This window comes from Glycine soja, chromosome 17 (genome assembly GCF_004193775.1).
Source record: "Glycine soja cultivar W05 chromosome 17, ASM419377v2, whole genome shotgun sequence".
Taxonomy (NCBI): Eukaryota; Viridiplantae; Streptophyta; class Magnoliopsida; order Fabales; family Fabaceae; genus Glycine; species Glycine soja.
Window position 1 is genome coordinate 10353724 of NC_041018.1, and position 70624 is coordinate 10424347.

The window sequence follows — 70624 nt, forward strand, 5'->3', positions numbered from 1 at the left end:
TGGCTAGTTCATGTGTCTATAGTTTGGTTATTTTGGTGGGTTTCAATTTGATTGATTAATCTATTTGTATGTACATTGTGCCTAATTTGTTTCTGGCTTATTCTTTTGTTGATTGATACAAATCATGGATTTGTAAATCGCTTTTTGATTATTAGGAATAACATCTTGGTTAAAGGAAATTTCACTAAAAAGAATCTTGGTTAAAAGAAAGGCATCAATTTTTTAGTACGTTTTCTGTAACAAGGACAGCAATTGCTGGATACTTTACCCATCATTTCATTTTCCAAGTTAAAACCAGAACCGTGTCTGAAAGGCATCGGATTTTACTATTCTAATACTGTGTTCTTTATTTTAATTTACTTTTTATCTTGTAAAGTGACTCGTCCTGCTTTGTTTACGGATTATATTTTCGAATGCAATTATTTGAAAAGAAAAGTAGGAATCAACTTATCTTAATGGCTTTTTAACAATTGAATTATCGAATCAACGTCTCATTTCTTCATGTTTACTTTGGGTACGACTTTCTGTCCGGGAGAAAAGAACTTGGAAAAACTATGTTAATGTTATGGAGTTATAGAGAAGCTAACCGGCTTATTATTCGTTTAATGGGTGTAGCTCTAACTAAGTTTATACCATAATTGAGTTTATAGGAAAAGATCTAAAGTCGATTGCATAATACACTTTTAGAAAAGGACAAAAAATTTTAAGTGTGATTAAATTCTAATAATTAGTCTCATAATTAATCTAGATGATCAAAACTTATGAGATATTTCAAAATTTTATAGAAAAGTCAAAGATTCTAATTACCGTAGTTGAAAAAAAAATCTATTTATTTACATGATCTAGAAATTATTTGGATCTAATGAGAAATTTATTATTCCATCGAGAGATTCCAATGTATGTTAGTGAATTAATACTATTTATATACTTATATAAGTTTTAGATTCTTTGCAATTTTAGTATTTTTTTTAAAATTTAATTTTCGTTTGCTATCTTTTTTTAAGTTTTATGTCTCTTTTTTGTTAATAATATTGGTTATTTTCAAAAACTTTTTATTAATTTGTTTTATTATTCAGAAACAACACCTACTCTAAACAAGAAAAGCCAAAAAAAAAAAAACTCCAATATGTTGATTTAGTGAAATAACTGTGTGCTTAGTTAAGGGTTTCTCTCTTAACCAAACACACTACAAGACACCAATGAGAAGATTTTCCATTAAACCAAAGATTCTATAAGACATGTATTTTTTTATTCAACAACTCTAAATTTACCTCATTTGAATTATGAAAAATCCAAATATAACCTCATGAGAAGAGTCACAGTTGAAGAAAAGAGAGAGAGAAGAGTCAAAGTTGAAGAAAAGTGAGAGAGAGGGGCCAATTGGTTGTTAAATTTAAGAAATTATGTAAAACTAATCGGGTAGTTATAATTGTCTACTAGTTCTTTCCTTTTTTTTTGGAAGAACTGTCTACTAGTTCTAAGGTTAATTAAATTACATTTAAGTTTGTTTAAGGGGAGAAATTAATTATCTAGTCATGAATCATTATGGGTGAGTTTGTTTGAATTTTAAAAAATAATTTTAAAATAAATATTTTTTTAAGAAGTATATATGATTTATTTCTTAAAATAAACAAAAAAAATATTTTTCTTAAATAAAATTAATTTAGACAAACACACTAGAAAAACAGAAAAATATTTATTTTATTAAAATAAACATTTTTTAACAAGTTAATTTAAATAAATTGGGCTTATGTCAATTATGAGTCTGGCCAATACTCATAATTTCTATCTATATAAGAATACAGGCCCACAACAAATCAATTATAAAAATAACATTCATATAATATATGAAAATAAAGGGTGTCATCCATTAAAGGTATTTTTGCAAATATATTGAACCATTTTTATTCAACTTGTAATATTGAAGAATCTCCTTTAACATGTGATTGTATATGGGAATAAAACCCTCATTTTTATTGAATAAAAGGATATTATAAGGAAAAAAAATATCAGTACAAACATATAGATACCTTATTCCAGAGTGACTCACTCTACTTTTGTTTTTTTTTTTAATGTAATTTTGGACTTCTTATTTTATTTCATTGCAGTTTAATTTTCTATTTTAAAATAAAAATATTTCATCTTTCTATTTTCCCCCTCAAATCAAACACACTTTAAGCCTTTTTTTTTTCTCTCCCTCTTTAAGGTTTACTTTTTATCAAAATGTCCTGCTGGAGAATCCGGTTCAACTATAAATATCTCTTTTTTGGTGATTTTTCTTCAAGTGAATGTTCGGCTATAAAAATATGTCACACCCCAAAAATTTGCTTGCATGTGACGCACGAACATGTTTAGCTATATATATGACGTCAATAATTAAATTTTAAGATGAAATGATAAAAAATATTCTTACATATATTTTTCTTATTTAATATATTTACTATAAACACAAGACTTTGATGTTCATACTTTAACTTATAAGAGAAATTTTTAATTTCCTAAAGATCTTGAGTTCAAAATGTTTCTTTTCCACTTTTAATTTTTTTTTTTAAAATAACATGACCAGAAAACAGTTTTTTTTATAATTTTTTATACGTTTTCTTTAAAAATATTATCACGGAAGAAGTTTAAAAAATTTATTATGAAGTTAAAAAAAAAATATTTTGATAAAAATATTATGTTAATTTTATTAAATTATTTAATGTGATAAATATTTCAAGATTTTAGTAAAAATATTATATTACTCTTTTATTCTCACAAAACTTATATGAGACTATTTATCACTAATTAGGCAAATTTAGTCCTTCTTAGTCATCTTGATTCTAGTATTCATGATTAGTAGGAATGACTTTCTTCTACATCAAAAAGTTCCTTGTGTCAAATGGCCCCTAGTATTATAATTTACACCGAAAATGTACAAAAATGAAACTGATTTATTTAAATGAAATGTGATTTTCTTAAGATCTATAGGAGAAATATCACCTATAAAAAAACAACAATGCGGTGAAGTTGAGTTGTGACCGGTGATAGAGGCCCGCAAACACATACGTATATAAGGAGAAAACCTGAAAACAGAAACACAGTGGAGCAAATAGAAAGAAACAAAAGCCAAAAACAATGGATATGGTTATAGAGGTTCTCTCCGGTGCGCACTTCTCCGGTTGGCATCCTTCTACGACGTCGTCTTGTTCTTCTCCAACATCCTCACATCATCCATTCGTCATCGGTAGCTAACTATATTATATTATATATACACAAACCCAACACAATCATTCATCTTTTTTTCTTTTTCTCCTTACATTCATCAATTTTTTTTCAATCCGTTTGGATCCATGGAAAGTAAAAAAGAACGCTCCAACATTTTTTTCCAATTTTTTTGTTTACTCTCTGATTGAATGAACATCTCGCTTTGTCATACATATTATTTTTTATCAGTAGGAATGAAAGACTTATCATACATATATACATAAACATAACTGCTTCGGTTCGCTGCTTTTCTTGCTCTTTGCATTCTCTCACGATGGATTTGATCTTACAAATGTAAAAGAAACTCGAAACATTAATTACAATAATTTTCCTACATTTTCTCATCGGAGAGAAATCTAATGGCATGTGTATGTGATGTTTATGCGTTCCTCTATTCGATTTGCGTTCTCTGCGTGGATCAGGTGTCTCTGGAGGCACGGCATCGGGAAAAACCACAGTGTGTGATTTGATCATTCAGCAGCTGCAAGATCACAGAGTTGTGCTCGTTAGTCAGGTCTCTGAGATTCTCTTTCTTGAATTGAATCTTGTGGCGGTATTGGATTTGGATCAAAGGGAATCATGAACACGAAATCATTGAATTTCTCGAGTTACTTGCATTATGCTAAATCTAAAATCGAATAAAAATGAATTCACGTTGATCTGTTAATGTTGTAGGATTCATTTTACCGCGGTTTGACGAATGACGAGTTGAAACGCGTTCATGAGTATAATTTTGATCATCCTAGTACGGTAGCTGGAACCTTAATTAAGATTATTAAATTAATTAATCTTTTAGGATTCTAATTCTAACCTTGTGTTATGATTTTGGTAGATGCATTTGATACAGAGCAACTCGTAGAAACTCTCAGTAAGCTCAAATCTGGACAGTCAGTTCAGGTTCCGTTTTACGATTTTAAGCTTCACCAGAGATCTTCTGAGAGATCCAGACAGGTTCCCTTCTTACGCATTAAGTTAAAATGAGGTGTTAAATGCTAATATCATTTGTTCTCAGATTTGTTGCTCAGATTATTGAATCTTTTCTCTTATGCCAGTAACGCGATAATCTGCCAGTTACAGAGCTCCTAGAGAGCCAACGGTCGATGTCATACCTTTGATATACTTGCTTGTGTATCTATCTAAGCATGCCTGAAATTGTATTTGTTTTATTCAGAAGGGAAAAAGGGTATAATTTTCTAATTCATTCATACCATTGGCTTGTTGAATAGATTTTCTTAAAATTTAATGCCCTTTCTTCACTATTGGACCTGAGTTGCTAGATGTTTTTCTTTTTTTCTGATAACTATGATCGGAGGTGCAATATTCGTATAAAATGAAAATTTTGGTAGATTATTATTGTTTTTATTTGGCAGGTCAATGCATCTGAAGTAATTATTCTGGAGGGAATATTGGTTTTTCATGAACAACGTGTCCGCAACATGATGAATATGAAGATATTTGTTGATGCAGGTCTTTTGTTCTTCCTTTTTATTTTTCCCCATCTATTACAGGTTAGATAAGCTAAAATGTACAAAGTTTTGTTTATTATGAGGAAAAAATCAAGCTGGGAGGACAACAATAGACTAATTGAATTCTCCTCCCATGTTGTGTGTACTCATTTACCGACATGGAACTTGATTTTGCAAATTCTGCTATCGCTAGAATTGATCAAACCTGGTCGTAAACCATGGACTATAGTCTATAGGTAGAATGATCAAGCCTTTCAAGTCTTAACATTATTTTCACTTAGCAAAAAGTATGCTAGACAAGGTTTTTAATAATCTGAGGTAATATAAATTGCTGTGTTATAGTTTCTTGAACACCATGAGTCTCTTTTTGGATCTATAGATCCTATCCGATTATCTGTTTTCATGTGTATAAGAAAGGGAGTTATCAAGGACAGACCACCATGTTACTCTTCAAACCGTCGTTCATTTTCGAAGAGCACTCAACGTAACTATGATGATCGGCATTGGAAATCGTGTGATTTAGTACAGGGAGGAAACTTTGGTCCATGTTCTGCTTGTCCATTCAAAGTTCTTGATCCTCTCTGGCAGATTCTTTTTGTCAGTAAATATTTTGAGATGATAAACATTAAACAGCGACAATAGTCTGGGAAAATAATATTTCTGTTGAAAATGTCGGTGGTTTTATATTTTCTTGTTGTCATACAGATATTGCATTGCGTGTTATGCAGATCCAGATGTAAGGCTTGCCCGCAGAATAAGACGGGATACTGTTGAGAGGGGTAGAGATGTTCACTCTGTACTGGAACAGGCAAGACTTATTATCTTTATATATTATTAACTTCATCAGATTGACAGATGTCATGAACTCGGGAATTAGGATTACCATTTACCAAAAGTAGTTTATTTGTAATTTTGTATCGATATCTTAAAATTGGTAAGATGATAAAAATAAAAAGCATTTTTTTGATTTATATCGATAATGAATAAATAATGCTACCACCCCGTTCTGAAAAATAATTGAGTGGGAAGAAACCGTTGTCCGATACACAATGATTCAGTCCCATTATTTATAAAGGACACAAGCTTTGAGTCAACATCAGATTGTAATTAGAGTAGTGATTCTTGTACACTCAGCTATTTTAAATATCTAGTTGATATCTTTTTTTTTTTGGGTCTTTATGTCTCTTTTCTTTTTCACATCAAATATTTATTTCTATATTATTTTTTTCTATCTCTAGATGTAAGGTAGTATATTGGGTGATTAAAGAAACACTTTCCTTGTAATAATATAGTAACCAGCCAACGAATGCCTCTTGTATTATGACGTTGTCTTTCTTTTTCAAATTGTTTTTCTTTTAGTTAAAAAGGAAAAAAAAGTCTTTTTGTTTGGGCAGATAATATTTTATAGAAAATGTTTGATGAACGTCCATTGTAGTATAAATATGTAGTGTTAGAGCACAAGCGTGTAGTGAAATTTAAGTAAAATTCCACATCAGATAAAAGTGGAAAAGTTGAACATCAGATAAACGAAGAGAAGACCAATATCTTACGATTTTGGGTTAAATGTGATATTAAATTTCTTTATGCGATGGCTCATGATCCTCCGGTATTTTCTCCCTTGGAATCTCCCCAACAATCTAGGAATAGAGAAGAAAAAGAAAAAAAATATAAACATAATTAAATTTATGATATAATAAAAAATGAGAAATATTGGTGAAATCTTTAAAATAAGAAGATACTTGTGTATCATTATTATTTTTTTTGGGTTGTATTCGGGTCCTATGTCTGTGTACTTAAGGAACACAGAGGTTTAGAAAACAATGTGGCAGCAGTAATAGTTGTTGCAGGGCAGTAATTTTGTTCTGTTTTGTTTAAAACTAATTTCTTATTGTCGTTCAACACGTGAAATTTGGTGGCTGATATGGAAAACCTTTATTGTTGCATTTTCAGTATGCAAAATTTGTTAAGCCTGCCTTCGATGATTTTATTCTTCCATCCAAAAAATATGCTGACATCATCATACCTCGCGGTGGAGACAATCTTGTAGCAATTGACTTGATTGTTCAACATATCCGCACTAAGCTTGGCCAACATAACCTCTGCAAGATATATCCAAATGTGAATGTTATACAGTCTACTTTCCAGGTGATTTTCATCTTGCTTCATCTTCCCCTCTTAAAATTTTCTTTTGCTTCTTTCCCCCAAGGAAATATTTCTTATGCTGATGCTAATTTATTTCTAATTTTGAAGTTTTCTTACAGACTAGAGGCATGCACACTCTTATTCGTGACAGGGACTTATCAAAGCATGATTTTGTTTTTTATTCAGATCGGCTAATTCGTGTGGTAGGTAACGGCTTTGAGCTTTCTACAGGATTTACAGCCCCTCTTAACAACTAATCTTAATATCACCGACTTCACAGGTAGTGGAACATGGTCTTGGTTACTTGCCATTTACAGAGAAACAAGTTATCACACCTACAGGTATGTCTAAACTAAAGAAGAGGAAATACCGTTTCATCATTTAAATCTGCCAGCAAGTGTTTCATTTGTTCATGTTTTAGCATAATATGATAGAGCGTGTAGTTAAATAACTAAACTTTGTTTGAATAATGCTACAAATTGCTAAGCTTAGCTACCATACCTCATTTCATGCTCTTTATAAATACACGCAGACTCCGCAATTTTTCCTTGTTATTCCATTTCAGGCTCAATTTATACTGGAGTTGATTTTTGTAAGAAATTATGTGGAGTATCCATTATTCGAAGGTAACTTTTTAAAAAAGTTTGACGACACTATAATTCTTCGTAGACTAGTTCATACTCCATTGTTGTTCATTTTTAAGACTGGCTGTATTAAATGTTCTTAATCTTGTAGTAAAGTTGGGAAACAAACTCGTTAGGCGTTAGCATTTGTTTTTTAAGATACCTTGTCCAGTATTAAATTTTAATTTCAAATCCAACCTTAGTTTGATATGATAAGAAAATTATTCAGTCCGAAACCAGTTTCATGTGGGAATATATCATTCAATATGTAACTCCTAATCTGAGGTGTGGAATGTGTGTTTATGTGACTTCTTGTGAATTTGATTTTTGCACCTCTATGAATCATGGTTTCCTTTATAACGTTTCAGTGGTGAAAGCATGGAAAATGCTTTGCGTGCTTGCTGTAAAGGAATAAAGATAGGAAAAATTCTAATTCACCGTGAAGGTGGTGATGAAACCCAGGTATTAATTTCCTTTCTGGCTCTGCTTATTATTTCTTGAATTTGCCAGATTTCTAAAAGATCAAGGTGATTTTTTTATATTTACATTTATGTATAATGTTAATTATTACAATGTTTTCCACTCCATTAGCTTATTTATGAGAAACTTCCTAAAGATATTTCGGAGAGACATGTTCTTCTCATGGACCCAGTACTTGGAACAGGTGAGTTATCTTTTTTACACCCATGTTTTTTAAACACCCATCAATTCTCTCAATCTCACTCTTCATGTCAAATCACATTACCTATAAAACCTATACTTTTCTCACTTTTATCTATTAGCATATTGGTGTCCATGAACAATCTCCACGTATTATTACTCTTCATTACAGCAAAAATTGTAGGAGATTGGTATCTTCCAGACCGGATCACAGAACAAAATTTTAGTTTCACACTAGATAGTCAACCTAGGAAGCTTCGTCCACCAAATTCTTCATTTACTTTTTTTTTTTTGTTCATTTATGCATGACACGGACACTTCTTTTGGCTGGCAATAAACACCTTAATGATTATCCAGGTAAAACTGCTAGCCAAGCAATCGAGCTTCTTATAAAGAAGGGAGTTCCAGAGTCCCGGATAATATTTCTTAACCTCATTTCTGTAAGTTATGTTTAATTGAAAACAAAACCATTTGTTACCAATACAATAAATTTTCAAAAATCATTTCAGGCTCCTGAGGGAATACATTGTGTATGTAAACATTTTCCGCATCTGAAAATTGTCACATCGGAGATTGAAGAAGGATTAAATGACCAGTTCCGTGTCATACCAGGGTTAGGAGAATTTGGTGATCGCTACTTTGGTACCGACGATTCTTAGTTTGAAAGCAAAGCAAAAAAGATTATAAGGAGAAAAAACAGGAACATATGTTGGAATTTATTACTATGTATAATAATCATCTGACTACTAAACACACATAATCATGAGCAACTACCCAAGTTTGACTGGATTGTCCAATTGGAACTTGATTAGGGTCAGGCATCACTTCATGTTTGTTAGTGAGCTTCCCTTCTGTTTTCCTTTGTTTCCGCAACAGCTAAAAAGGGTTGTTAATTGTAACTAACTATAACTGGTTTTGAATTTTTAGTCTTTGATATATATTTTTTGGAATTTTCTTTTGAATTGAGCCAACCCGGATCAACCGACCTAGTTGGTGGATTCGGTCAAGGTGGCTTTTTCTTTTTTTATTATGTATAATGCAAATGTTGCATCTGATTATTAAACATGCACACAAGGTTATTAAATTCGAAAGTTTATGTAGACTTATAAGAGTTTCATAAACTCGACTCTTAGATTCGCAAGAGTCCACTTCATATAAAAATAATAACAAAATATCTATAAATAATATACCAATTAAACATTTCAACAATATAATAAAACAAAATAATAAATCATAAATTTTATAATACTTAAATAACCAAGTCTAGCAATGCATCACTATTAGATAATGATGACTTGCAGATGTTATAGTAGTGGTAGAACATTCTCATCGAGGATTTGATGTTATTAGAGAACAAAGATTTAATGTTATTAGAGATGTGAATTTTTCGATTTAGAAACAACATACTAAATAAATGTATATTAAACACTAAACAAACAGAAAACAACCCAAAATGACTTACATTTTGATCTAATTTTTTAAACTTGTTGACTCGTTAACTCGGTGATAAACTCGAGAGTCTATCGAGTTTATTTAGAATTTATCGAATTCATTCAGAGTTTATCAAGTTTATCCAAAGTCTATTAAAAAGAAAGTTTACACATGAGTCAACTCACAGAGAATAAGAAAATTCATAAACTCGTAAGAATTAACGATTTAACTCGAGAGTTTGATAATCATGCATGCACATAATCATGAATAACTACACACTAAGGAAAGAAAAGTTCGAGTTTATTATCCAATTGGAACTTGATCCGGGTTAGGAATCACTTTTATGTTTGTAAGTTTCACTTTGTTTTCCTTTGTTGTTTCCAGTTAAGAAAGGTTTTTAACTGATTTTTTTATTCAACAATGGTTAGTTTTGTTAGAAATGTTTGAGAATTCAAACTCACAATTTCTCTTTCTTCTACCATTTTTCTTTCTTAATCATTAAATCAACCATATATCTCTCACTATGTAATTGGTCTGATTGGATCCCTTCATTTTTACGTTTCAAATGAGTCAACTCGAATCAACTCAACGAATTGACGGGAGAAAATTTCCCATTTGATACTCCAAGTTAATTTTTAAGGGGATGGATTTTGGTGGGGATGAATTTTAAGGATGTGACAAGGAATTAGGTCACGGAGAACTCCATTTTTCATACCTATTTATTGCGAGGCAAAAAAAAGTTGTTTTGCTACCCTATCATCTACATCAGGTGAAAAATGAACATAAATGCAAAACAACCACAAGTTTGATGTCAACCTTCGTTTTAAGTAATTTTAAGGGTGTAGACTTATTGATATTGAAATCAGAGTGTTTAGCCTTCAACGTTGTAAACTACCGAAGGGCGAAGAAAGGAGATAAAATGATATATATTGCTGTCTGAAAACAAACTTCACTCAAACTTCATACATCATGAATTCACGATTTAGGTCCCTGCTGCCTGAAACTAAACTTGGCGTTTAACTTTGTTATTACAGCTTTCCATCTAAAATTGAATCCAATACATCTTTACCATTTCCTTGATCCGACCAGAGGAATCGTTATATATTCTGGATATACAATCAACGTATCAGGGGGTTTGGTAGGACAGAATAAAAAAATATGAATGATAAAAAAATAGAAAAGAAAAGGAGTGAATAAAGATAAATGAGAAATCAAGTAAATTTAACTGTGTTCAATTTAAGAAAAAGAGAAATATCGAAAAAAAAATACAAGATAATCAATGGTTTTTTTATGACAGTTGTTGAAATCAAAACAATCAATTTAGTTTTTTTTACGCTGAGACAATCAATTATGAAAGAAAACAATCAATTTTTTTGTCAGAAATGTGATTATTATTCAATTCCGCCCGATTTTGTGAAGAAATAAAGAAGTAATGGACCCACTCTTTTTTTTTTACCGACCATTGCCCCTTTACCAAACACACCCCATTTTATTTCTCACCCTTTTTTTTCTCTCCTTTCTATTTCCCCACCATTTCTCTGCAACCGAAGGAGTTAGTATATATACAAGACTATATTTGAATGAATCTGCCAGACCATAAAAAAATAATTGGCAGTAAGTTTGAAAAAGCAATTTAAAAGAATGATGATAAGAAACACAATGCCACAAAGAATATCACATCTGCTATCGTAGTAACTACAGAGAACCTTAAAGATAACAGTTACGAGCAAAATAATTTTTTTCTTCCCTTTTAAGAACCATGATAACCTGTGATTATTGTGTAAAGCTATATAATGGATTTCAAAATTAAGTTACAAAAGGAAACTCTAGACCCAGAGGAAAACAATCTACAAGCCGCTTTAACTCCATAGGAGCAAACTCTTAGAGATTAATTGTGTTTTGCCTATCTGCAGGAGCCACACATTGCCATAATGAACGGTAGGATGCAATATTGGCTGCTTCAACCCCCAGTGCAGAGAGGTTCCGGGCATACTCCTGGTGACAATTTGCAAGACGAAGGTTATGTAAATGAAAGCAGTAAGAGGAAGGTTATGTAAATGAAACAGTCGGAGTTTGCTGGTCACTGACTCAAAATTGTTCAGAAGCCATGAGTTATGAGTTGTACATGCAAGAATGAGAAAAATCACACTGGTAATGGTAATAATATGTTAAGTATCATGCCAACCTGAATATCAAGAAACAACTGCATACAGATTTTATCAGTATCAGACACATTATTATCTAAGATATCTGAACTGGCTCCAGCTCGTCTTTGTGCACTCTGCCTAATTTTCTGGAGTGAAGACTCTGTCTTTCTTGCCTGATCAGTGATAAAAAGTTCAATAAAATAATTTCTAACAGAGAATCCAAGAGATCGAAAAATTCCATCAACGCAATTTAGATTTGGACACTTACCACGCTAACAAGGTCAGCAGCTAATTCATAATAACGGTCAGTAATCTCAGTTGCAGCACAGAGGAGTATTTCATTCCTAGTTTCACTGACCAAATATCTTGTAGCTCTCTCCCCACCCAAAAAAGCCTGAGATGCATAGGCATGCCGCCAATATACGTTGATGTTTTTAGTTTTAGCTACAATATATGCACTCCAATTGAAAATTAAAAAAAAATATTTCTTACAAATTACACATCCCAAAAATATCAACACATTCGTACTTAAACTTTTGGCTTTTTCTTAAGAGGTCTATTGGATATGTTGATTGTAGACAACAAATTACCTTTCCGTTTTTTAGTATATGTTGATTGTAGACAATAAAAGAGGGCTTAAAATTGGGTGCATGAATCATAATTGCCAACCAACATATCAAATTAGACTAAATTTGCATTGCCTGAATGTAGTTTCACTAGATTCAGACAACTGGAACCAGTAATGACTAAATGAAATGTTTAAAGGACATAATGTCAAACACACTAAATAATAAAGTTTTCCCTATGATCATGCTATCAAGCTCAACCTTCCACCAAAAATTGATTCAACTCTTTTAAAGTAAGATGTGTAAAGCAAGAAAGTAAAGATATATCCACCATTGATTGGAATTGAAATTCATTGAAAACTTTACATACTTTAAATTAAAGGTGAAGGTGAATTACACATCTTCTCACTTTAGAGAATCCAAATCCATTGGAGTATATCACCATTGCATTAGCTTGAAATCAAGCTACTCATGAAAAATGGAAACCAGGTGAAAATAAAATAAACCATAATGTTAATACTGCATACCTTAAGGGGACGTAATACCCCTGAAATATATGGTGAATGCCTCACAGGTAGAGGTTTATTAGTCATCCTATAGGTTGCTGTTATCCCCTTCATTTGTCTTAAGTCCTAAATAATTTTCAGACAAGAGAAAGAAATGAATGAATTGAAAAGGGAAGAAAAAAAAAAGATATTCTAGAAGATTGCAAATATATTTAGTGATATACACCCCCATATCTGAATAATGCAACCAATTTAAAGAATAAACATAGACTATAACCTACCTCAACTGACTTTTCAACTAGTGACTCCACCACTGCTTTAATGACTAACGGTTCTACAGATTTTAATGATTGACCACTCAGTAAAATGCTCTGCCTTATTGATTCCAGAACATCAGGGGAGCATGAAGACAAAAGCTGAAGCACATGTTGAAGGTAATCACCATGAACCTGCTCCTCCAAATATCTTATATCATGAATAACCTACAAATGATTTAACATCTGTTATATTTCAGGTAAAGTACAGCCAATATCTACATTTAGCATATCTGGCAAACAATCCAAGTAACGCTAATGTTTTTTCACCATGGTCATTGTCAGAATTTTTTTATCAATTCCTTACATGGAACTACAGAAAAAGTCTAGTAGATGGCTTGAGCAAAATTTTGGGCATGTGTAGGTATATAGTATTTGAAGCAGCAAATTCAAGTTTTATTTCAACATACATAATGTAGATTACATTAATGCATACGAAAATAAAGTGAAGGATGATGCGTACAAAAATAAAGTCATCTATGACAGCTGAAACGGCCCATTCACACCCAGGGCTAGTGCTTGTGTTATGGTTTTTGCGAGCAGTCAGTCCAGAAGACAGCCAACTTGAGTATCTGTAATTTCAAAGAGAAGTTGGTTTTTGTTCTGTCAGAACCAAAAAGACAACACAATTTCTTAGCATCCCACTTAAACTGACCTAGAAAGAAGCTGCAAGGATAGCCGAAGGAATCTGTCAGAACAAGAAAGGACAAGAACATCTTCTCTCCAGCATGATCTCAAACTCTCCAACAAAGTAACACTTTGCTTTAATGTTAAACCTTGATAATTTGCTTCGCCAGCATCTGAATTTTGAACAGGGACAAGACTGGATGTTGTAAGCACAGAATCTAGTGACCCTGCTATTTCCTGAAACCTGAGGCAATTGCAAATAAGATTTCCATGTCACAGAGCAATACAAGTATTCTGAAGTTATGACCATTTTAAAGTGGCATAAGCACCTCAAAGAGAAATATACTCCAATGTTCCATTGCTTCATGAATTCTGTATAAATTGCTTCAGATCGAAATTTAGCAACAGCAGATCTGGATGGACAGTAGCCTTGCATGAAATTAAATGTTACAATATTAGTGAAAATATATTCTTGAAGACATGTATCAATAATAAAATTAGCAAATGTCCTATGAAATCATAAATTAAACCAACAAGGTTCTTTGAAACTTGAAGCCCATGTTTTCTTTTTTCTTGTGTTTCTCAAGGTGAAAAGATATATAAGGGAGATATGACTACTACCTTCTAGAAAAGCCAAGAAATCTAAGCTTGATTTGTAATTTTTCAAGAACTCTGTTGGCCTTCCGGGAGAAAATGCACCTGGCTTTCCCTTCTGAATTGCAGAGAGAACCTCCTTAAGGATTGAATTGGCTAAGAAGTCAAAGACATGCAAACCTGAATTTTCTGCACCAGAGACCAAGTTTCAGATATGCAAATATAGCAGTCTTATATTTCAGTCTTTTTTATACGTAAATATAGCAGTCTTATATTTCAGTTCTTGGAAAGTAATGTAACGAGAAAAAAGCCTGACAACATACCAGCTGAAGAAATTTCCAATAAAAATTTACAGTCTTTATCAATGAACTCCTTAATTAGTTGATAATCATTTTCTAGACCATCCCCAAATGATCCAGCAACCACAGCTGATGATCCATGTGGGATAATCTTCTGTATCAATGGAGCCACAACAGTAACTCGAAAAATTTCTTCTGCACTCTTAGTGTTATCTATAGCAGCATATGCACGTAAGCAATTGAAAATTGCAGTTGCATCTCGGTGCTCCAAACCATTTACAAAGCAATGTCCCAAGCTTGCATCTACTGTTACACTTGCATTTTGAATCCTCTTCTCCATATTCTCAATAAAAGGAAGGTTCTGTACTGGCATATTAGAGAAAAAGAGATGAGCACAGAATGTACCAAGGCCTTAAACAAAAGGTCTATTTTACAATGAATCACAAAACTCAAACACTAGAAGACAGAGAAAGTTAAAATGAATAAATACATTAACATTCATAAAACTTCCACAAAATTTCAAGGCACATATCTTCTATCATTTTAAAATGAATAAAATCTTCAATATTTCTTTCTATCTATCTATCTTTTTAATCTATCCATGTATATTTGACTAACTAAAAAGGCTACTAATTAATGCAGGATCCAATAGTGTGATTCTTAAACCAAACTTTATTTCCAACATATCACTTTACAAACTTAAACTACCTTGTCTACCCACAATTTAAGTATTCATCACACAAACCTCAAGTCAAATCCTCAAAGAATGAATTGCTTATTTTCAATAATGTAGCAAATTACACTGTATCAATGACAAGAAACAGTTTTCCTGAACATAACTGCTTCCTTTCTAGACTTCTCCACTCAACGATTCACAATGTTTTTCTGGAAATTGTCATTACAAGTATCAAAACACACATACACAGAACAATCAATAAAAGTGAAAAAAATTAATTAAAACAAACCTTTGCATGTGTCACATAGAACTTTAGTCGGTTCATCTCACTGGCAATTCTTTCCAGCAGCATGCTTTGAGTCTCTCTGATAATCATTTCATTCTCAACATGCTGCGCAGAAACTCCATTGCTTAAGTTATTCCTCTCTGACAAATTTACATCTCCATTTGACCAATCGGTGGGTACACTGGGCAGCTCTTTTATTAGCTTCTCAACCTGCAATTACACAAATATGAATTTTGAGCGAATGCATCCTATCGCAATCGCAACATTTCAAAAACCAATGCAAGACACAGTCAAAACAAACACAATTTATCAAATGCAATGTCCCTATGATGAATGTACCCCGCTCTAGAAACCTCCATTGACATAAACAACATCCAACCTAAGCCTAACAACTGACACTAGAGACTCTCACTCATACTACACAAGTAAAAAAAAAATAAAAAAAATAGCAGTCTATTATGATGTGTTTGGATAGGCGTCAATTCATCTGAAATTCACGTCCATATAAAATAACGCAGAAGCTAATACTAGCTACTTCTGTTTCAATGTGAACCTATGGTTGTCAAATGAAAAACCAAACACACATTTAATCTTCCAACTCAAGCAAATACAACGCATCATAGCTAACACTGAGATCAAACTAGCTTCATTGTGAAGAATTATCATCAAAACCAGAATAAACGCCATCAAGATCTTTACATCAGAGATCTCCAATTCCACTCCACTACTTCATCTAATCAACAATTAGAGTCTCAATTAAGGGGCTACCTTAGAAACGACGTGAAACGCATCAAGAAGAAGCTCTAAAGTCTCTCTAGCGGAGGCCACCTCAGATCTCTGCCTCAAGCGATTCTTGATGGCGACAAGCGAGACCTCGACGGATCCTCTGAACTGCTCGATCTTGTCGCGGAGCTCGACGAGCGGGGCCCGCATTCGGACGACGACGGCGTCGACGTCGACGAGCTTGGTGCTGAGGTTGACGAAGTCGGCGTAGTCGCGGTTGATGAGGTCGATGAGCTCGTGGTTGAGGGAGGATAGGTAGCTGTTTAGCTCGGAGCGGAGCGTGTCGAAGGGGACGAAGGTTCGGAGCTCCGAGATGTAGGATTCGGAGTCGAAGTCGGGGGAGAGAAACGACGCCGGTTTGAACCACAGCGGGTGGGCGTCGAGAGGATCCGAGAAGAGGTCCGTGGCGGATCTTGGTGGCGCCGGGATCGGATCCGCCATCTTTTGATTCGCGCGGTTTGGTGTGTGTTTCTTTGTTGAGGAAATGGATTTGTCTGTTTGTTTATGGTTGGGACTTGGAAATTGAAATCAATAACTACAACTTCTCGTTCGCTCGCTCGCACTGCACGGAAGCCGTAAGCTTACCGGAGTGTCCCTCTTATCTCTCTAATCTATTCTCCAACTCTCGAATAAAGTAAAGTAAATGTATAAAAGATGAAGAAATAAACTTGTGTGAATAACTTTTTTTTTTTATATTCTAGTCTTTGCTGATAGTGTTTTTTTAAGTATAAAACACCACAAAATAAATGTATAACAACTAAAATGTCAAGAAATAAAACAAATAACTTGTATAAAGATTAAATTGTAGAATTTTTAAGTATAAGAATTAAAATGAAAATTTAATATAAATACGAGGATCAAAATGACTAATTAAAAAAACATTTTGGAAAAAATGGGAAAATATGGAATAAATACCTTAGGCCATCTTTGAATTGATGAAAAGAAATAGAATGAAATAAAATATACTTAAATAGAATGGAATGAAACAATTTTAATCATGTTGTTTAAATAATGAATAAATCAGAAGAAATTATTTTTTATACCTATACTATCCATAACATAAAGAAAATTAAAAATATTGTGTTTTCTTGTTGTGACCTGCTAAATGCCTATAACATGTTCTAAAAAATGTTCTAGAAACTAAAACTGCACATTGCACAGATCTTATTTTAAACAATCCAACTACAAGTAACAAGGAGGGCTAAATGGATGGCTTTAATTTGGATGGATGAAATCTAGATTTTGTGAGAAATGACAAATGAATATTATTTTATATTAATAATTTTCAATTGATGAAGATTTGATTTAATAACAGATGACAAAAATATTTGATCCAATTTTCAATTAAAATTTCACATTAGCCATTGAGAATTGATTTCCTAAATTGAGACTTCATTACTTCGACGGAAAATCAATTCCTTGGATTCCTTTAAAATGAAAATCAATTCATTGCAATGAAACACTGCTCAAAACACAATTGTTTTGTTAGGTACTCAATTTCTTCACATTGGAATCGATTCATTTTACCCATTTTAGTTTTCACGAGATTTTTGCTTGAATAACTTTTTCTTTCTATTATAAATTTTAAAATTAGTTTTAACTTTTTTACTTTTACTTATGGAAAACCTAGTTTTTATTTTCAACTCATTTTAAACTCTTATTAAATTGAACTTGTACAAGATCAGAAAGCCCTATGCAAAATTCCCAAGTCTTCGGCTTTTGTCTTCAAGGTGTCTTGCCTTTGATTCTCTTCTTCAAAACTCTAAAACCTTAGCAGCAAAAGGTCATACACAATAATCTCCCCTTTTTTTATGATGATATACCAAACTTTGTTGTTGATAAAAAAAAGGGTATAATAAGAAATTTCATAACTTTTATGAAGAAAAAAATTATTACTTATTGGTTCTTATATAAAAACCTTCAACACTTTAAAAAATTGAAGGTATTTTAATTTAAATTAATATGCCATTCATTTCAATAATCCATATACACTACTCAACTATCTGAATAAGCTAGACCACTTGATACATTTTACATATAAGGGGGAACAAATCAATCTATACAACTAGCGAGTAAAATTGAATAAATGCTTATGGAATGACAATTTGATGGCCAAATCCAACTGATTTGTGCTAATGACAATTTTTTCCACCGTAACTAAGGACATTAACACCAATTAATTTTAAAAGATAAATTCAATTTCTTGGAAAAAAAATCAAAATTGACAATAAATGTCCTTACCAGTTGACTTCTACAATTATCTAAATATGCCTATAATTTTTTTAATTTAAAATAATCAACACAAGAACATGCCTCCGTTACTAGGCGTTCGCATTAACGTTATCCAACTCCAGAGTGAAATTTGGTGGCTGGTATCCCGCAGGAATCAATTAAAGAGGGCTCCAACATATATCATATATGAGATGGGATGTACATAAAAGTGATAAACACAGATATAGAAAGGATCTAAATGCTTATTATTCCAGCAGATTTCGATAGATAAGAGAACAAATATATCACAGGATCACCTGACTACTTTATCTTTTCATCTAGTAGAACTTTTATAACTTGAAATAAGACGTCCTTCAGGGATGAGGAACAAAACAAAAGCAGCAGAACAAACCAAAATTTTGGAAGGCTCCACTCCTTTCAAAACCCATCATCCCAAATGTAATAAAAATAACTTTATAAATAAAAACCTATATTTCATTTTACAAACGAAATGGCTCAACAGCAAACCCTTAAGCGATAAAATTTGGCAAAACTATAGATGCAAGCTTCAGGAGATGGAGGCTGCGGGGGAGAGGGGACATGTCAGCTATAGAAAAACTCTCACATGAAATAACTGAGTGCTTTCTTTACTCTTGAACCCCCTTCTCCATATAATTCATTCCATTGCAAAAGCTCAGTCATATTTACTGACTCAGAAGAAACACTTGCACATACCTGATTCAATATAATGTACAAAGTAACATATTACTAAAAACCTAAAGTGGGAGAACTCAAGGGATTGGAAAGGGCTTCGCTTAAATGAAATTTCATTTCCTACCTGCTGATGAGCATATTTAAAGTCTTCCATGTTTAAAGATCTGACGTCCCCACTGCTGCATAATGCTGGAGCTGGTTGGCCTTCTGCAAGAGCAGCAGCACGTTCCTGTCATGCATCAGACACATTAAGCATGCATTAGCTCGTTTTAATCATAAACCCATATATTTTGTAAGGATACTATAATTCCCCTTCATTAAAAGTACTGGCTAACAACTTAATCAGAAATGAGTTCAAAATCTAAGATCATCAAGAAATAGAGAACTCTCCCAACTCTATTATTGCATTGTCTCAACTAAAGTCATAAGTTTAGGGCACAATTTTCACCACATGCAAATAGCATGTAGACTTTATGGAATGATTTATGCATGCAACCCAACTGTAACTTACCATCAAAAGCAGTGACAAACCCATAGATGCCAAGCATAACAGTAACATAAAGAAGGGACGTACCTTTTTTTCCTTTTCTAATATCTCTTTAATAGGCCGATGTGCTGCAGTTACACACAAATTCTGCAGTACAAGGGCAAGCATCAAATGTTGAATAAAATAGTAACAATTTCAAAAGAACAAGGTAACAGGAAAAAGAACACCAGCAACCTTAAGATCACTTCCGGAATATCCATCGGTCATACTTGCAACTGCATCTAAATCAACATCAGGAGACAATTCCTCTTTTGCCAGTATAACTTTCAATATTTTTGCTCGATTAGGGGCATCTGGCAAATTTACCATCAATCTGCAAAAAACAAATATTACAAAAGGTTAACTTATGCTGGTCCCTCCCCCTTTTACAAAATATTGGAAGGGGAATTGAAGCACAGTTGAATAAAGGTACTCACCTTCTTGGCATCCTCCTTATGACAGCCTCGTCAAGGTCAAAAGGCCTGTTAGTGGCAGCCAGGACAAGAACTCTCTCGGTTTCCTTCGTGCGTAACCCATCCCAATTCACCATGAATTCATTTTTCATCTTTCGCATGGCCTCATGCTCTCCTGGGTTTTCCCTCCGACCCAACATGCTGTCAACCTGAAACAAAGCTAGTAAAGTTATATTCAATGAATCAATACAACACAATACCCTTGGTTAAAAGGCTTACCTCATCAACAAATATAACACTAGGTGAAATTTTACTCGCCAGAGAGAAAACAGCTTTCACATATTTCTCACCCTCACCAAACCACTGAAGCAAAAAGAGGCAAGAAAATGAGTTGTATGCACAGCAAACTAATAAAGGTGAAATCAATATACACTTAGAGAGAGACAAATTTAACCTTAGATGTGATACTTGACATAGAAATGTTGATGAAGTTAGCACCAGCTTCAGTAGCAATTGCCTTTGCAAGCATTGTTTTACCAGTTCCAGGGGGACCAAATAATAGGATACCTTTGCAGGGCTGCACAAAAGGTAATTCAGAGTCGAGATAACAGAATGGATAATATTTTGATAAAGAGCAAGTTAGATGGTCATCAAAATTATATTAGATTTATTAATTGCTGTATACCACAGAAATATTTTAATGATTATGGAAATAAAGATCCAAAATCTCTCCAAAAAAGAGTTTCGGGAAATCAATTGCCTATCACAGATGCTTTTAGCTTTTACATTTCATGGAAAACTTCAAACAAATGAGTTGCATATCCAGCAGAGTACAGAGGCCAATATCAGATATAAATGCAACAAATCCTAGATGTCAAGTAGGCCAATCAAATATAATTAAAACATAGTCAGCTGATTCCACTTCCTTCTTTTTCCTCTCCTTTAGAGTGGGGACAGAGGAAGGGCACTAAAACATTAAAGCACATTAAAAGCATCACAAAATCAATCGATCTATCAAATCAACAAATAGTCAACTGGCATAAAGAGCAGAAGCAAAAAAATCTGTTAATAAAAACAAATTTCAATCTGTAGAGGAAGTGAAACCTTGGTTAATTGTCCCTTGCAAAAAAGCTCAGGCCTCTGTAAAGGAAGCATCACCAACTCCTTCAATGTATCCTTGACCTTTTCAAGAGCTCCAATATCATCAAAAGTAACATCAATGTCACTAGGTGGAATAACATCAGCCAAAAGCCTCTTTTCAAATTCATTTTCTGTCACAACATCCTGAGCAAGCAAAACGATTTAAAATACAGTGTTTATGAACTCTCCTGACAGAATAACTTCTAATAAGCAAAGCTGGAACGACACGTAAGTAGCAAAAGGGCACAAACAATCACCTTAAGTGATTTCTTCAGGCTCTTGGATTCATTCTGGATAGACTGCAAGATCCCAATTCCATACAGAATGCTGGAGGAATACCATAAGATATCGCCATTGTAAAATTACAATTTAAGTACATACAGTATTTCAAATAACAAGCAGTGTAAGCTAGCAATTACCTCTCACAGGACAATACAAGCTTTGAATCAGGCTTAGCTTCTGAATTCTGCATGAGGTGGTGGCTTAAAGCCCAACCAATTATCTTCTCTGCATCTGCAATGTAGCAAAAATGATATAAGAGAGAGATTCTAGAGAGATCCTAAAGCACTTAATGCTTAGAACATACTTTCATTTGTAAGTGTCTGATCCTTAATGCACAAGGTCTCAAGTCCTTCACATTCCATTCCGCAACGTCCCAGAACCTATAAATAAAATTAGCTAGCCTGTAATAACAGTAAATTTAAACACCACAACTGCAACTGTAAACAATCAACATTTGACGTCTCTACACAGTTCTATATCTGTGTCACATAACCCTATTATGCACCATTATCCAAAAAAATAATTGACTCAAGGGATTTTACTTACAACTGAATCTGAATCGTAAAAAATGAACCTCAGAAAATTAGTAGTTAGAAATATATTGGAGGATTTACATCAAAACAGACCAAATAAATCAACGGTCTAAATTCTCCTATATAGATTTGCAAAAAATTACAGAATCAAATAAAGACCAGAAGGGATTCTAACTCACTTCTCATTATCTTAAATTTAAACAAAAAATGAAAATTCAAAGCAAAATATCAGCCTTGAATTAAAACTTAGAATGGGCAAATTATCAAAGATGGAAGAGAGATAATATAGACAAAGGTAAAGTTTAGAAAAAATAAAATTCACAGACCCACCCAAACGTCCTTGCACAATTGATACAATAACACCATCTTCCAAACCTTAAAAAGTGGTGATCTAAAGGACATACATGCAAAGGAAACAAACTTCCAAGGGAAAGCATAACTTGCATTGACTGTTTAACTGGTATCCCATCCATCCATATATAAATCATACTTTGAATTACTTAGTACCACAATGAAATAACATATTAAGGAAAGTACTATAACCTCCAACTCTGTTTTCGCATGAAAATATGTAGATGTTGCAATAAACGTGCCTTTCAATTATGCCAATGAATTAAATTAACAAGCAAACACAAGGCACTCACTGTGCGCAAGTGATGTAAATTTCCTTTAATTTTGAGAGTCTCAACATCTCGATCCAGTTGCTGCTTCCAGGATGCTAGAAGAGCCTCATCCTATACCAGGAAATATATTATGAATAGCCTCATCCTATACAAGGAAATATATTATGAACACAGTATAAGGAGAGGAAAATCCACGACAAATATTCCCCTGTATATACCTGTGGCATGTGAATTGTAATTTTATTTGGGAAAAGCTTAGTCAAAGTTCTATTTTGTTTTGGGGCTTCCTTCCCCCTGTCATGCAATCGTCCAAAACTATCCTGAAAAGATTGAAGAGAGATAACGTTTATTTCACTCAGATAGCTTGAAAGAAATAATATTAGGTTGAATGTAAGAAGCATAATACGTGAACAAAAATATGTCAGCAATTCCTGTTTCTCAGTTTCAAATAGAAGTAATAAAAGTGAAAAGGAGATTTAGTCATTACTGGGAAAGCCAAGTCGAGAAGGGCAGTCTGATTGCTACCAAATTTTGTAAAAAGCAAACCACCAGGATGTGACTGCAGGGAAAAATAGTTATATATCATTAAAATAACCACTTATGGAGAAATTTAGACCAGTGATGGGAAGGAAATTCAATCAATCAAATATATGGAACATTCAGATTGTATCTTATAGAGCTACAACATAAATCATTCACAGCTAATGCAGAGAAAAAGGATACAGAAAGCCCACAACTACTAAAGAACAGTTCTTTGGAGACTGATTAATTTATTCTTTCAACAAAAGTTCATGCAAATAACCCAAATGATATCATACAAAGATTTCCAGGGTATCTTGCAATAGACTGTTGATATTCAAAGCTTCTACTGACTTTATATGCATGGTAACAAAAAGTAATCTATAGTTGTCAATTGCACCAAAAAGCAGTGCTATAACAGGATCACACAGCCGAGTGGCTCCTGGGTGCTACAGAACTTGAATAGCAGCACAGTTTAGAACAGCAGCCATGATAATGCTAGAAATAACAGTATTTTGAAGCTGGAACCAGCACAACACTTTACTGGGAGATATTTACAAACTATAAAAGCAGAGATCTAATCGAAAATAACATATAGGGTCCTATAAACTACAGATTAATTTAACCAAAAAAACAATACCTTTTCCTTGCGACTGTCATTTTGTGTGTGTGAACCTATTACAACCACATTGTCTGGAAGATTTTCAAGCTTACTTTTAAATGAATGTGAATCTCCATTTCCTACAATAGACTTCTCAGCATCTTTCATGAACAAAATGAATGGTGCACTTCTACTCTCACTAAAAACAACCTGGAAAAAATACCCGAATATAGATCTAATCGTAAGATTGAAGCCAAAATGATTGTAGAGCATTCTTAGACTACAGGGTAGGGTAAATGGCACCTCAAACAATGAATGAATAAGTAATTTGTCCAGTTCTTCTACAGCACTGCTTTCCAAACGAAGATCGGTGACTGGAAACAGAAAAATAGTAAGATACAAGACTATAAAATATATAGATCAAAATATAATAATATAGCATATCTAAAAATATAAAATCTGTATCAGAGAAGTAATGCATTACCATTGCAGAAAAATCCTTGACCTCCCTCACAGGCACCACCAAGATCAACTCCATCAGGTATGGGTTTATCAAATCTCACACCAATTTTAGACAAGGGATTATCATCAAATAGTAAGACAACCTTCCCCCGACTTCCATTAGACGGTCCCCTATATATGAAATCACTAATCAAAATTATAATAAAAAAATAGAAACACTAACACTTGAGCATAGTTATCAACCCAGACAGCAATGCAGAGCGGCTGGCCCCAAAAATGCTGTAGTGTGACAATATATAGGATGGCCACTATACCGAAGAAATCGTTATATTTTTACCAAGTTAATCTGGTTCAAGACTTGAAGAAGAATATATTATCACTACATGGTTTACCCCTAACAGGGAGTTTCCTCTTTCAAAACACAAGCAACAATCTGATACCTTAAATTCCTCCTTCAGGTCAGTCACACCGCATATATAAAACACTATGACTGTCACACCATAGAACATAACTGCCTAATACAGAATTAATGCAAAAATTACTGCTCAATTAACATAAACATAATTTCCTAAGAGAACTTGGCCAATCAACTATACAGGTATAAGTGTTCAAAAATAAAATTATCCAAAAATAAAGGCATATTTATAATTCATAATTGAAAAGTCAGTCTTAAAAAACAGAATTTTGAGAGATTGAGCAGTGGCACAAAGGGTGAATAAAAAAGGTGAGACCTACAATCTGCAACAGAAGTGTGAACAGAAGACAGATTAGAGATGGTATCATTGAGATCAAGTAGCAGGGGACACGAGTCTGGAGACCAGAGGGTGCCAGAGAAAGCCAGAAGTGGCAGGAGAATGAGATACCACAGGAAATCAGAGGGTTAGAGCTCAAAAGTTGGACTTGGAAAAGATGAACAAAGGCATGCCTCAAACCTGAATAATGGTTGGCAATGAACAAAGGAAGGCTTTTGATTTTCTGAATATGTCGGGGAAATGACAAAAATATGAGAATTAGGGTTGGAAAAATCAGACAAAAATGGGGGGCAAAATGGGGCTTTACCTTCTACGATGTAATAAGGATGGGAATAGAAGCGATTTTGGCTGTGAATCACAACACGACAGGCACAATATAAAACCACTGAGTGTAGTGGCCTCAAGCCACATTGCTACAATGCACTGAGACAGCTACTATGCTAATACAACAATGTGCAATTGATAACTATGATTTGGAGTAGTGAAAACGAAGAAATGTCAGAGAGCAATGGAAATTAGGGATGGAAGTTACATTAAATGGTTCAGAAAACAACTGAGAATATGGAGGAGTGAAATAGAAAAGAATAGTTGACTTACATTTTGATCTATACAGAGAGAAACTGAAGTGAAAAAAAAATAAAATAATGAAGTTGCATAAGAAAAATTGGCATATTGTCAACATACAATATTGTTTATCTCCACTTTCTTGTTCCTCATTTCATTTGTATGAGGTCCAAACAGGATAAGACAAAGTTAATTTCTAATACCTTATTTTCATCATACCAATTTTATTTCCCCTCATTTCTTTCCCATCAGAGGTCATGGGTTCAGATCCTGAAAGCAGCCATTTCACTTTCAGGGGTAAGGCTATGTACATCTACCCTCCCCAAATCCCCTTATGTGGTGCCTCATGCACCGAGTTGCCCAATTTTTTGCTTCTTTCCCACCACATTTTCGCCCAAACATGGGTTTAAGTTGCAACATAGAATGTGAAGAATAGGAGAGAGAGAGAGAGAGAGTGTGTGTGTGTGTTATACACAGAAAGAATATGTGAAATAGGCAGTTATCAGCTTGAAGCACCATCCCTAACTTAACAACCAAAGGATTGATAGTACTAGTTCCAATTTTTTACCCTAGTGCAACCACCATAAAGTTATTCTCCTCTCTCCATTCTTGCCCAAATCTCCTAACAGTGGTATAATCATTTCATTTTCAACTAAATAGAAATTGCCATGTCATAATCATGAGGATCAGGGTAATGTGCAGTTATGCTTCAATTTTGACATATAAAGGTCCATTCATTACACTACTTGTCTTGCATAAAAAGTTGGACCCGCATAGGTAAGTATTCATGATGATGATAACTTGGGCTCTATAGTTCATCTGACATGCAAAATAAAGTACAAAACAAGTGCATCCATGAGAAAAACAAACAATTCAGAAAAGCTTTTACAAATCCATACCTTGGAGATGTCTGATATACGCCACAAGAAGATGAACAGCTAAATTTCACCCTATCACCTGCATGATTATATATAGAAAATACAAACAGCTTAAGCTGAAAGTACAAAGCACATTCTCTGACACAATATGATGGTGCAAATATTTATAATTTAAAAATTAAGATTCATAATATCAAATAGAAATAAGTTTCAAGATTTACAATATCTAGAATTCTAGATATATCATATATGTCATCTGTAACAAAATGAAATGCAAAGATTGGAGCAAATGAAATTGATATATGACAAAAGCTTTTTTTAGTTCATAAAATTTAAAAATGCTTTTTCTAGTCCCTGAATTTTGACAAATTGCTTTTTTAGTCCCTGACATAATAAATTGACACATTATGGCGGTTTTTAGCACTTTGTGGCAGTTTTTTAACACTTTGTGACAGTTTTAAAATGCAAATTCAAGTGGCTAAAAAAATAAAAAATAAAAATAATTTATGGCAGCTTAAAACAGCCACAAGGTATCAATTTATTATGCCAAAGACTAAAATGAGCAATTTGTCGAAATTCAGGAACAAAAAAAAAACAATTTTAAATTTTAGGGACTAAAAAAAGCAACCCAAAATTCAGAGACTAAAACAGTAATTAAGCCTTGCTTATAACGAGTTTTGATGCCAAAGACAAATTTTTATACTTATTTTAAAAGCTATTGAAATCAGTTTGGCAAGAAAATGGATTAATTTTTTCAAATTAAATCATAATAACGGTTCATTTTGAATCTGCATTTTAAAATTGTCACAAAGTGCTAAAAAAAACCATCACAAAGTGCTAAAAATCGACATAAAGTGTCAATTTATTATGTCAAGGACTAAAAAAACAATTTGTCAAAATTCAGACACTAAAACAGTAACTAAGCCTAATATCAAATAGAAATAAGTTTCAAGATCTGCAATATCTAGAATTCTAGATATATGTCATCTGTAACAAAATGAAATGAAAAGATTGGAGCAAATGAAATTGATATATGACAAAAGCACCCATCTCATTTCCTTTTTTATTATTAAAATTTGCTTAAGAGTTAAATACTGACTCAACCTCAGCATGGTATTTATTTATTTCACAAATTCTAATGACTGTGTCCTGGTGGCTGAAAAAAAATGACTTCTATTGAGCACACGAGTTATATACAACCATGCTTTATGTAAAACCAAAGCAAAGAGGAAGAAATCTAGAAGAGTACACACCTAATTTGAATGAGCAACTTTTAGCTGTCCCAGAGGTGGATGGCATGTTATCAGTTTCCAACTTAGGTTGAGACTCAAAGCCATATGATGTAGGTGCATTTGAAGGGCTAGGTGTCTCTATTTCGCTAGCTAATGGGTCCATGATCCTGGCCATGTCTTCTGTAGGACTTAGTTTAGTGCAGCCGAAGGATTTCTCAGCATTAAGTCCATCTTTGAGTAGCTCAGCTTCCTTGGAAGATAAACCCTATCATAACACAGCAAATAAAGATTCTTGTCAGAGTTTTCTGCAAAAAATACTTCAAGAACTCAGTCCATAAAGGAAGTCTTATCTTACACCCAAAAGCAAATGACTATCAAATATGAGCAACTTAGCTCCAAAGTATTTTGCAAGTGCTTTTACCAACATCTCCTGATATATTTCAGACCCTGCAACCAGCAAAAATTGGCAATTAAGGGAACAAATAATTACAGAAAAAGACAGAAAGTAGCAATATGATACTCACACACCTGCAGGTCCAGAGAGAAGAATACGAGGGTTTATGGTTGTAAGATCTGCAGTAAACTTTTCATGTTCTTTATGCCTGAGGTGCATAAAGCAAGCAGCCACCAGGACATTTTTTGTATTCTCACTACAAAAAGACATGAATACAAACATAAATAAAGAACAAATTAAAAATCCATTAAATAAAAGAGTATCAAGAATAACTTCATGCACAACACCTGCAAGACTCAATCAAGTCACACAGACAAAGAATAATCTTAATATCTCATTTAAATTAAAATAGTAATAATAATAATAATCACAGGAATCTCAGCGAATAATTTAAATTAAATGTCAAATATTATGTCCTAGGTTCCTAACATAGTAAATACATAGACATTCCAAGAAAGCAACATGAAAAGTGAAAGCTAATAACAAATTTGAATCCATTATTTATTAAAGCAGCACCAATGACCAAACACATGGGATAGATTCAATAATTAAAAAGAAAGGTTGCCAGAAGAAATGCATTTTTAGGGACTTCTATGCAACATCACAGTAGATATAAAAGAGAATAAAAGTAATAAAGTATACCTTAAATAGTAAGGAAAGTTGTCAAAAGAAGCATCTATTTCTTTTCCATCCAGTATTGCAGCATGAACATCTGCTTTAAACACTGCACAGCGCACAGATGTACCCAAAGTCGATGCAGCCTGCATATCCAGCGTCCCATTTCTTTCTTCCAACACCTGCTTACAGATACTTCTGCTCAATTTCAGTTTACAACTAGGTTGAGCTAAGATCCTGAAGAAAGGCCTTAGGAAATCATTCACCCCAGAGATTTTTACATTGCCTGCCTCTGCACCAGCATCTGGATTGCAATCCATTGTTGAATTCTTGTCACTTGTTCGAACCTCTGCTGCTTTATCACTCCGCACATTTGGAGTTGATTCTGAGCCATCAAGCTCAGTTTCTGTACAATCATGATGAACAGAACGACTAGAGACATCGGTGCCCTGGTGAGGTTTACTGGAGGTCTGAGATGGAGATTTCCATCTTGTAAGGTCCTGTCTGTTGGAAAGAGAAGCCAAAATAGAGGCCCCATCCACAGCTGAAGGGTCTCCGCTTCTCCTTTCAAGCGGCAGAAATTTCCCAATACCACTTTGAACTTCTGCACCCCTAACTGCAACCTCAGTATTTAGTTGCTGGAAAATCTAAGTTGAAAGTTAATTAAGAAAAATAACGCACATAAATATATGTTTAAAATAAAACACCTTGAGAAAAATGAAACTACTGATAATTGACAAATTCTATAACTGATACTTCTCATTTAAGAAACAAAAATACATTCCACTGAACAAATGAAAAGGATACATAAGAATGATTTCCAAGCACACCAAAAACCACTTCATCACCCGAGTTAAGTACACAGCTGGTATTCTTCTTGACATGTGTCCCATTTACTAGAACAGATCCTTTGCTACCCATACTTTCTAGCACAGCTACAGCACTTCCGTCACCCTGATCATTTCCAGAAACAACAGTAATCAAACTGCACATACATATACTACCGTATTCACCTCAAATAACTAAAAGTAAAAGACCAGAAAAAGCCATCCAAGCACACAATTCCAGGAAAATAGTTATAAGGATTACTGTATACGAAAAACTTTGCATAGTAGAAACCAGGAAAAATGATCCACTACCAAGTGCATACTTTTGATCATAAAAAAAGAGCCTAACCACACAGAGAGTCTAATCAATGATCCAAAGCTTCATGAAGTAAACTTATATAGTCTTAAAATGTACCTGCGTATGTTTGATCTTGCATAAATTTCCACTTATAGTTTGATCATTCAGTGGAAAGTTGCAACTTCTATTAGAACCAATCGTGAAAATGGGTGTGCAAACAGCAACATTAGGATTCTGCAGCAGTAACACAAATTCCATGTTAAAAAGTTGTGGTACTGAACAAAAACACCACGTGCTTCACGTGGAGTCAACACTCAAAAGTGTGAACAGTGACTACTACAATCGCCACTTTTCTGATTCACTTCACTCGAACGAACACGAATTTACCTGTGCAGACTGCGACAAGAACCTGCACCACGGCGCACCTTCGATATTCGGATTCTGTTTCTGATAATTAATCCACGAAGAGAACGACGGACCTTCAGAGTAAAACGACGCAGAAGTTAGAAAAAAAAATGTTTGAATCAAATTAACAGCATAAGTGGCAATTCCGAAACTAAAAAGTAGAAACAAAAAAAATAGACAAATTTGAAAAGAGAGAAAAAAAAAATCAGAGTGCTTACATGCGGCATCAGCAATCGGTGCCGTGACAGGCACAGCCGGCGTAGCGTCACCCTTGCCAGAGCTCACTCCATCGGCGGCACCGGCTCCGGCGATCTGAGCGTCGCCGGAGCCACATTCTCCGGGATCAGGCACGGGCTCCGGGGAAGATAAATCCTTGGAATTCTCCGCCGGCGTCGGCACCGATTTCTCCGACGAACCGCCATTGTCGACCTGAAAAAATCGGAACAAATCGAAACACGTTAATCGCAGAGAGAGACGCTAAGTTACGGCTCCGACGCTGGAAATCTCCGAAACCGAAGCGTTCAGAACAAAGTGAATCGAAAATGAAAAGGAAAAGGGAAAGGGAAGTAGGAGAAGAAGAAGAACCTTTTGGCGCTTCGGCGAAGGAGATTTATCTTCCGAGGAGGAAGATCTTTTGGCAGAGAGAGATCCACTGCGTCTCGTCGAAACCATGCTTCGTTTGTTCTTCTCTCTTCCTCTGCTTCTTCCTCTTCTCCTCTGTTTTCAAGGAGAGGGATATCAATGATTTTTTACGTTTTCTCTCTTACATGATAGTTAATAATATACCTTGTAATAACTTTTTCATTTTATTATTATTATTATTATTATTCGCTTTTTATAACATTGTGCCTGCCATGCGATACACTGTTTGGATGAATATTGAAAAAAATGATTTTATAAATTTGATTCTTGGTTTATGCTTGGATGTTTTTAGGTTTCATTATATATTTTATTCTCAAATTTTTTATTTTTGATGAATTTTACTCTAACAAACTAGTTTAGCACGTTTTATCCTTATTTTTTAAAAACTTACCAAATTTATCTTTTATTATTTGTTAATTATTAAACATAAAACTTGGGAGTAAATTTCTAAAAAAAAAATTGGAGTAAAATTTGTCAAAGAAAAGAGTTTGAGATAAAAAAAAAATGTAACTACATTAGGGATAAAACGAAGGAGGTCAAATTCGTAAGTTTTTTAAAAATTATGGGTAAAATGCGTCCAAATAATTTGTTCGGTAAAATTAAAAAAGTTGGGGATAAAATTACAATTAAATCGAATTTTTATTATAAAATTAAGTTATGAGTAAAATTTCATACAAAAATTTGGATTAAACGTAAAAAAATATTCAAAGTTGCTTTAAGTCAAAATCAATTTTGAACCCAAAATTATTTTTGAACTCTTCTCCAAGTAAAATTAAACATGTAAAAATATGACAAGTTTGTTTAAAGTTAGAAAAAAAAAACTTTAAGGGCTCGTTTGGGATGATTTTTAGTTTTAGTTTAAAAAAATACTAAAATATGATTAATTTAAAAAAAACTCATTTTAAAAGTTTAATATGGTATTAAATTAGTTTAAAAGTATTTTTGTGTGATGATAACAATAATGATGATGGTAATAATGTTAGGAGTAGCGGTGACGATAGAGATATATGTCGACAGTGATGGAGGTGATACTGGTGGTAACAATCAATGATAATAACATTAGTGATGGTGACAAAGGTGGTAACCAATGATAACAATATTAGTGGTAGTGACAAAGGTGATATTAATAGTAATGGTGATGATAGTGAGACGGTGATGACAGCCAATGATGATAATAATGACAAGTAATGATATTGATAATGATGATAATAAAAATGTTGACGATGATATGCGAGAAATATTTGTTTTTTAAAACTAACAACCAAATTTACAAAAAAAAAATATTGATTTTGAAAATGAGTGTTAAAATGTTTTAAAAATAATTTAAGTTCTATTTTTATCAAACACATTTTGTTTTTAAAATTTCATTTTAAATCCAAAAATAAAAAAACTCACAACCATCTCAAACAAATTTTAAAATAAGTGTTTTTTTATACAAACATTATTTTAAAAGACATGTAAGATTTGCTTTTTTAAAATAAATAAAAACTTAAAACGGTTTATTAAGAACAAATAATTAAAAAAACTACTTTATTAAAATAAATACTTATTTTAACAAATAAATTTAAATACGTTATATCTAAAATCAATTCTAAATTGAGAATAAATTCACCAACTAAATCAACTTACAAAGTGTGAATAAGTTAGTATTTTGGCCTTTTGATGGGTGCTTAGTTTAGCCAGGTACGTATAGGTGTCCATCATTGTAATACGCTTTTTTTATATATTAAAAATACGAAATTAATTCGACAGAAATTTCTATCAAACTGTTTTTTCTTTCATTCTTCGATTTATTACTATTATATTTTTAATACAATTGGTGCTGTAATTTTTCATACTATTTGTTTGGTAGCTGAATTTTCTTTTCTGAAGTAAATTCTAAGTTGTCTGATTCTAATTCTGTTTCGATTCTCGAATTAATTACGTCTAATTTTTGACACGCTAGTCTCATGGTCTCACCGATGAAGCAAATCAAGGCCTTAAACTTAGCTAAAGAGATACTATTATTTTTACTTTTTCCCCCTTAATTATTTGGAACAAGCTAATCATGTTGTTTAACCAATATATATCGATATAAAGTATTTATGGATTTCAATGAAAAAATATTTATACTTTTCCCTTCCAGATCAATTTCTTATTTATAAAATTTAAACTCTAAATCTTATATAAAATATGGAACTATAATATTACTCGTACCAACGATATATTAATAAACCTAATTATATTTTTTCTTTCTCCTCTAAAAATAAAATTTAAATATTAAAAGATTTCCAATAATACATGCTGCGGTTAACAATTTTTACAACATATTTTTTATTTATAAGAATTAAAAATAAATATCAATATCTTATTTAATCAATTAAATTAGATTCTCTTGATATTTTACTTGTAATGTCAACCGAGCCTATACTAATTAAGTGTAAAACGGTGCTAATGTGACGAGAAAATAATATACAATTAAATATTCGCATTGGAACATTTTTTATCTTCGAACATTTTTTCTAGCTTATTTGATGAATGTTTGGATGTGTAATATGCTTTGTCTAGTGTAAATATGATGAAAGAATATATTTTTCAATTTTTCTTTAAAAATCAATAAAATTAAGTAATTGTTCCTTTAAAATAAATTAAAGCATACACAAAAAAAAAATCAGATTATAAATATTTTGAATTATGTTAACTAAGATTCAAGCATACACTAAAAATGTAGTTTGACATAAACTGTTAAAGACCTAGAATTAGCTCTCGTCATTTTCATAAATGCGAGTAGAGATATCAAAATAGGATTTGCTGGCAAAAACAACAAAGATGAGTTGTGTCAGACCAAGTCAGTATTCATTTTGCAGGATCTAGTGAAGTTAGCCCATTTTTTGTACAAATTTATATGCATTTTATAAATAAAAAAATATCAAGCTAAATAATTGGTCAAATGATTTTTAAGCTTATGTTTCACATGGGTATGGCTAGGTGTAGCAATTTTACAATTTTTCCATTTTGTCATCTTATAAAAGAGATACGGATCAGCTAATCTGTAAATTAAAAAAAACACTTATGGATTGGGCTAATTCATAATTTATATCAGACTTATGAATTACTTCATTCGTATCTTTTTTACAGAATAACAAAATGAAAAAAATGGTGAAATTAATAGTTGCAGCAATGCCGGTCTCACAAGTGTAGTATGACTTGACTGGCTTATTAGGTTGGCTCAATTGATCTAATTCTTTTTAGGCTTTAATTAAAGAGTTCAATAATAGTTCAGCTCTAGACAACCTAACCCATCAGACCAAATGAACTTTGATAGCTTTGGATGTGAGTTTGATTCTCCTTAACATAGCTAAAATCTCATTTGGTGGACAACTCTTCTCACAAATATCTTCTAGCATCCAAAGGCTAGCTAAGTAGTTGTAAGTTAATGAAACAACTTGATAGGAATGGGGTCACCCTGGGCGTCTTGATAATATTGGAGTATTCTTTTATTCTACCACTTTCACTAGAAAAACCGATTAAAGTGTGGTTTGTATTAGATTATAAACTATAAATATAAATCATTCATTTATTGTTGATTTAATGCACTTTATAAAAAAAATTGTGAATACTCTATAATTAAATTTATAAACATTTTTTTACTGGATATTTGTAAACATATAATGTATATTTTGTAATTTCAAGGACAAGCTAAAATATTATATTAATAAGTTGATAAAGAGATGTAACATAGTTGCGATAATCTTCACATATCAGTATTGTTTTGGAGCTGGAGACATTCTTCGTGATGAACTTGGTCATTTTACAAAAGCAAAAAAACAGTGTGGCAATATGCATGGAATTCTAGAAGCAAAGAATGCGGAGGCATGGGGTCTTCTACAAGCAATTCAATGGATAGCTTATAATAGCAAACTCTACTGAAAATTTGGATTTTCATGTTTTATTATCTAAATGTAGGGATGCTCTTTTTTCTTTTACAAACTCTATGATTAATTTATTGGTTGTATTTACTCTCTTATAAGTATATTTACTTAAAAAAAAGTTGATAAAGAGATATTTAATGCGTTTATACTTAATGTTAAAAAATATGTTTCAAAGGCATATTTTGACAATTAAAAATAGATATTTTGACTGAAATAGTAATTATGAAATTATTTATTGGAAAAATATTTTTCAAAGAATAAAATATATTGATATTTTGAATTTTTTTATTTCCTAATTTAAATGTTGTTATATAATAATATTAATATTTGATGATGAAAGTGTTGTTAGGTACTCCGTTCTTATTTAAAAATAATATTTAATATTTAGTAATCAATATATGTAATAATTACTCTCAAGTCAATTATAAAATATATATTAACTCTTTTTGACAGAATAAAATATATATTAACTAATCGTTAAAGTATTAACATATATATATATATATATATATATATATATATTAACTAATACCATATAAAATTTCTAACAATTTTAATTTCATGTAAATATATTGTCAAATATTTATATAAAATATTTTATGCTAAAGTGTGGAGTAAATTTTACAAAATTCGTAAACTTATTTTATATTTGAAAACAACTAAAACGTTGACTGCATTTGTTGACTTTTCAAATAATTAATAAATCAAAACACATTAATGTCTTCTTTTGGTGCAAAACACACTTTAATGTCTGTCCCTTGTATATCCAATCCATTTCATGAGTGTAAAAGTGTGTTGATATACTTGAAAACGTCCATACGGAATCGTCTTTTAGTTGACAAATTTGGTTATGTTTTGAAAACTAGCTGTATACATATTGTAACCAAAAAAAATTGTCACAAACACACGTCTTTTATATTTTTATTATAAAAATATTATTCTTTTATTAGTTAAATCACTATTAAAAGTATCAATGAATAGTCCAATATAATTCACAGTATTGTAGAAAACAGTCACCAAAAGTTTTAGAAATACGTACAAGCTAGAACCTAATTGAATTCTTTTTCCACACAGTGCGTGCGTAAGTACATATTTATAATTTAAGTTTGATTTACTTTACTTGTAAATTGAGCTTCCAAAGCCAATTCTGTTTTTTATTCTATTTCAAATTGAGTTTTAAGGTATAATTAAAGCAAAATTCAATTTGTAATCAGACAAATCAAAAATTAAATAAGTTTTTTCAGTTTTACTTATTAAATGTATATTAAGGTCTTTTGACTAAAAATCAAACACATCTTTAGTAATATAGAGAATTAGTGTGATGATATAAATTTTAATTATATTCACACGAGGGTGAACGATTTATGTTAAATTTGTATGATATGTAAAATTTTATTGAGTCAGTAATAATGATAAACTAAAAATTAGATCAGGAAGTTGAAAAGCATTCATGATTGATTGGAAAGAAAAAAAGTATCCTCAGTGAAAGTTGCTACATTATTTTCTTTCTATATAAAGACTATAGCTTTCCTTCTTCCTATATTGCAAGTCCTCTAAAAAGTATCACACCCAAAATATTTCGTTGCTTGGGGTCAATGTGTCATGGTAAGTTACTAAATTATTTAAGAAATTTTAAGTAGGTTTTAAACTATTTTTTTATCATTTCCCAAAATTAATAAGTCCATATAGTAATTCATAACAATTTAAATTCGCGAAAAAAAAAACAATTAAGGAAACAAAAGACATATTGAATTCTCTCATAAGATCATATATCTAATAATTACATATTGAATTCTCTCTTCTTTCTTGTCAAAGGAAACAAAAAACAAAACTACAACGCCATCAAGCACAAGAAAGAGAAACCTTTAGCATCAAATGCCACTAAAGAATCTAAAACAGGCAAACATTGAGAGAGAATCATGAAATGAGCATTAGCTTGATGACCCATATTAACCAAGTGATCAACACACTGGTTCGCTTCCTGAAGAACACGCTCAAGGGAGGCAGACCAATGATTGTCACGGGGCTACTTCCTAATTTCCCTAACCAAAGAAGCCAAAATCTGTGATTGAAACTGACTCATCTGGATGATTTGAACAACAATCGTTTAGTCCATATAAAAATTGGCCTGTTTGATGTTCAAGTTTGTAGCTAACTGGATACCATCAATTTTTTTTATAGTTAATATATATCTTCTTTTATGATCATATAAATAACCCACTACACAAGAAAAAAATTATGTATGGATAGGAAAAAAATTAATTCTATTTTTTTTTCTTTTGAAATGTCAAAATTATTAATAAATCCAAACTTAGTATAAGGAGTGACCAACTACTCCTATAAATCAAGTAACTCATGTAAAGAACGAAGTAATAAAAGACGCGCGTAACTAAATATTATTTTTAGCAAAAAAGACGTACAGATGGTAATTTTTTTATGGAATTCAAAATCTTGTTTTGATGAAGATAAAATATAGTATGAAAAATATTATCAGATGTTATTATTAATGATTTTGATAAATTAATTTAATTAAAATAATAAAATCATATCTCGTGATTTGTTAATTAAAATTTTAAATTTTTTCAAGTAAATCAATTTCAATTTTCAAATTATTTAAATGGAGTGACTAAGATTTGATTAAAAATATTAATTTTACAGGTGATGTAAACGCATCTTATCCTTTTTTTTTTTTTAATTTGTTAACTATTAAGAAAAGCACCGTTTGAAATTTTTGTTACGGATGATCAAGAGTCGAGTTGCAAAGTGCGCGTAAAGGGGACTCGTCAAAGGAAGAGTCCACAAGCATTACATTACTACAATTACAACTTACAAGGTCCACCACCCTTCCCCGTGTTGGTCCACATATATATAGAGCAGAAAGTTACGGTGTTGTTGTTGGAGTCGCTTCACATTTCAAGTGTGACACTTCGAAGAACAAAAAAAGAGGCCAAGTCCTCCTCCGTTCCAGTGGCAATGGATGCACCGAATCCTTCTTCTTCCGGCGCTTCTCCGTTCCTCGCCAATCTTCCCTCTCGCGGCCTCTTCTCTTCCACCGTCGTTTCTTCCAATCCGGTACTGCAATTTCCCTTTCTCTCTTATCCTTTTTCTGATTTCCGATTTTGAACCTACCTGCATTCACTGCGGCGCTTTCGATCCGTGTGCTTATAGAACGTTTTCCCTGCTTTTATGCATGTACTGGCGAAACTAAGCGATTTGTTGTTTTAGGTTTTTTGTGTTAATCATGTGTGGGTGTTTTTGTTTTTGCATCTTTTCCTTGCTTTTGGTTTGTGGAATTGTAAGATCGCTTTGCTTGTTTAGTAGGGCAAAAATGCAAAATACTAGAAGAGATTGAATGGATTGAGGTTCTTGTGGAATTTTAATCTAATCTTGCTAATGTTGAAATTTGTGGTGTACGTGTTTTAGATTTCGCCTATCAATTGTCAAAATTACCAGTTTACCACAAAGAGTATTCGAGTTTCGTATTAGATAGTTCAAATGGTCTTATTTTTTATCCTTAATTAGTATTTGCTCCATTCCGACTTCCTTGTTGATTAGTAGGCAATAACAAAGTAAAAGGTAACGTCTGATGTTAAACTTGAGTAAGTAGGCAATGTATGATATGAAGTTTTCCATAAGCACTTATATGAACTTGAGTTAACCAACTTATGTACTTCAACTTTCAGAGAAGTTAGATTAGAGAGTTTTTATAAAACTTAAGTGCCTAAGTTATAGCACATCTTGTGCTTATTTCTTTCACGTTCTCATTAATAAAATTTTCATTGCCTTAAAAAAGATATTTTAACTTAAGAGAGAAACTCAATTCATTCTAACTACTTGTTTTTTTTTTCCCAAGTGCTTATGGGGAAGTTTATTCAAACATGGCCACATCTTTTATTACTTTCTCTGATGCACACGTTTTTTTTTTATGTTGAGTTGTAAATGTCGTGATTTTTTCTTTTTTTCATGGAAAATTATTTTTCCTCCAATAGGTGGGACTTAGGAGACCTCCTGCTGTAAAATTGAAGCATTAACTTTTAATATTTTTACGAGGTTATTAGTTATATGTGAGACATTATGATTGAATATGACCTTTTTGACTGTGCAGGGTGGAATGCGGGTCTATGTATGCAATCATGATACCTCACCACCAGGTCTTCGCATTCTTTACCTTGTAGTGTTTCAACATGCTGTTGCAACTTGTAAAGCATATTGTAACAGCTTCAAATATTTATGTTAGTCTGCCCCCAAGCAGTGACTTTAGGGAAGAAACAAACAAAATCTTTTATCCGTGTAGAAACTTGCTCTTCCCTAGAAACACCTGTAAGCTCTATAGTTATTAGTATGATGTATTGTTTAATGTTTGGTCACAAGTTTCCTTGTCATCACTATAGTTATTATGAATGGATATTTTTCATTCATATGGGGCATTTACTTGGCCAGATTCAAATGGTGTTTGTATACTCATAATTTAATCTTTGAGGCATGTCCATTGTCTGCAACTTTATAATGAAATAGTCTATATGTGAACATGTGAGTTCATTATGTATTTTGGCATGTTAGTGTTTAGTATATTTATTGCCACTTATCTTTGATTTGGTAGTCTTAATTTAGAGAATTCTAACATTGTAAATATAGGTTTGAAAAATGTTTTGCCAACTTTTTGAAGCATGCTTAGAGCTTTATCATCTTTGTTTCCCTAACTTAAGATTCATAATTCATTTTCTAAATGGATCATGTTATTGAATTTCCATTCCTCTGTTGTACTTCATAGAAATTATGGTATCAATTAATATTGATGGATGGAAGTTCCTGCAATCCTCTTGGTTATATTGTCATAATATATACTCATCCTATAGATTTTAGCTATCTCTAAATTGTTTTTTTTAAATAGATAATTGTTGTTAAATAGACATTTTGACTCCCTTGTTTATGCAGAAGGTCAACATATTAAGACAAACCAACAAAACATACTGATTAGATCACTCACCCTCAAGAAACAAAAGGGTGATTCCAGCTCAAAGGATGGATCCGATGGTTCAAGAAAGAGGTATTATTCCCACCTTTTATGGAAGAGTGATATTTAAAGTGTATGATATGAATCATATGATCCATGTACAAAATTCCCAACCAATTTTTTGGCATTTTCTTTCTGTTGGTGAAAACTTATGAGATAATTTTTCTTAGAGCTTGGTTACTTGTGAATAAGATATCTGCCTCTCATTCGTTATATTTTTATCTTGGTCCATTGTCATTAAACCCTATCTCATCAAACTATTTATCAGGAATGCTGAAAAGGGTTTGGAAAGAGCATCAGCCAAGAAAACAAATAATCAAATAAATTCCAGACAAGGTGAGTTCATATGATCATTATAATGTGTTTGCATCGGGTGAAATCTGAAATATATTTAAAGATTTTTGTCCTAACTTTCTTACATCCATATATACATACATGTTTTTGCTTATGATAAAAATATTCATTTTTTTCTTGAGGTTACTAGTTCAACTTCCTAATTCTCAAGTGGGTTCAGTATTACTCAACTCGTGGCTACTTTTCGAAGACTTTGATACATGTTCAGACATGCACATTAACCTCATTTTAAGTACATTAATAAACAATTTTTCATTTTTTTTTTTGTAAATATGAATTGATTCAGACAACAAATTCATGTTTGGCAATTTTTATTGAGTTCTATAAGGCATGCATTTATTAGTAGTTTATAAAAAGGTGCAAGAGAACACAAGAATGTGAGGATGTTCTCAATTGATTGTATAAGGTCATTTAATAACTTGCTTTTAAGTTCCATGTCCTCAAAAGTGCACATTGCATCCCAAACTCCAGGAGTGTTTTGACTGATATGAACCAAATCATTTTTGGTACAGTGTATCAAGCTGTGTTCTTGAAAGGATATTTATTATCAGTTGTTTAGGAAAAACTTAAAATGGAACCATGGTATGGTCAATTGGTCATTGGTGCTGTGTATGTCCTTGTAAATTCAAATTCAAAATTTTCTTGGCAAAGACCTTTGTGTTTGAAGAATCTCAAAGTCATATGTCGGCTTGATGATTTATATTTTGAGCTTAACCTTTCAGATTATACATATATCTTAGTGTTTCCATGGACATCATCTTATTCTTTTCCTTTACATGATTTTGCATCATAGAGATGCCTGTTTTTGTTTTAGAAATTCTTATCAAATTGAACTATTCATGTTTGATTGATTCATATAAAAGTAGTTGAATCTACTGAGAGGCAAGAACAACTGCATTCATTATTAAAAATCTTTAAAAGGCCAACGAACTTTCAGCTTGCTTTGCATGGCATGATTTTCCATGACTTTGATGTGGTGAATCTATTGGGGGATATTGAGCTATAGCAGGGCTACTTATCCCCTTCTCCTTACGCATGCTTGCATCTCTAATACAACCCCCCACCCCCACAATCCACCCACACCCACAAAAAGAGACTAATAAAGGATAATTAATGTAAACAAGACAAGTTGAGTTGCCTCTTAAGCTTAACTCAAGTGATTTTGAACTTGTGATTGGTAAGGATTTGAGTTGAGTTCATATGTTCAAGCCATAACAATGGTTCGTAATTTTGGAAGAGACTTAGTAGGTTGGACTTGTTTTATTCCACACTATACATCAATTTTGTCTTATTATGATTTTAAATCATGCAGAGGGATCGAACAGTCAAACAACCACTAGGGACTTCCACCACCTGACTGTGGAGAGGCTTCGTGCGCTTTTGAAATCTAAAGGCCTTTCAACCAAAGGAAAGAAGGCTAGTATTTCAACAGTTTTAACATACATGCATACAAAAGTTGCATTGAGATAGAATATAGATGCAGGCATTTGGAAAACGCGGCCCACTGATTTGCTTGATAGTATTTTGTTTACTGGTGGCCCATGGTTGTCAACTGGTATATGATGGTCAATGATTGATTGATTGTTTTCAAAGTGCTTAGTTTCCCACGTTATCTTCATTTGTATTGTTTGGGTGTTTGCTGTTCTAATACGTGAAATAAAATCTGCAGGAGGAGCTTATTACTCGTCTAAAAGATGCAACTGGTTAAGCGTAGCATGGTGGAAGGAATACTCTGTTCATTAAGCATCCAAATGTAAGAGTAGTTAGTGTTTAATGTAACTTAGGATCTGGAACTAATATACATAAACCCAGTGCAAATTACAGTTACAGTTGAATATTATCGTTTTGGTGCTACTGTTTCATGACAATCAGCATTAATTATGTTTTTTGCTGCGTGAATTATAGAGGTCAACGGTGGCTTTCAAGTAAAATTTACGATCCGCAGTTGAATATTTTCCTTTTCTATCCATCTCTTTTTAAGTTAGACATGTAAATAGGTTCTATTGGTGACCTTTAGTGTCTGTATTGTCTTGCATTAATCATTGTTGTTGAGATTTGTTCATCAATCATCAAGCGGTCAGTACCAACATCAATTGTGCCATTGCATTTTTAACGCACGCATTCACGCCTTTAAAGGGTTTTTAGCTGAGGCCGAAGATGTTGGGGGAATAGATTCTTATGAGATTTTCAAATGACCAAGTCATATGAAAAATTGTGTATATCACACTCTATCTCCCTGATAATCATTAAAACAAGTTTTTTTTTTATCAAACTGTTTATAAAGAGACAGCCAAAATTTACATAGAACAATTTTGTGAATTTTAATAAATTTCAACTAACAATGATATAACTGAAAGAGTTTGTTAACATTCTTTTGGAAGAAAATCTATATGAAAATTATGTCTCCTTGACAACCATTATTAAACAAGTCTTATAAAATTTTATGAGTGACAATAAAGAGAGAACACAATTTTCGTATAATTTTATCATTTTTAATAAATTTTAGTTAATAATTTTATTGAAATAACGTGGTAGGAAGTGTTAAAACTCCTTCGACAGAGAAAATCTTTAACGAAAGGAACCATTTTCAAATTGGATTAAGAGCAAATTTGGATGTGTTTTTTTTCTCAAGATTATAATTATAATTATATTGAAAGAAAAAAGTTAGTACTATTATTTTGATAATTTAGATTATAATCTAAACAGAAAAAAAGGAACTTTTATGACAACCAAAAGTTTAACAAATTATTTTTTATAGCTTCTGATTTTCTATTTTATTCTTAACAATTGATAAATTTAAATACTAAAGCATTACAAATAGTTTCACACTCCTATAGCTTTATATAAAAAAAATATTGACCTAAATAGTTTTTAGGTTCCTGGTAATATATCAATTTTTATTGAATCTGATAAATTTTTGTTGTTGTTCTAAGTCCAAAATATTTTAAAAATAATTTCATATCTCTTAAACAAAACTATGAATATATCATATATTCAAAACAAAGAAAAATTTATTGGAAATTTCAAACAAAAATAGAATATATATCGAAGATCTCAAACACCAAAAATATTTTAACTTTTCATTTACATTTTCTTACGGTTGAGTGACAAAACGATCATTCAAGGACTTTTACCTTGTGTTTGGATGAAGGATTTAAATAAGGCAATTCATTTTTAAGTGAATTTGAAATACTCCTATCATAATTCAGTTATTTGAATACAGAATTTCAAAGAATTTAAATTTACATCAATTTTTAAAAGAATTTTAATAGACTAAAATAGTAAGAATTGAAATTTCACCTAATTAGTAAGAACTTCAAATTCTCTCCTCTCACACACAGTAGCCCTTCGTTCTCTCTCTCACACCCTATCTTACACCCTATCTTCGATTACGAAAACCACGATCAATGTCATTAGATACACTTCCGCGTCGGAGATAATTGCGTGAACGAGGATCCGAATCCAAGGCGGTGAAGTGAACGTTGCGGCGGCGAGGACTTGTGGCACGGGTGCGAAGACAATGAGGATGACGTAGACGAAGATGGCAATGACAGTGGGGCACTTCCAGTTGTTGTCGCTGCAGAGGTCTACCAGGAATGCCGGCGGTGTAATAGATGAGGACAAAGATCATGCCACCGAAGGCCCATCGATGCCGAGAAGGCCAACGCCGTCGCATGCTCTAGTCTGTTTTTTGTGGCCAATGACGGTGGCGATGGTGACGTAAAGGAAAAAAAGTGTGGCGATAAACTCGGCAATGAGGGCTATGTAGAAGGACTATAGAGCTTAATCTCGACCAAGTCGATGAGGGGGGCTGGTGAAGGGTCTACGTAGTCCTTCCTCTGCTGGCTCATTTCCTTCGACATTCTCTCTCTCTCTTGTAGGAATAGCAGATGGAATGAGAGTGGATAAGGTGGGAAAGAACAGTTTATGCTTTTTTATGAGAAAGGAAAAGAAATAGTAATAAGTTGAGTGTGGTTGGGATTAGACAAGGACAACTTTGAAATGAAAAATAAAGAGTTGGAAAGAACAAGGTTGAACAGCGTGACCATGCGAGCACTAATCATCTAATGGGTAGCCACCACAGAGGTAGGCTAGCCTTCATCTTGTCATGTCAGCTTGCCAACCCCAACCCCTATTACAACACTCATTTCACTTTCTCTCTCATTTATTACTATTATTATTTTTCCTTCTAATCAAAGACTACATAATGAAAAGGTTTTTAATATCCGAAAGCAGAGATAGAGAAAACCATAGAAATATCTCACCATAAACAATACCTCTAAACACCAAGTCAAATTAAATCAAATTTCAAAGTTTCCATTGAATAAAAGGATGATCTGGTCCTTTTCTGATTAGTGGTCTCTCACCCCAACCCAAATGTTTCCACTCTGGTCCCTATCCAACCAAACGCATACATGTCATAACTCATTACGTGCAACTATTGCTTTGAAACAAAAAGAAAAAGCAATGCTATCATTCATACCCCAATGCACAGTCATCCCTTTTCAGTAAAATTATTTTAAATACTTAAAAATGACTAATATTTTTTTTTATTTAATATTGAAATTTTAATTTTTAAATAAATATTTTAAAATGAAATTTTGAATTTCATTGAAATTGAATTACTTTATCCAAACTAGGAACTTAAATATACCATTGTGAAGACTTGATGCTCTACATAAGTTGTTAGCTCATTGCTCATGGCTCATTTTACCAAACTGGAATGGGTGAGTAGGAAGAGTAGATGAGAAACAAATATGGATACAACAGTTGAGGGACTCCAACAATAAGCCAGGGGCGATCAGAATTCTTGACTCGAGAATACTCTGTCAGTACTCTGCTCCAAAACATAAATGAAGGATGGAATAGAAACTTTGGCAATGTTGGGACAAGACCCTAAAGTGGTATCAGAAAACTAACCACCTCCACCACTCAAATAAAAAGAATACTATTTCACAATTTTCTCTCAGATTTTTCAAGGAGCATCACTTCGAGCATTTTTCCGGGTCAGGTAGCGAATAACAGCATCCTCAACCCTGGAAATATTAATAAAAGAACACAAATCAATTAGAAACAGCTTTTGAAATCTCTCTAATATATTCGAAGGCCTACATTACATCAAATGAATAAAAGAAACAACACCATCTTTATCATATCTTTCAGTTTTACTCTTTATTTTGCTGGTCATTATGAACCCCAAAAGAGCAGGGTTCCTCACTGGTACATTTAGATATGCTTTGAAAAAATGTTGTATAATTCCGCTTGTATATTTCCCCCCCTAGAAGTTACTCTTTCTAACTTTCGAGAATAAACACTAAATCACTTTTTTTGTTATTTATCAAAAAACTTGTCAAATTATTATAAAAAATAAAATATTTTTATAATTAAACAAAAAAATTTCCCCAATAAATACACAAACAAATGAATCCTAAATCTCCAGCACTATACTGTTACATCTAGATTAAATCCCTTACTGGCACTGCCTTTATTATCCCCAAATCAGACCTAAACACTTTGCAGAGTCTGCAGTGCATAATGTATGCATCATTTGAGAGCACAAACAAATCTCTTTAGAAGCCATATAATGGTATTATAAAATGGAAACAAATCCTATTAGTAGTACTAGTAGTTATCATCTAAGAAGCATGGAACAGACATTTCCTCAGTGTTATCAATTGTGGATGGCAGAAGGCCAAAATTCTGCCATAAAAACATGCCATTGCGCCTTATGGCACTGCCATGGTGGGCCTCCCTTCACAAATTGCCTATGGTGGTTGGCAAAAAATCCGCCACACCATTCCACCATGGCGACGCATGGCCGATATTTAACAACACTGCTTAGCCTACAAAACAGAGTGAAATGCAAAGTGCTGTGTTGTGTCTAAAATTAGTGTCACACAGACACTTTCTTTCATAAACTGCCTGTTTCAAAAGTTGCCACTCTCTTCACCTCTCAATTTTAGCAAGCAAATAAATACCAACATTAAGGTCATATGTCAACTGAGATATAAAGCAAATGTTTTTCATGCATGCCTCACACCACAAAAGAAAATAGCGAAATAGGTAAAGTAGCATAATGCTTACCACGGTTGATTGTAGAATTCAGCACGTCGTTCATTTTCAGTATTCTGGCTCACATCTCCAGCAACGAGCTTCAGATCCTTGCTCTGAGAAGCTATCAAGGCATTAATAAACTCTGCTGGGGACTGACTAAAGCCGAGAAAGAATGCCCGTCTCCTATGATGTTCATGAATCTTCTTTATCGAATCAGAGATCAATTCATCAAAAGTATCAATATCTTTGTGCCTCTCAGTGCTTGCCAAGAACGCAGACATATCCTTCTCAAGTGGAAGAGGCACATCAACCTGCACATCATAGCAAGTACTTCCGGCTGGACCATTTCCAGAAAGCTTTATTTTATGCTCCAGGTGTATAGGCTGCGGGTGTGACAAATGCTGCGATATCTTCTGCGAAGCCACAGAGAATTTCATCTTCTCCTCCCCAAACACCCTCTGGAGAGAAGCATCACACATGAAGAACGAAGGGTCATTGGGACTCTGCAGCTTCTTAGCCTTCACATAGTGCCAAAGAGCAGCTATGATCCTGCAGCGCGAGTCAAACTCAACCCCTAAAACTCTAGCCAGTTGCGGTGAAACCACAAACTTGTCAGGCGAATAATTCATCGCCATCCTAACCACCGCAGTGAATTCCTTATCTCCTTTCCTCTTCACCTCAAAACCATCACGCTGCTGCGCAGCCGCCGAATGAGCACTATCCCACACAACAACATGGTTATCCTGGTACAAACCCTGATCCAAGTATATGGTAATCTTCTTAAAGAAAGCCGAGAATTTTGGATATTCCTTCGTCGAAATTCCTTCCGCCACAGAATCCTTTCCATTACCATCTTCCAACACCCTTCCAGTTATCCTCAGAGCCCAAGAAGGCTCCTCCACACCATTCTTCCCAGTCTCCACTTTCACCTGATTCGAAAAAGTGTTATAAACATAAACTCTAAGCGTTTTCCTAACGCAGCGAGGGTTTCTAACATTCGCCTGCACATCAATTTTCTTCCTGGCCAAAGCAGAATCTATCTGAGTCTCGAGTTCGAGCAACTTGGCGTAGATTGCGGATTCTGGAACAAGCTTGGCCACTTTTTCTGGAATCAGGTTACCGGGAAAGCTTCTCTTTTTCCGCGGCGGCGCAACGGTGAGTTCCATGGTCTTGAACGCAGAGGATTGGGTAGCGTTGGAGGAGCCTTGAGGGCGTGAAGGGGGTTTCTGATTTGCACGCTTGGGTGGTGTGGGTGCTGCCACGTGGGCGTTGGTGTTGGCATTGTTGTGCACTTGTGGGTGAGGGTGTGGTTGTTGTTGTTGATGTTGTTGCTGTGCGACGACGTGGGTTTGGGGTTGTGAAAGCTGAAAGTGGCCGTGAAAGTGTGACGTGGCACCTTGTGGTTGAGGCTGCGTCTGTGAGAGAAGGTGGGGTTGTGGGTGGTTCATGGGGATGGAGGGTGCTCCGGGGTTGGTGAAAAACGACGGTGTTGCGGCATTCTTGGTTGGGTTGGTGTTGATGTTGTTAATGTTGTTGGTGTTGTTCATTGTTGTAAAATCTAATCTAAATCGCTTCTAGAGAAGGGAGTGTTTGGAGAGCATGGAAACCCTAATTAGATGGGAAGAAAAAAGAGCACGCAAAATGTTCTTACTGATTGTTTAGCCTTCGGGAATTGAACGAATGAGTTGGTTAATGGTTTCGACTTCGTCACTCTTTGCTGCTTATCACCTCTTTCTCGCCATTCCGCTTCTCAAAACCCACAACATTCGGTTCCTCTCAGTCACCCAACTCCCAATCATATGCATGGGCGGTCAAATGGGCCTGATCCATCGGGTTAGTCCATTTAACTAGCGTAAATTTCTTCTTGCACCTGCGCCTCCTTTTTTTCAAATATCCCAAGACAGCCCTCCGTGGAACCTCCGTCTCAAACTGCTCCCTTTTCCTCCATCGTCACCACAGTTGCTCCCTTTTCCTCTGTTTGAAAGTCTCCAACACCATAGTTGCCCTCCATGGGTCATCGTTTGACGACGTTTGTTGCTCTGCATCAAAGAGGTAAGTTCCAAGGTTTTTTTTTTCCGGATCTAGTTATAATTTTAGATTGGAGATCTTGAATAGAAAAAAAAGTTGAGCACTTATGAAATGAGTAATCCAAAACATATGTTGTTTTCTGAATTGTCCAATTGGAAATTACTTATGCATAATTTCAGAATGAACAATTCAGAATTAAGAGCATGTATACATAATTCCAAAATGGACAATCCATAATTATGTATGCATAATTCCGAAAGCAATTGCCTTAACTTGCTTCTTTTAGTGGGATGCAATGAGATAGGATGGGTCAAGAGGTCAGCTTGGGGTGCTAATAATTTTATTTTTAAATTAGGGTTTACATACTTTATTGGTTTCTATAGTTGCAACTGCTTTTCATATTAGTCTTTGTGGTTTAAAATATGCTAATTTGGCCCATCTAGTTGCCTTTTTTTTCCTATTTGATCCTCGTTGTTAAAAATCTCCGCTAACGCCATTTTGTGCAAAAATGTGAAGTGTGGAACTCAATATGCATCATGCAATTCATATTATGTATTACGTAGTTGATCAACAATATGCATTATGCAACAGTCACCACAATATACCTCAAACACACAATGCATTGTAATGTATCTAAGGCCACCATAAAATGAAAAATGCTTTATGCACTGAAGTTTTTGGCCGACAGATCCTCTGATCCATTCAAAATTTGACACTTGTTAAATTCGCCAGACAATAACATTGTTTTATTACCATTGAAGATAGATGGCACTACTTACATGGGTTGATTCATTATGTTTGGTTAAAAAGTTTCTCACAAAATGAGCAAAACGAGCAAGCTCGACCTGTTTTAGCCCGCTTTACCATTGGCCAACCAAAAATGAGATGGGATGGGTTGGCTTGCTCACATGGGTTGGATATGCTGATCCATCATGTGTGAAAGTAGGTTGACGGGTTGGTCCGTCCTTTAAAAAAAAAATTAAAAAATAATTGAGAATACAAAGTATTTAAAATATCAAATTAGTCTTAAAATTTAAAATCATAGAAGGTATTTAAATCACACACAATACTAATAGTCTTTAATAATAACTAATAATAAGTTTATCAAGTAGTTAAATCACAACATAAAATCATAAACTCTAAAATTAGTTTTAAAATTTTAAACAATACAAAGTAATTAGACATAAATCAAGCTAAAGACCTGCTTTTTTGTTTTTTAAGTAGTCTCATATATTAATATAATTATTATTTATAAAAAAAAAGTAATATTGTGGGCTGGCAGGAGCGGGGCACAACGGATTGGTGGATCAAGATCTCCACCCCGCCTCTCCAAATTGATAACGGGCTAGCAGGCTGACCCACCTAGCCTGACCCGTTTTGTCATCCTTACACAAAATTGTCATCTAAACTCCGCAGAACCCAACACATGCATACGTATTCATCCTTTTTAAGTCTTAACTATGAGTGTTCAAATCCAAATCGATGCAAAATAAAAATAAAAAACTGCTAAAAAAAAACAATGAACCAAACCAATTCTTTTTGGATTTGTTTGGATAAATTTTTTCTCTAACCAATTGACTTGGTTCGGTTTGTAATTTATGTTTTTGAAATCAAATCAAACCGCAACATTTATTCTAATACTTATATTTCTTTAGTGTTATACCATACCTATAAAATTCTGTAAATAAATATATATTTTTAATGAATTTAATAATGAAGTATTATAATATTATAAAATATTTTTATACTATCATTTAATTATAAATTGTCATTATTTGATTTGTAAAGTGATTTTGCAAAAGTAAAAAACTTACAATATGTAATGATTTTCATATTGGATGATATTGTAAAATTATTGATTTTATATTATTTTTTAATGGATTAATTTTATTTTGTTAGTGCATTTTCATTGATGTTTCTTTTTTAATTTTTATTTAATGTGAAAATCCTGCATTGAATACCTCTGATTCTGAATCGGCCTATATGCTCCTTTTGATGGAAGGGAAAGAAATATAATAAATGCAAATTGGGAAAAAGAATAATAGGCAACCAGAAATAAAAGAGAAATTTATTTAAAAAATAAATAAAAGAGAAATAAAGAAACAATAAATATGTAAAATCTCAAATAACAGGATAATTAACGAGATACATGAATGATGTGTTTTTAGAAAAGAATGGAGATATGGTCAAAACAAGAAGAATACATATTATGGGTATTAATGGGTTCATGTCAGTTGACTGAACATGATTTGCGAGTCTTCTAAATTTTGTAAATTTTTTTATATTATGTTTAATTCTTATAAATAAAAAATATAAATTATGAGTTAATCCAATGATGCAAAATACAAGTGGTCAATGGATGTTTACTTTGTAACATTATACAAAATGCAAGTGGTCAATAGATGTTAACTTGTAATATGGTGTAATGTAAAATCGATTATGTCTTCATGCAAAATTAATTATATATAGAGTACATAAGTTGAAGTGCTTAAATCTATTTTACTTATGAAAAACTCAATACATTTTACTTTCTAATGAGTATTTATTGAAAAAATTATTCAATCAAGATTTAGTAATTTATATTGACAATGATAAATTTTTTAAAGGAGTCCATTTTTTCAGCTAAAGCTAATTGCTTCAATAAGTAAAACTCCTACAGCAACAAAAGTAAAAGAAAAAAAAAGGAAAATTAACATTCATTTAGTATCAGTTTTTTTCCTCCCACAAAAACAAAGTAAGTAACTCGGTATGAAAGTGAAACAGCCTTAAGATTATACATCTGATTTCATTGAGCTTTCGTGCAGAGTACCAAAAAATAAGGCAAAACAATAGCAATACATTCGACTAATATTCAATTTAAATAAACTGCCAGTTTTATTACTCCTCTCCAATCACAATGACACATTAAGGTTTATCCGTTCATGTAAATGACCCAAAAGAAAGAAATAATAGACACAAGACCGAATCAATAATTATTATTCATGAAGAAAAAACACCAATCAATCATTACTGTCTTTTAGAATGAACAAATGTCTCATCCTTGGGATTTAGGCACGATTTGAACACCAATAATTAACCACCAGCACGCATATATAGTCAGCAGTCATTCAATTATTACGCAATTCTATGGGCTCGCAAAACCCTCTCCGGCTCACATTAGTGTGGCCCACAGTAAAAAAAGGGACGAGGAAGGTGTTTCAATAAATAATAATAATGCAAATTTGGATAAGCATAGCGAACAGTAAGGGGAACATGCTCATCAATGTGTTGACCACTACCATGCATCGCACACAAGTATCACCATCGTGTCCGTACGATCAAAATAAGGTCAACAGTCAAAGTTAGAGCATTGAAATCAAACGGTGAATAACTAAGGTTTAGAAATGTTAATTTGTATTGTCTTAGTAGATTCCATGATCCTAGTTTCTAGTTAATTATATTATGGGAATGTGTTGGAGAATATAGATCATATAAGCTTGTCAGCATTACAGAGAAAAAGAGAGAGAGAGAAAGAAAAGTAATGGCAATGGCAACGATGGAAGAGATTCCACAAAGCCCAGAAGCGAAGTTGGGGATGCGAGTGGAGGATCTTTGGGACGTTCAGGAGGCACAGTTGAGTCCCACCGAGAAGCTCAACGCTTGTTTTGAAAGCATCCCTGTCTCTGCTTTTCCTTTGGATCCTTCAAACACAGGTAGTGTGTCATTACTCATTCATAAATCACCACTTTTATTCACATATTCAACTTTCATCATCAAAAGCACGCCAAGGGGTGATTGAATTACCAATAAAAAAAAGTGATTTTGATTCTGCCCAGATGAAAATTGACACAGTATTTGGTGACACCAAAGATAAATGTATTATAGGCTGAACTGAAAGTTATCTGATCAATTGAGTCATCTTGTTGTATGTGTTAAGGACCGAGGGGGTCTAGTTGAGTTGGATGAGTAGAGTGTGTGAGTTGTTGTAAATTTTCAGTACTTGTCTTCGATTCTGATTAATAAAAAAAAAATCTTGTGTGTGTTATGGTGTGTGCCCTTTATTGTTTGTTTCGTTTGGAATTTGGATTAGTTCTGAACGTGTATTTTTTTTTTTTTATTTTGTGTTTAGAAATTGAGATTAAATCAGACGCCACCCTAGCAGATGCTGTTAAGATATTGGCAGGACACAACGTTTTCAGCGCGCCTGTGGTGGATGTTGAGGCGCCTGAAGACGCTAGTTGGATTGACAGATACATCGGAATTGTTGAGTTTGCTGGAATTGTTGTATGGATTTTGCATCAGGTTAGATATGTATATCATATATGTTTCATATTAATTCAATTTAATTACTCGTACTGGGGCAGTGATTCCCTACACCACCCTTCTAGAGAAAAAAAAGGGGGGTGGGGAGGAGCACACATGAATTTATTGACTCTGAAACTTACGATCACTTTTGTATTTTTTGCTTTATTTAATTCAAAATATGTTGAATTGAATCTAGGACTACAATTATGTCTGATATGAATGTACAATTTGGTGTGTGATCAGTTTTTTTTTTTTTTTCATTTTTGTTGGTATAATGATTTGGTTGTTACTACTTAATATGCGTGATGGTGTTTTCAATAAAATCATGGAATGGAACATTTGAAAGGTGAAATGAGTAAAATGGGGTAATTGGACTGATCTCCTCTGAGGTTATGGATGATTGCATTTATAATTTTTTTTATTAAAAAAATACATCTACCTTCCTTATATTCTAGCTCTATTGTATTTGCAAGGGTACCATGTGTCTGGTTTGTGAATAAAAATTAAATGTGCAATTCTTTAAAAAAAAAACATTAGTGTAAACGTGTACAAATTATACCTAAAGTAAGGAAAAGTAGATGTAACTTTTTAATTAAGAAGAGAATAAGTGTAACTAATGCTAAACTTAAGGGATGTTAGTGCAATTATCTCTTAAAAATGATATGATATACCTGATGCTGGTGGTTGAAGTCATTTTCATTGATGTCTCAATTTCACACTAAGCGAATGTCATGATATTCTTGACAGTCTGAACCTACGTCTCCGAGGACTCCGTCCACTCCATCCAGTGCAAGGGCTATTGCAGCTGCAGCTAATGGAGCGGCTTTTGCTCTAGAACTTGAAGCCTTAGGCCTTGGATCTGCTGCAACAACTGCAGGGAACTTTTTTGAGGATCTCACTTCTTCTGAACTTTATAAGAATACCAAGGTTCAACCTAGAAGAGTTTTTCTTTTAAATGCTTCTTGTTCTAGCTATTTACTTAGTTTGATTACTCTTATTTATTTATGAATTTAATAACTATGCATTGTCTTTGTAAAAACTTAGACGGTCAACCAATTAGAAATCACCGTTGGTATGATGAATAAGATAGTTAGTCAACAAACTTATCATATATGGTGATATATATGGTGGTATGTGACTGTGACTGGATGACAGTGTAAAGTTTTCGGTGCATAACCTATTTTTTCTTTAATTATTTCACTGGCTAACTTTCTGGCAAACAGGTTCGTGATATTTCAGGGACATTCCGCTGGGCCCCGTTTCTTGCTTTAGAGAGATCAAACTCATTTCTAACCATGCTCTTGCTGCTTTCTAAGTACAAGATGAAGAGTGTTCCTGTGTTGGATTTAGGCTCTGGTGCAATTGATAACATTATTACACAATCTGCTGTGATTCATATGCTGGCAGAATGCGCTGGACTTCAGTGGTTCGAAAGTTGGGGAACCAAGAAACTATCTGAAGTTGGTCTTCCCCTGGTGACAGGAAATCAAATCATCAAGGTATGATCCTATTATCTTAAGTTGGAGTTCGGCATCAACTATTTGGAACTGGCATATATTAGCATCCAAAAAAGTTAAGCCAAATCATATATCACAATACACCTTCCACAGCATAAAATAGGACTGGTATAATGCTATACTATACTGTAAAAAATGACCATATGGTGCATTATACCAAAATAATACTTCTTACAGTATGCTATGCCTATAGTAACTATAATCCATTAATCCACTAACCCTCACAAACACATCCTTGCCTGCATGTAGTGCATCGGCACAGTTTAATGCCTTTCTTGAACTACACTTAAGATGGTATACTTTAAGCTCTCCGCGGCATTGAACCATGTCAGGTGTGAATTTTCCATAATTTTAATGCATTTGTAGTTGAACCAATCCTACAAATCTTCAATTTTTATACATAATGGCAAATGCTCTGAACTTGGAGAAGTATATTACTTCATTTTTCCTTTACAAGTAAGCTTGTTGATCTTGATGAACTTCATAGTGGACTATTTGTTTGTTTTCAGGTTTATGAGGATGAACCAGTCCTCCAAGCATTTAAAGTAATGAGGAAAAAAAGGGTCGGAGGGGTTCCTGTAATCGAAAGAGAGACCAAAAAAGCAGTTGGTAATATAAGTTTGCGAGACGTTCAATTCTTGCTAACTGCACCAGAAATCTATCATGATTATAGGTATGTCATCACATTGAATCTGACAGAATGAGCTTTTTGTTTCATTACTTACATACTCATTGGATGTTCACACTATAACAGAGGTATTACAGTAAAAGACTTCCTAACTGAGGTTAGAAGCTACTTGGAGAAGAATAAAAATGCATCCCCAATGTTAAATGAATATGTCACATGCAAAAAGGACTGTACAATCAAAGAGTTGATTCAACTACTTGATCAAGAGAAGATTCACAGGGTCTATGTGGTGGACGATGATGGGGATTTGCAAGGACTAATCACACTAAGAGATATCATCTCAAGGCTAGTACACGAACCGCGTGGCTATTTTGGTGATTTCTTTGATGGTGTTCTACCGCTGCCTGCAAACAGCAGAGTTTAACAGGCAAGGTTACAAGGGAGAATAACCTGCTGGTGCAGCTTTTTTTTTTTTAAAAAAAGAAAAATTTAAGTAAAAAGGGAAAAAAAAAATACAAATAGATCAATGCGCTTCTCTTCAGGGTTGAAGACGTGTGCTTGGGTCTTTGTATAACGAGTAGGCAATTTGCAAGTTAATTGCATCCGTTTTATTAAGTGTTAGAGTGAGATTTGTGTGTACTGTAAATTCTGGTGGAAGTGTAAGTAACCATAAGTTTTGTTAACTTTTGAAATGTAATTTCTTTTCTCTTCATCCTGTGTTTCCATTATTTTGATTTGCCAAATATATCACCCCTCATCTTAATAAGATGGCTCAATGCTTAAACAGAAAACAAAAACCGAGGTCATTGGCCTAGGAGCTTATGGAACCGCAGTTATTGAAGATTAAGTATATGTTTGATTTTCAGATGAAAAAATATTTTGAGATAAAAATAATTTTGTCAAAACATCAAGGATTCAGGATCTTTGTTTTTGTTTTTATTTTATTTTTATATATTGTATTTGCATTAAAACACACAATATTTCTAATTTCAATCTATATGCACTAAGAAAACGAACATTTTGTAACCAATAATAACTAAACAAACTCATTCTTCTCGGGGGTTGGATTTGAAGCGTGTGTGACTTTAGTGCTTATCATGTAATCCAAGTAGTTGAGACTTCTTGTTTCGCATCCGTCGTGCGTGACGTAAGAAGTTGACAAAAACACAGAAAAGGATATACATGAAAACGAGGAAACCATCTTTTGTAAAAATTGCATTGAAACTATCCCACCCTCCTCTTCCCATCCTTTTCAAATTAGACTCTTAAGTGAATGGTTCAACATGAAAAATAAAATATAAAATTATAACTGGTAATTAAAAATAATAATTAGGGATACATTAAAATCTTACTGTGGAGTTATTATTTTCTCTTTGATTAAAACTGTTAACAAGAATATTACTCCTGTTAAGAAGATTTAATTCAGTTGATTAACAAAGTAAATGAATAATTATAAATCCTCTCATTCTGTTTCTATTTTTACGGATAAAAAAATCCCTATACTAATTTTTATAATTTATTGATTCTTTATCCATATATATTGACAAGATTGTGCATTAAAATAGCCAAATCCGTCTCTTTTTTTCCATTACCGATAGACTAGGTCCGAATAATACTGCATCAATGACACGGAAAATGAAGAAAAACTAAATAAACGTAGTGTTAACGCTTTCCCGTGATAGGTTTACACAAATTAAGACACAACTCGTGTAATGTTGCTGCTAAGTGTGACTAGTAGCTAGTTAGGATGCGGACAGGTAGATAATGCATCGCCATATCATGCTTTATCAGTTCACACCGTGTAAAGTTTCTTAGCCAAACCATTTGTCCAACAGAACAAAATCAGGACCGTTTCTTTCCTAACAGAAAACACGATATTTCAATTTAATTGACAGTTCAACATCAAAGAATATGAAGAGTCCGAAGCCATTACATCTTGATTTTCCTGAATGAAAATGCAGATGCAATGAACATGCAACAATTGCTAGCTATTAAAAACCGCGAGCAAGCATGACAAGACTTTCAACAAGTAAATATCTACAAACTTAATACCCAAAGGAGAGAAATTACACATGGGAAAACGACTTTTTATATTCCAATCCACAACTGCCATATCAGCAAAAAATGAAGAATCATAAAAACCATAACGAGGAACAACATTTACAATAAACAGACAAATTATCTAGTTTCAGCAAGTCTGATGATTAATAATATGAAGTCTCAATTCAGGCAAATGACTGGCTAAAGTATACTTATGAGAGTTCATTTCAGGAGAAAAAAGTAAACAGAGTGCAACCCCTGATGAGTTTAAATGTTTGCCTAGGTAAAACCATGAGGCAAAGGCAAAGTAGCATATCCACATGGCCAGAGCTACTAATTAAGATTTTAATACGACGGAAGTCGAAACTATTGCCTAGAAAGGTGCACAAATGCAGCATCTGAAAGTGCTGTTAGGTGTTGAAAAATAGTGAGATAAACAACGTTTGAACAAAGAACACCATCGAACTAATAACTAAAACATAACTTACAACAATCAATCTTACAGGATTGTTGACAACATTCTGATAAATATGCAAGCTTTTCATGAGCAAATTTCATTCCTGAGTAGATTCAATATTCACTACACCTATGTTATATTTCCTCACTTGGATTATCATCAGCTAAACTATATAGTACAACTACCGGGTAAGAAAATCAATGTCCTTTGATTATAAAGAAAGCTAACAATTATGCAAACTGCAGTAAATACACAGGATCTGAATATATGATAGCTAATGAGTGTACTGTTTCAACAAGTATAAACAACATAGATAACCTGTATCAGAACACTATATACAAAAGATATTACAGTATTCGAAGGAACATGAAAAAAATAAATCTTTTTTGGATTTGGGGAAGGGGCTTGGAGGAAGAGTCGAATGTCACAAAATCCCATTCTAACATTAACACCTGTAAAATAAACACCTATCCAAGTAGAAATACACATGACACAGGAAACCATTTTCAAGTAATTCTCATAAAATGAGTTCACCTGCTAAAAGCATCTTATGATATACTATGTACTTTTCCTCCTTATGTGATGCAATACAGCAGGGGATCCTTCAAATAAATCTAATAGATAGGTCTCTAGATCCTCTGGTGTATACTTAATGTACTTCCCAACATGCCTTCCCTCTAACTGACACCTAAATCTTCCCACAAACGAGCGGTATGCAGGAATCACCTTTTCTGATATAGATATCCGCAGCTCCTCCCGAAGCTGGTCATCCGGTACCTTCCAAGCTGTCTGAACCCTGTAAATTTCTTCAAAACAAGCATTGAAACTCTTGAACCTCTCCTTCAAAGCCATCTTTGATGCATTATTGGAGCTCCCTCCAATCCCTTCATCCTTCAAACAAGATAAGGCCCTGCTCCAAGAGGCTCTGAGATACCCTGTAGCATACTGGCGTATCTGACCACGGCGTTTCCTAATCCAATTATCCCCCAAGACCTTCCCTAGGTCCGAGTCCTTCACTTTCCGCACTAGGTAATAAAGATTGTTCATCAAAAACACCTGCTGCATTGCACTGTCCTCATAAAGCTTCGACTTCTCCTCAAGATTATACTCAAGCTCCGACATGAGCAGCAGAATTCGCTGCCCCAAGGGCGACATGGCCTCTAACTGCGAACCATCACCACCAAGATCATTTTTAAACCGATAGAGATCCTCCTCACTAAGCTCCAGAAGCGAATCCATAGGGTCACCATAATCAACAAGCAACTTGAGATAATTCATAACATAACGAGGCAAAGGATGAACATCCCCGGTTATGACCGGCTTCTTGGAAGTCTCATTCCTAATACAATTCTCAAACTCAGCAAAAGTCCCTTTGGCAGCCTCACCAAGCCCACTCAGCACGCCATTGGCCTCACCAATCACAAACTCATCCGAAACCATGGCCTGCAAATCAGGCATAGCATCCCTCAAAGCCTCATACATGTCCAAAATCCGAAACAACTTCTCGGGCGAGCGCTTACAAATCGCGATAGCCTCACCAAAATTCAGCAACTGCATCACACAGCCCTTAGCAGTCTCATTGAAACAAATCTCCTTCAAATCATCCAAATCGCCAAACAAACCATCACAGAGCCTCTTCTCACCACTGAGAAGCACTCCAACAACAACCTTAACAGCCTGAACCCAATTCTTCATCTTCTCATCCAAACTCCTCCACTCAACCTTCTGAACCTCTTCAATACTCAACCTCTCAACACCGAGAATAACCAAACACTCATCCAAAGCGTCACGACGGACGCTGCTATAAACCTGTAGACACTCTCTCTCATAACCAGACCTAACCATGCGATCGATGATTTCTCTGAGGTCCTGAACGGCCTCGGGACGCACCAAATCGACGAACAAGTCGTCGCCGAGGCTCGCGGCGCGGTCGTGGAAGCGGCTCGAGTCGACCTCGCCGAAGCTCTGGAGGGGGGAATCGTCAATTGCGGCGGCGCCGTCATGCGAGCCGAACGAGAGCGAAACCCTCCTGATCGAGCCGTAGCGGCTCACGGCGTCGAGAGGGATCGTGTTGCAAATCAGCACGTGCCGAAGCTCCTCCTCGAGCCGCGACATCGCGAGCTGAATCGCGTTCTCGGCGCGGTCCGCGATGACCTGGATGGTGCGACCCGCGGCGGAGGACGGCGGCGGCGCGATCGAGAACTGCTCCATCCAGTGGATGATTTCGTCGACGGCTGAGAAGTACTCCGCGGGATTGTTCGGAGGGTTGAAGAGCGACGTGGATTGGCGCGAAGGCTCGCCGGAGTGGGAGGCGTCAGCGAGAATCACCTTCTCCGCGGCTTCGAAGCGGTCGAGTTCTTCCTCATCAGAAGACTTCGAATCGTCGCCGTTGATGAGGTCGGAGATGCCGGAGAGACGGTTGTCGAAGGCAGAGAAGATCATAAGCATGTCTTCGCGATCCTCTTTGGCCGCTCTAAGACTCTTCACGATCTGCTGAGCTGTGGCGAGGACGCGGTCGTCTCCGCCTGCGCCGCCGCCAAGACTGGTGGTGGTGGCCATGTTTTCCTCCACCGAAACGGTTCTAGGGTTTCCTAATTATTTTTTTATAGTATTTTTTTGTCTGAGATTGGTGTGAAAGCAAAAAAGGGGTGAAGAAGAGAGTGAAGATAGTTTGGGTTAGGGAATTGTTGGAGCGAGAAAGGAAAAAGAAGATATGCTGCTGGTGAGCATTATTCTCGGATATGTCAGAATTTTGTAGATTTTTCTTTTTCTTTTTCTTTTTATAAAAATGGTGTTGTTAGGGATTGTTTGGGAAGAGAGAAAGAGTGTTGGCTTGGCCGGCTTAGTTGGAGTGAGACATTGCTAATCACGCAGTGGACTTTGTATGTAATGTGATGACGTGCCTTATGGTCTGGGTTCTTATTTATTTGGGTAAGCAAACTAACCTTTTCTTTCTTTTTTTAAGATCACGAATCACAATGCGTTCTACTTAGAAAATCTAAACTCTTCTTTTTATTAAAACAAAATCTCAAATAATCTAAAAATCCTGGTCTGTGAAAATCTAAACTAGATTATTTTAATAATTAATTATATGCATACAAATTATAATTGGAATTAATTTTTCTTTCAAAAATGATTTTAAGACAATTTATTTTTAGATGTAATAATAAAAATTCAATGTAAGTATAGAAAATAGTATGCATGACAATGGAAGACGAAAAAATTGTTGGAAAATCCGAAAGTAATTTGAGGATGACGTCTTTGAAAATAAATTGTTGATTTTTTTTATAAACTTCAAATTTTTAAATAACAAACAATAATTCATTCTAAAATATTTAATGTTTACTTATTGGAATTGTAGGAGATTTTTATAAAATACTAATAACTGTTGGAATAGAAAATTTTAACGAAAAATTATTTATGTCTATTTTATTTTAAAATCAATGAAGAGTTTCAAAGGTATTATAAATTTGTACTACTTTTTTTTTACCAAAATTTTTCTTTTATTCAATAAGAGATTTTATAAAACAAAAAATTTCTTTAAACATTTTGATTTAAATTATGTAACATCTTTTACACTATTTTATTTACAATGCTGGTTGTTTCCTAATTTCCTAATAAGGCTAATATAATATATGTAATTGTCAAATTTTGATTATCAGCAATTGGATATAATTCTAATATAATTATATATAATCAAATATTTTATCTTTTATAATTTTTTTATAGTATATAATCAAATATTTTATTTTTTTTATAATATATTATCAATAAAGAGTACAGTTCAATGTGTATTGATTTCTTGGTGTTTTTTTACTCAATTAATTTCTTATTGTTAAATATGAGTTTTATATATATATATATATATATATATATATATATATATATATATATATATATATATATATTAGTAATTTTAAATGAATATACTTAAAAATTTAATAAATTAAAATGATTTGATTGTCAGCAATTAGATAATATTATAAACAAATAGTATCTAGTACTTATTAAAAAAAATTAAAATACTGAATTTAAAAAATAAAAAAAATATTTGAAATAATATTGAATATTTTACTGAGGCATTTTAATTAACAATGAATCAAATCAAATACTAATACTAGCAATCAAATATCAATAACTAAATTGGTCCAGTGATCCTATACTCTTATAAGATATTAAGTTCAAACCTTAGATGAAAAACAAATGTAATTAAAACGAGAAACATCATAAAAAGTGGTTAATTAGATTTTTCAATAGGGATGAGTTATCAATAAAAGTAGTGATATTTCAAATGGATCTCATGCTGATTAAAAAAATTAAATAATCAAATCAAATCATAATAATAATTAGATATTGACAATCATAATAAATGTCAAACGTAATCTTAAATTTAATAATCCAATATTACTATAATTATGATGCTTAAAGCACTTCTTTTTTTTTACAAATTTCTTAAGTTTAATTTAGTCCTTTAAATGGGCGGAATTTTGAGAGGAAAAATTGTTATAAGAAAAAAATGCAGAGATTATAATGAAAATACATGTTGTTTTCTGCAACAATTATTTTTTAAATGTTAAGTCAACTATTATAGATAACTATATATATATATTATCTATACAATCTTAATAAAATAAATTGTCCAAAACTCATTTTTCTCCTAATATATACAAATATAAATCCTATTTGTAAAAATTATTCTATCGATAATTAATTATAGATATATGATTGATAAAATAATATTTTCCCATGGTTAATCATACCATTATTTATATATTATTATCTAGTATTAACACATGACTAATAATCAAACTTAATGCTTATCCTAATATGCATGCTGGCCTACATATTTTTAGTGTCCCTCCTGGTAAGTGTGGCATTATACTGTGAATGCCAGTTTATTTACTTGCATGCTTTAGTATTGTTTTCAACTATATTTTTACCCTATAAATTTTATATTACTTTTACATGACAAAAGAAAATCAATGAGATTTTATTAACAAAAAATAGGTGTGATAAGTTTTGTAAAAAAAAAGTGAGAGAAATGTTTTTGTTGTTGTTGTTTTAATCCTTAGAAAAAAGAAATTTGATTGGATTTTTCTATAAAAAAAAAGGGTAGAAATAAAGAGAATAATTGAGCGATTCTTATTGGAAGTTCTGTTTGGTAAACAGTCCCATTGCTGTTAACTGGACTCGGCTTACTTTAATTGTAGTCATTTAATTACAATATCTATATCTATACAATATAATTTACGAAAATTATCAAAAATTAAAATATCTAACATCTACATGACACTTAAGAAGAGAAGAGTGAGAACCAAGAAATATTGACACAATAGGCAGTATATATATTATAGTAATTAATAAAGAAAAATAATTACAAATGTTGATTGAAAGGAACACTTGCAGCAAGCTCGCAGCACGTATTTTGACTGTTATTAAATACTAATTGTTGGGTGGAAAGACATCAAAGTTATTTTAATAGTAATAGTTTTTATAAAACTATTATTTTTAATAATTAATTGTGTATATTAACTGTTATATTAAAATTTCTTACCGAATAAATTAACTTTAGAAATTTTTAAAATCATTTAATACTTCATTAAATAAATTTTATTTAACATATAATATATATTTTAAAAAGGTAAGTAAATATTAATTATTAATTTACATAATTATAAATGTCTAATTTATCTAAATTTTTATGTGCATTATCATTTTTTAGATTGATTTAATGTGCATTGTCATCGAGTTAATACTAGAATATTCATAATTGAAATTGATAATTATTACGCATACATAATTTATGTATTTAAATCATATAACAATTATTTTATTTTTTATTTTTTTTTTATTGTTTCTTTTGTGTCAAAACATTAGGAAGTTAACTTCTTCTGAGTTTTTATTCAGTAGATGCTAAAGTTAGTATTTTTGGTTGTATAATTTAACTGGAGTATTGTGCTCAGCACGTCAGGACTCCTAGGCCAAGAAGCTCGTTTAGCGTAAGAAGTCACATTGGAAGCCATCTATCATGTGCAAGCGCCTTAAACACGCACCATGCGGCTTAGCACATGGTTACTTAAGTTAGGTGGACATGTTTGCACCATGCTTAGCACACCCATCTCGCTTAATACATAATCAATGTCGAAAAATATGATTATGTTGTGTTTTAAGAAGAAAAAAAGAGAAAACTTGGAGTGATTCATTCAGCAACATATAGTGAGAGTTAGGGCACGAAAAGGAAAGGAACTCACTCACTTTGGAGCATCTCTCTTCCATCTTTCTTCCACCCACTTCCATTTCCTCTAGCCCCTTTTTGTATTTGTAAGCCTCTCATGACAATGAGAGACTAAATCATTCATTGTTGAGAGCTCAACAATCAAACACTCTTGATGTAATGATTCTAACTATCTATTTAATGTTATTTTGATATTATTGTCTCTTTTCTGTGCTTATATCATGTTTATGATTTGATCGCCCATGCTCATGTAGTGTTATAGGGTTTAGGCATTGACAAATGTTTATTTCCTAAGAACTTAAAAAGAACATCTAGGCAATTGTTAACTCATTGGCATGTACACTAAATTGTAAAGTAGTAAAGTACTCAGAAGTTCGAGTGTCGAATCCACAGGGATGTTTGTACTTAGATTGATTCAAACCTAATTTACAAGCCAGAGATAAGAAATTTAAAATAGAAGATAAAAAAAAGTAGGAAATAAAAGATTTGAAAGAAAAGAAAAGATAGGAGATTTAAAGATAAAAAAAATAGAAGATAAAATAGATAAGAGATTTAAAGATAAGAAATGTAAAAGATAAAAAGATAGTTCAAAATGTAAATATGTTGGGGCCTAACATGCAAAAACTATTTGTGATGCAATGTTAATAATTTTCTCTATCTAATGATATCTCTATTTCCATCCACAACTACTAAGACACTCTATAGTTGATTTCCCGCATGAAGAGTCTGATTTATCTATCTTTTTCTCTCAAATTTCTTTACAAAGATAAAAATAATAAATTGCGTTAAGATTAAGGATGCATGAAATAGGCTAAATGAATATCAATCTATTTCTAGCAATGATTTCATTTAGATATTCTTCCCCAATTCTTTAGAAAATAATTAAGCAAACTATAATAAACAATTAAACACAGAAAAGAGCAATAGAAACAGGATTGCATTAAATAGATAACAAGAAAGAGTTACATTACAAGAGTTGGCTTGCGAGACTACCAACAATGGGAGTTTAGTCTCTCATTACCACGAGAGACTTTACACTTTAGGAGCTGATGTGGATAGAAGAAGGGAAAGGATGAATAAAGCAAGCAAATGAGATAATGAACATATAAAGAGGGTTTCCCTTATTAGAGATGCTCATGCTTATGATGTATTCGTTAGAAAGCTCTGAATCTGTGTCCCGGTGTGTAGGTTTTAGGGATTGGTCCATTTCCCTTCTGCTTCTTACTCCTTTTATAGGTCTGAGGTAACTTACTTTTCACGTTGACTTTGTGCTTAGTGTGGGCTTTCGCGCTAAGCGTGCCTTTGGGCTTCTTCGTGCTAAGCGAGGAGACGCATTGGGTCTGTCTTGTGCGCTAAGCGAGTTGTCCAAATCTTCAACTTTTTCTTCTTAGTTTTGCATCAATTTTTCTCTAAAACACTTGAAATTTTTTTCTTTTGAATTTTGCTAATAAAAAACTACAAAGATATTAATTTCTTTATTATTTCATTAAAAACAATGGTAAAGTAAAGAAATTGCAATCAGTCTTAGTCAAAATTGACTATCAAATTAACTCAAATTTTGCAGTTATCAACAATCCATCTCTAGGGATAGAATTATATTATTTATCCTACATTATGCACCACTGCTCATCATGCAACTTGTTTGATGTAGCTCTTAAGAGATTAGGAGAGAAATTAGGTAATTTAAAAACGCTCTCACTTGAGGAATCATGACTAAAGTAGGTTAGTGGATGTAGATAATAATTGTAATAACATTAAATAGAGAAAAAAAATCCTTAACATTGTATTAAAAGTAATTTTGGTAGACTGAACCCCAACATGCTTGTAATTTTGCATCTCCCGTCACTTCGTTGCACCGAGTGTTTGTTTTTTCAACTTTGTACATGCTTTGTTCCGTAGTTTAATTTACATCAAATTTATATTTATGCTCCATCACTTCACAAATATTCAATTCAATTCATTAATTGCTTAAAATTGAACATATATAAACTTTAAGTACAGTCAAAGTCTCTGTGGACTCGACACTCGATCTTACTATTTTAAAATATTACTTGAACGAATTGATACATTTGCAAAGGAGGTAACAAAAATATAAAAAAAAATTAATAGTTTTTTATTTGAATAACCCTACCTACAATTACTTTAGGTATCTCTCTCTCCATTTGGACAAAAATCGTATTAGTACTTTCCTTTCTAAATTAACGGGCAATTATGTAATTTTAAATTTATTTTTTAGTAAAGCCTCATTTTCTTTCTAATTTTAAATGTAATTTATGCTAACGATATATCATAATTACACTCTTTTTACCGCTGTATATCATTTAATAAGAATTCATGCTAATTTTACTAACTAGGGTGATACTGATTTATAAACAACATATAAAAGAGTGATGTAAAATAATATATTATTAGTATTTTTTAAATTTTTAGTGTACTACCTTCTCCATTTCAAAATGAAAATACAAATCAGTAAGTTTTTTTTATTGAGAATGTTATCAATATATTTTATTATAATTTTTAATATATCTTTAATATAATTCCTGATACTCTTTGATTAATATTTTTGCAATACTTAAAAAAAAAAAACAAACACTTTAATTTTAATAAAAGTTAGAAATAAAGCGCAACATTTGATTTTCAATTCGATCCAATTTTAGAAACTTCTAAATCACATTCTGAAATTCTGTGTGAAACCACAATTGACAAGCTTGATATTTTTAGGACCAAGTTGATTCCGTCAAACATATGAATCACTGAATTCATTGAAACATGCAAGGTATGGAGTTTTAATTATATATGCATAGCATAGAGTTGACCATTGATTGATTGATTGATTGAATGCTCTTTGCTCTCAATTTTTATTAATCAACCAACTTGCAGGTCAAGGGTCTATTTCAATCTTATTCTTCTCATCTGTTGCATTTTTAAATTTTTTTATGGTAGAACAATTTTATATTAATTTTTGGTAATTAATCGATAAACAGTTTCACGCTAGGAAGGGGTGATTTTTAAGAAATTATTTACATAACTTTTTATCCTGAATATTTATAGGAAAAAAATAAAATAAATTTTTCCATAAGTTAAAATTAATTTATACAAATTAATTTTAACTTATGAAAAAATTATTTTTTTAATATTTTTTCCCTAAAAATACTTACTAAAAAGTTTATTCAAGGAGGCCATTGTTCTAACCTCGGTATGGACATTGTATATCAAAAAATATTTCTAATTCAATAAGTTAATAACTTTCGATTAAAAAATATTTTTTCAGATTTCAATTATTTTTCTAACTATTCCTTTATCAAAGCATAGCCAAACACCAACTTGAAAAACCTACATTCCATCTAATTTTGGAGAACCAACTCCGAAATTTCATTTTTATAAGATTCAAGATATTCATCAAAATAAGAACCAACTCTCTTAGGTCCTTGCACACCATTTTACATCTGGTCTATATACTATATAGGCAGAGCCTTTAGTGCAGCAAAAATTCTCAATTTTTATTTTTTATTTTCTTTCTTGAGTAAGGCAAATTACTCACAGTAAAAGAAGTGTAACATTCTTTTGAAGAGTTTATCATAACTGTTTCTCTTTTGACATGTGTTACTCCTTCTTTGCAATTGCAATTTTGCTTCTATTTGCACTTAAAATTGTACTCCATTATGGTATTTCACATTCTCCCATAACAAGTTTATGACCTATCAGCTATTACTGGTATGAGTAATTCAACCCAAAAGTTTATGCTGATAAGTTGATAACTAAAAGCGAATGAATGCTTTTGTATCTTTAACCGGTCAGAGGTATGCAATCCATCTACCCACTGTTATTTACTACTTAATAGTATATTAGTATTGTATTCATTTGGTATGTTTTGTACTATTGCAGCTATGTAGTCTAACATGTACAATATAAAGTGTAACTAATAACTTTTTCTTGAGAGTACTTATAAATTGTAAATGTTTAAGCCAGAATAACATTTGTTATGGCTAGATTTTTTTTTTCAAGAAAGTAAAGACCAGAAAAAGAAAAGCCATTAGAACGTGCATGTGTATAAAGAAGCAGTTCAAGTTGCTGAAGTGGTTGCTTCACAGCTATCATCCACACAGGCCAAGACATCTTTGTAATCCCTTGAAATGGTAAAAGAATCGTAGACCTTTCCATCACTGCTTTTCTTGTATTCAAAGAGGAGAGATGAATGATCGAATGCTGTCAACTTGACAAACCCGAAGTCGTAGTCTCTGTAAAGACTCCACTTTGGGGTTACTTGGCTGAAGTTTGACAAGTGGCTTCCTGCTCCTCCAGCAACAACATGAATTGTTCCATTCACAACGCCGGAATAGCGAGACTTTTCATCATTCACACATTGATTCAGTATGTGGATTTCGTTCATAAAAAAATTAGCATTAGTATGGAAGTTATTAAAAGTTCACCATTGTAACAGTAGGAATAGTAAGTTATACAAGATGAATGATGCAAACATTGAAGAAAACAACAAGTCATGGACTTGCCAACTGTGCAAGTTGGTTTGAATTTAAATAGAGTCATGACATATTTGGCTGTTATCCTTACCTGATAAATGGGGCATGTCCTTTCGTTGTTATGGACATGGCCATAAACTGCAATATCTACTTTATATTTCTGCCAAAGTCTCTCTGCAGACTCTCTCTTCCCACTGGCTCTTCAAATGAGCCCTCCACACCATACCAAAAATCAGATGAATATCCAAGCACACGGTGAGCAGCAAAAATCAACCAGGGTTGTTTCTGTCTGTCTACTGTTGCAAGGCAATGCTCGATGAATTTGTATTGTTCTGATCCTTCCCTCCAATCATGTTCAGTGTCAGCTATGCAGAAGCGAAACATGCCATAATCCGTTGCATACCTGGATATCCAGAATCTCTTTTATTATATGTCCGATATGAAAAATACATTACTATGTCATCATTAGAACTATTTACACACATTTTTGTATATAACTCGGAACTATTCAATTAGAATACTAAAACATATTTATGCCACCAGATATTTTATAAAAAAATTTCACTGAGTTTAAATGAATTCGATCAACTTCATACCACCGTTGTAACAAATGCCAAACATGAATTTAAAATTTAATTAATTTTGTGGTGATATCTACAACATCCTTCTCATGACTATGTATCACCTCCATCAAAGAGATCTTGGATAGATCCTTTGTAATCTCCAAAATGATTATTGATGTTTCATATTTCTCAAACATTATAACCAGAATTTTTTCAACAATTTTGGAATCTACAAATGTAGTGCCTAGCAATCTAACCTTGTTAGTGATACCAAGCAATCTGTCCGAATATCCTTTAATTGTCTCGGATTCCTTCATCTTTTGCATCTCAAATTCACTCATCAGGTTTAGCACTTGCATCCCCTTCATACTCTTCCTTTAAATAATCTCAAATTTTTTTGTGTGAATCGAGAGTTATGATCCTGATAAAGATCGTCTGAGAAACACCAGCAAATAGGCATGTATTTGCCTTCGCCTTCTTGGTTTTCAGGCAACAGAGATACTTCATAATCCTCTTCCACATCATTCCATAAATCAAAAGACTCCGTGTAAGACTTCATTTTCACCTTCCAAAGATCATAACTCTCCCCATCAAAGACAAGAGGAGCAATTTGTGAGAAACTAGATTCAACATTCATTTCACAGGTTCCTCAAGAAGAAAGCTCTAAATATCAATTGTTGGTTTTAATTTGAGGAAAAACATTGGAGAGAAGGAGACATAATAGAGAAGAACGTGGGTTTAATTTGGAATTGCTGGCAGTGTTTTTTATTGAATAAGTCTTATATTTAAATGTTTAAACAACTGAATAAAAGATCATGTTTCATTATTTTAAGAACTATTAATAATTCAAAAATAGAATAAAAAATTAATTCAGAGCTTTTGATGGGGTAAAAAAAGATTATCCCTAAAATTTAATGTACTCCAACAAACATGCATATAATGGAAAAATTTAAATTTTTCATGAAACTGAATTTACCAAAAGTTTGCTCTATTTTCAGTCGGACCACCTAAATTTGTAGTGTTATAAAATGATCCGGTGTTGGACTAATCACGTTCATGATTGTTACTACCGGGGAGATTTACACCAATAAACCATTAACAACCACATAAAAGAACTTGACACCACAATTTAACTCAAAACCTTAAAGTTTATGGGTCTTTTCCTCACTTGTAGTGCTTAAATTTTTCACTTCTACTCGATGTGGGACTTCACCTCACACTTGTATTCCAACACTAACGTGTACAACAAGAATTGTACAGACCATGCTTACTCCTTGCATACTAGGTTCTTCCTCCCAAAGACAGTTTCAGACAGTCTTCTTGCTTTATAGATATTTTATATTGAAAATGAGAACATTACCTTCCCCATGTCACCAAATATGATAACACGTTGCTGTGAGTCCTGTCCAGGATAAGGTGATGACTTGAATGAATATTTCTTGCTCCAAATATAAGAACCATCTGACAATAGATGCCCTAATCGATATGTATACCTGAATTTATTTATTTATTTTTTAAATATAGAACAAACTTTGCCAGATCCTCATTGTGTTATAAACAGAAATGGATATTTGAATGCATACACTAAATTTGGCCAAAGGTTTTTGAGAAAACTTGTGTGTATGAAACCATGGTCACGCCAACCAACAGTCTGTGCAGGTGAACCTGCAAGTGAGAGTAACAAAAGATCCACATTATGCTGCTATACTAAAGCCTACTCCCAATTTTTCAAGAGCATAAAAAAGCAGCAATCTGTATATAAGAGTTTCCAACATTTACTTACTTCCAGCTTCAAGAGAACGCAATAACTTGCAATGAAATGTTGCAAATGTATCGAAAACATGAGAAACAAGATTTGATGGCAATTTAAACAGGAAAATCATTACTGGTTATGGACTTCAGCTTACCGAAAGCTACTTCTACTAAAACTTAGATTTTCAGTTCTTTGTTTCTTACCCTCCCACCCTCCATTTCATAAGATGCTACTCTGGTATAATTTTCAAC

The 70624-nt window shown here is 33.1% G+C and overlaps 8 protein-coding genes and 1 pseudogene across 10 annotated transcripts in view; 4 read left to right on the forward strand and 5 right to left on the reverse strand.

The window, feature by feature from the left end:
- The window catches only part of LOC114392732 (putative calcium-binding protein CML19), a 791-nt gene extending 575 nt beyond the window's left edge, over nt 1-216 (forward strand). Inside the window, exon 1 of the mRNA XM_028353959.1 lies at nt 1-216. This exon is cut by the window's left edge and continues 575 nt beyond it. The gene's annotated coding sequence lies outside the window, so the exon portion shown is untranslated.
- A 2819-nt stretch (nt 217-3035) lies between these two features.
- On the forward strand, nt 3036-9099 carry LOC114392705 (uridine kinase-like protein 1, chloroplastic). The gene is made up of 14 exons (XM_028353920.1): nt 3036-3226; nt 3669-3760; nt 3922-3991; nt 4079-4197; nt 4617-4713; nt 5441-5520; nt 6663-6857; nt 6974-7057; nt 7135-7195; nt 7420-7480; nt 7846-7939; nt 8069-8141; nt 8495-8577; nt 8647-9099. The coding sequence occupies exons 1-14, from the start codon at nt 3118-3120 to the stop codon at nt 8794-8796; spliced, it is 1368 nt and encodes a 455-aa protein (XP_028209721.1). The 5' UTR covers nt 3036-3117; the 3' UTR covers nt 8797-9099.
- Nucleotides 9100-11187: 2088 nt separating this feature from the next.
- On the reverse strand, nt 11188-17018 carry LOC114393466 (conserved oligomeric Golgi complex subunit 2-like). Of its 2 annotated transcripts, none has more exons than XR_003662562.1 (12): nt 16352-17018; nt 15587-15793; nt 14646-14982; nt 14350-14511; nt 14058-14157; nt 13757-13972; nt 13565-13673; nt 13069-13269; nt 12809-12913; nt 11984-12159; nt 11754-11888; nt 11188-11563 (listed from the first exon to the last, which is right to left on the reverse strand). XR_003662562.1 is itself a non-coding variant. In XM_028354818.1 (12 exons), exons 1-12 carry the CDS (start codon nt 16805-16807, stop codon nt 11450-11452), a joined length of 2268 nt encoding a protein of 755 aa, XP_028210619.1. In that variant the 5' UTR covers nt 16808-17018; the 3' UTR covers nt 11188-11449. The 2 variants fall into 2 exon arrangements, 1 of the variants encoding a protein (XP_028210619.1); XM_028354818.1 differs by having other exon boundaries at nt 11984-12109.
- A 1779-nt stretch (nt 17019-18797) lies between these two features.
- On the reverse strand, nt 18798-31176 carry LOC114392127. Its single transcript, XM_028353162.1, has 27 exons — nt 31001-31176; nt 30634-30844; nt 30398-30489; nt 30128-30244; nt 29693-29839; nt 28913-29532; nt 28345-28466; nt 28172-28263; nt 27838-28081; nt 26606-26663; nt 24413-24561; nt 24232-24302; nt 23968-24138; nt 23296-23367; nt 23027-23128; nt 22830-22919; nt 21957-22032; nt 21790-21883; nt 21628-21697; nt 21335-21514; nt 20685-20807; nt 20510-20593; nt 20255-20439; nt 20013-20151; nt 19866-19925; nt 19416-19520; nt 18798-19312 (listed from the first exon to the last, which is right to left on the reverse strand). Exons 1-27 carry the CDS (start codon nt 31085-31087, stop codon nt 19199-19201), a joined length of 3675 nt encoding a protein of 1224 aa, XP_028208963.1. The 5' UTR covers nt 31088-31176; the 3' UTR covers nt 18798-19198.
- Nucleotides 31177-37806: 6630 nt separating this feature from the next.
- On the forward strand, nt 37807-42299 carry LOC114392312. The gene is made up of 6 exons (XM_028353391.1): nt 37807-38040; nt 39074-39119; nt 39904-40015; nt 40251-40318; nt 41649-41752; nt 42006-42299. The coding sequence occupies exons 1-6, from the start codon at nt 37942-37944 to the stop codon at nt 42042-42044; spliced, it is 468 nt and encodes a 155-aa protein (XP_028209192.1). The 5' UTR covers nt 37807-37941; the 3' UTR covers nt 42045-42299.
- Nucleotides 42300-44922: 2623 nt separating this feature from the next.
- LOC114393895 (SWI/SNF complex component SNF12 homolog) lies at nt 44923-48192 on the reverse strand. 2 transcript variants are annotated; one of them, XM_028355377.1, is made up of 3 exons: nt 48089-48192; nt 46421-48046; nt 44923-45372 (listed from the first exon to the last, which is right to left on the reverse strand). In XM_028355377.1, exons 2-3 carry the CDS (start codon nt 47935-47937, stop codon nt 45312-45314), a joined length of 1578 nt encoding a protein of 525 aa, XP_028211178.1. In that variant the 5' UTR covers nt 47938-48046; nt 48089-48192; the 3' UTR covers nt 44923-45311. The 2 variants fall into 2 exon arrangements, with proteins under 2 accessions (XP_028211178.1, XP_028211177.1); XM_028355376.1 differs by having other exon boundaries at nt 46421-48169.
- A 3677-nt stretch (nt 48193-51869) lies between these two features.
- Nucleotides 51870-55559, forward strand: LOC114394047 (SNF1-related protein kinase regulatory subunit gamma-1-like). The gene is made up of 6 exons (XM_028355595.1): nt 51870-52110; nt 52527-52699; nt 53450-53629; nt 53926-54201; nt 54729-54892; nt 54974-55559. Exons 1-6 carry the CDS (start codon nt 51939-51941, stop codon nt 55269-55271), a joined length of 1263 nt encoding a protein of 420 aa, XP_028211396.1. The 5' UTR covers nt 51870-51938; the 3' UTR covers nt 55272-55559.
- A 2025-nt stretch (nt 55560-57584) lies between these two features.
- LOC114392835 (exocyst complex component EXO70B1-like) lies at nt 57585-60199 on the reverse strand. Its single transcript, XM_028354065.1, has one exon. The coding sequence runs from the start codon at nt 59901-59903 to the stop codon at nt 57903-57905; it is 2001 nt and encodes a 666-aa protein (XP_028209866.1). The 5' UTR covers nt 59904-60199; the 3' UTR covers nt 57585-57902.
- A 7282-nt stretch (nt 60200-67481) lies between these two features.
- LOC114393559 overlaps nt 67482-70624 on the reverse strand; it is a 5414-nt pseudogene continuing 2271 nt past the window's right edge.

What these genes read in the sequence shown, in the direction of transcription:
- LOC114393895 (XM_028355377.1), bottom strand. Translation starts at nt 47,937, where the DNA reads ATGAACAACACCAACAACATTAACAACATCAACACCAACCCAACCAAG. An exon ending in GAATTCTACAATCAACCGTG is followed by an intron (nt 45,373 to 46,420) that starts GTAAGCATTATG and finishes TAATATTTCCAG; the next exon opens with GGTTGAGGATGCTGTTATTC.
- LOC114393466 (XM_028354818.1), bottom strand. Translation starts at nt 16,807, where the DNA reads ATGGCGGATCCGATCCCGGCGCCACCAAGATCCGCCACGGACCTCTTC. An exon ending in ATTGGAAATTTCTTCAGCTG is followed by an intron (nt 14,512 to 14,645) that starts GTATGTTGTCAG and finishes TCTCTGGTGCAG; the next exon opens with AAAATTCAGGTTTGCATGTC. An exon ending in TCCTTGCAGCTTCTTTCTAG is followed by an intron (nt 13,674 to 13,756) that starts GTCAGTTTAAGT and finishes TTGAAATTACAG; the next exon opens with ATACTCAAGTTGGCTGTCTT.
- LOC114392835 (XM_028354065.1), bottom strand. Translation starts at nt 59,903, where the DNA reads ATGGCCACCACCACCAGTCTTGGCGGCGGCGCAGGCGGAGACGACCGC.
- LOC114392705 (XM_028353920.1), top strand. Translation starts at nt 3,118, where the DNA reads ATGGATATGGTTATAGAGGTTCTCTCCGGTGCGCACTTCTCCGGTTGG. An exon ending in ACAAGTTATCACACCTACAG is followed by an intron (nt 7,196 to 7,419) that starts GTATGTCTAAAC and finishes ATTCCATTTCAG; the next exon opens with GCTCAATTTATACTGGAGTT. An exon ending in GGAGTATCCATTATTCGAAG is followed by an intron (nt 7,481 to 7,845) that starts GTAACTTTTTAA and finishes ATAACGTTTCAG; the next exon opens with TGGTGAAAGCATGGAAAATG.
- LOC114394047 (XM_028355595.1), top strand. Translation starts at nt 51,939, where the DNA reads ATGGCAATGGCAACGATGGAAGAGATTCCACAAAGCCCAGAAGCGAAG. An exon ending in AACTTTATAAGAATACCAAG is followed by an intron (nt 53,630 to 53,925) that starts GTTCAACCTAGA and finishes TCTGGCAAACAG; the next exon opens with GTTCGTGATATTTCAGGGAC. An exon ending in CAGGAAATCAAATCATCAAG is followed by an intron (nt 54,202 to 54,728) that starts GTATGATCCTAT and finishes GTTTGTTTTCAG; the next exon opens with GTTTATGAGGATGAACCAGT.
- LOC114392312 (XM_028353391.1), top strand. Translation starts at nt 37,942, where the DNA reads ATGGATGCACCGAATCCTTCTTCTTCCGGCGCTTCTCCGTTCCTCGCC. An exon ending in CCGTCGTTTCTTCCAATCCG is followed by an intron (nt 38,041 to 39,073) that starts GTACTGCAATTT and finishes TTGACTGTGCAG; the next exon opens with GGTGGAATGCGGGTCTATGT. An exon ending in TCCGATGGTTCAAGAAAGAG is followed by an intron (nt 40,016 to 40,250) that starts GTATTATTCCCA and finishes ACTATTTATCAG; the next exon opens with GAATGCTGAAAAGGGTTTGG.
- LOC114392127 (XM_028353162.1), bottom strand. Translation starts at nt 31,087, where the DNA reads ATGGTTTCGACGAGACGCAGTGGATCTCTCTCTGCCAAAAGATCTTCC. An exon ending in AACTTTCCTTACTATTTAAG is followed by an intron (nt 28,467 to 28,912) that starts GTATACTTTATT and finishes GTCTTTTTGTAG; the next exon opens with TGAGAATACAAAAAATGTCC. An exon ending in TCAGACACTTACAAATGAAA is followed by an intron (nt 21,884 to 21,956) that starts GTATGTTCTAAG and finishes GCTACATTGCAG; the next exon opens with ATGCAGAGAAGATAATTGGT.